Raw genomic sequence first — 72,089 nt, forward strand, 5'->3', positions numbered from 1 at the left:
GTCTGATGCCAGTGATGGGGCTGGTTGGGTTAACAACCTTCTGTCACCTTTTCCTGCCCTGTGAATTGGAATCTCCATTTGAGACAATGATTCAACCAGTCAGAACGTTCTCCACAGTACACCTGTAGCTAGAAATTTGCAAGTCTTTTGTGAAATACCAAATCTCCTCACACTCCTAAGCAAGTATACCTGCTGGAGAGCCTTCTTCATGATTGCATTGACAGGATAGATCTTCAAGGACGTTGACACCCAGGAATTTGAAGTTGACCCCCGACGATTTGTGTTCTCCTGGCTCCCCCCCCTCCTGAAGTCCACAAGCATTTCCTTAGTTTTACTAACGTTGAGTGCATCTACTCAACTTAGCTGATCTATCTCACTCCTGTTCACTTCCTCAATGCCGTTTGTGATTCTACCGACAACTGTGGGGCCATGGACAGATTTGTAGATGTCATTTGAATTTGTGCCTGGCCACACAAGGTTGATGGTGTTGAGGCTATTGAGTGTCCGTGCATCGGGAGCAATTCTACTCACCCACTTGTCCAGTCAGACATTAATGGAAGAGTATATTGATCCCACATTGTCTCCCTGGACACCTCAGAGGTTTACAACTAGGCAGGGAGTCAGGTTTCATTCATCCTGAGGGATCAGACCTTAGACTAGCTATCCCAGTGATATAGGATGCCAAAGGTGCTTTGTAGTTAATAAGAGATGATTTCAGGTGATATGTGAGTGAAAAGAAAAAGGTTGGGAACTACTGAGTTATACACGTAGTTCTGTACTTTCCAAGGCCAGATAAAATTGCAGCAAGATCTCTTTACTTTTATATACTCAAATCCCCTTTTAAGAAAGAATAATATATATTTTGTGTTCTGATGCATTAACTTTCAGTGATTCAAGTACAAAGTCCCTCTGAAAACCAACACCTTTCAATATCCCATTATCTATACTCTTTAGGGGCAAAGTGCATGACCTCACTTTTTTTCCACATTGTACTCCATCTGCCACGTCCTCACCCAATCATGTAGCCTGCCTACCTCTTGTGAAGTCTTTCTGCATTGCATCATCAACGCACATGAAAAGGTTATCCTTGGGCAGAGAACTGAACAGCTGAGGCTGCTGGCTAGTCCTCCAGTCACTGTCTCTGAACTTGGACATGACCACTTTTTCCTCACTCTGCTTTCTATCTATAACAATTCCTTAATCCATGCCACAATTTTGCCCCCCCCCCCCCCCATATCCTTCATAACTCTTGAGTAGCACTGTATCAAAAGCTTTCTAAGTAAACCACATCTCTGCTTTCCCTTATTTACTATGCTAGTTATGGCCGCAAATAAATGTAACACATTTTCAAACATGATTTCCTTTGCATAAATCCACACCAACTCCCCTTAATCCACTTACTTCCTAAATCCAGGGCGAGGATCCACTGTCGGGAGCTTGGATGGGTGGGCAATCAGGGCCAAAAATTGGGGTCGATTTTTGCACAGGATAGATTATCCCAGTAGTTAACAAAGAATTAATACACTGTTTTACAAGATATACTCCTTTCAGGAAGAAGAACACAGCAAGAAGTCCAGTTGCTATCAACAAAAAAAGTTTAATGAAATTAAATCAAACTGAAAATAACAATGAAAAAGGATTAGTTCATTTTTGTGGCCAATACAGCAGCAAGACTGGGGATGGGAAGTTTTACAATTCAGCAAATTAGGACCAAGATATTCATAAGGAAAGGGAAAGTGGAACACAAGAAAATGATCTTGGATAGCAAGAACAGAGTCTTTAGGCAAAGAAATAAGAAATAAGGCTTTTTCACACAATCTGGAAGTGGAACAGCAACAAGTAATAAATAGTGGCCATAGTAACAATTGTAGAGAGGGTAAGAGGCAGAAAGTTAAATGTGGAAGATCTCAGAGATGGATTTATTTCATTGCAAGGAGTGTGGTAAACAAGGTGGATGAACTAATGGTGTGGATTGACACATGGCGTTATGATGTGATCGCAATTAGTGAGACATGGTTGAAGGAAGGTTGTGACTGGCAGTTAAATATTCAGGGATTTTGCTGCTTTAGACATGACAGAATTGGAGGGGGTATGAGGGGGAGGTGTAGCATTGCTTGTCAGGGAAGATATTATAGCAATGCTGGAGGACATTGCACGAGGTTCTGTGGGTTGAACTAAAAAATAAGAAAGGTGAGACTACAAATATAGGGGTATATTATAGGCCACCAAAAGTGGATGGAACTGGAAGGGCAAATGTGCAGGGAAATAGGTGAGATGTGTGGTAGAAATAGGGTTGTGATAGTTGGGGATTTCAATTTTCCTAACATTGATTGGGAAACACAATCAGTGAGAGGGCAGGATGGTGGGTAATGTCTGTGCAAAAGTCAACCCCTTCTAAATTGGACCCAAAAAATTGTTCCCCAAAATTCAACTATTACACAAGTACAGACATGCATCACTCTGGTAAGGGACAAGGAGAAGGAGGAAGGATGAGTGAGGGCAGTTTTCTGCTCCCTTTGTCATGGAGTCTTCTAACCTCCCAGATGTCCATGTGTGCAATAAGTGTGCTGAGCTGAAATGTCTAAGGGACCGAGTCAGGGACCTTGAGCTGCAGCTCGATGACCTCGCTTTGGTCAGAGAGAGCGAAGCCATCATAGGTAGGAGTTGTAGTCAGGTGGTCACACCTGGCCCACGAGAGGAGGGGCAATGGGTTACTGTTAGGAGGAAGAAAGAGAAGGGTCGGGCTCCAGAAGGGGCACGCTAAGTACCCACATCGTGGGTACAATGTGTTCAGGATTGCTTTTTAAAGTGGTATGTTGAGATGCCTACCAGAGGAGAGGTAGTGTTAGATACATTGTTAGGGAACAGAATAGGGCAGGTGACAAAAGTGTGTGTTGGTGAGAACTTTGCATCCAGTGATCATGGGTCCATTAGCTTCAACTTAGATATGGAAAGGGATAGGTCAGGTCCGAGGTTGAAGGTCTTAGAGTGGAGGAAGGCCAGATTTGAAGAAATTAGAAGGGATTTGCAGAAAATTATATGGGCTGATCTTTTTCCTGGAAAGGATGTAGAGAAGATTTGGAGGGTATTTAAAGAGGAGATATTGAGAGTACAGGATCTTTACGTGCCAGTCAGATCGAAAGGCAAGGCCAAAAATTCAAGGGAACCATAGCTTTCTGGAAAAATTAGGAAGTTGGTTCAGGATAAGAGGGGGACATATGTTAATTTTAAGAAGCAAAAAAATGGATAAGATATATGATTATTACGTAGATTGCAGAAAAAACCTTAAGAAGGAAATTAGAAAGGCAAAAAGGTATGAGGTGTCAATAGCTGAAAAAGGTAAAAGAGAATCCTAAGGGTTTTTACAGATGTGAATAGTAAAAGGAGGGTAAAGGATAGAATAGGACTGCTGGAAAATGGGAGCGGTGAACTGTGCAAGGAACCGTATCAGATGGGAGAGATATTAAACAAATTTTTCTCATCTGTGTTCACGAAGGAAAAAGACTTATGTGAGATAAGTGAGGCAAATAGCTTAGTTATGGAAAAGATAGGGATTTGTAAAGAGAGGGTTTTGGAGCTTCTAGGGTCATTAAAAGTGGAGAAGTCTTCTGGTCCTGATGGGATTTCCCCCAGATGTTAAGGGAGGTCAGGGAGCAAATAGCGGAGGCACTGTCAGTGATTTTTCAAAGATCATTGGATGAGGGTCTGGTGCCGAGGGATTTGAGGGTTGCTAATGTAGTTCCGTTGTTTAAAAGAGGTGCGAGGTGTCTGCCGGGTAATTATAGGCCTGTAAATTTGACATCGGTGGTAGTGAAAGTTATGAAGGGTATTCTGAGAGATGGTGTGTATAAATATCTGAATAGGCAGGGATTGATCAGAAGCACCTAGCATGGGTTTGTGAAGGGGAAGTCATGTTTGACGAACTTTGTTGAGTTTTTCGAAGAAGTGACAAGAAAGGTGGATGAAGGTAGGGTAGTTGATGTAGTCTAACTGGATTTTAGCAAAGCTTCTGATAAAGTTCACATGAAAGGTTAGTAAGGAAGGTTCAGTCACTAGGGATTAATAGAGAAATAGTAAGATGGGTTCAGAGGTGGCTGGAGGAGAGACAGCAGAGGGTCATGGTGGACAACTGTCTGTCAGGATGGAAGCCTGTGATGGGCAGCGTGTCTCAAGGATTGGTGTTAGGTCCCCTGTTGTTCATAATTTATATTAATGATGGGGTGGTTAACTGGGTAAGTAAATATGCTGACGATACGAAAATAGGGGAAGCAGTGGATAGCAAGGAAGGTTTTCAGGGATTACAGAGGGATTTGGTTTGTCTGGAAAATTGGGCTGTAAGATGGCAGATGGAATTTAATGTTGAGAAGTGTGAGGTGCTTCATTTTTGAAATAATAATTAAAATAAGAGATATGTAGTAAAGGGGAGCACATTGGGGAATGTACAAGAACAAAGAGATCTTGGAGTTATGGTATAGTGTTCCTTGAAGGTAGATTGCCATGTTGACATGGTTGTTAAGAAGGCATTTGGTATGCTGGCCTTCATAAATCATAGCATAGAGTATAGAGCTGGGAAGTGATGCTGTGACTGTTTAAGGCGTTGTTGAGGCCACGTTTGGAGTATTGTGTTCAGTTCTGGTCTCTAAATTATAGGAAGGATATAGATAAGGTGGAGAGGGTGCAGAGAAGATTTACAAGGATGTTGCCTGGCTTAAAATACCTAGAGTAGAGAAAGATTGGTTAGGACTTTATTCATTGGAACATAGACAGTTGAGAGGGGATTTGAAAGCGGTGTTTAAAATTATGAAGGGAATAGATAGACGAGACACAAGTAGACTCTTCCCCGAGAGTAGGGGAGGTTGAAACAAGAGGACACAAGTTGAGGGTAAGGGGGAAAAATTTTAGAGGAAACATTAGAGGGTGCTTCTTCACTCAGAGAGTGGTGGCTGAATGGAATAATCTTCCTGAGGAAATAGTTGAGGCAGAGTCAATTCTTTCATTTAAGAAGAGGCTGGATATATAAATGGATAGGAGGGGGTTGGAGGGTTATGGGCGGAGAATAGGCGGGGGGGTGGGGGGAGGATCTAGCGGAGTGGTTCCATGCCATAAACTGTTATATGGTTATATGATTAATGTTCCATTTCACGTAACGTATTGTGAACGTTATGCGATTTTGACATTGCTAAGTATATAATATAGTGTTCACAGAAAGATATGGGATGCTGTAGTGTACCTGTATTGACTAAATAGCCAAGATACTATTACATACAGTACTGTATTTCAGGGAATATATACGAGTTAAGTAGATTAATACTGTACATTAATGTGTACATAATATAATGCATTGTAAATGTTCAAGACTGTAATCATAGGTTAATATTTAATCTGTACTTACCACAATTGGAGTGTGCAGGTCTAATGTTGGGTGAGTCTGGTGGCTATTACTGGTACAGTTCAGTAATGACCAGTTACTTCTGCTACGTCCCACTCTCTGATCAGGATTTCTGAACTCTATTATAACCTTATGGTTCCACGGACATATATGTAGTCGAACATTTCCCAAACAGACATTATGGGGTGCACAACTTTGTATACATTTGTGCTTGTTTACTCACTTTCTTTTGAACTTAGTTTCCCGATCTTTCATAGCCAATTGACAGCTCTTACTTTCATAATTTGAATTGTTTAGAATCTTCATTTCAAATGATCACTCTTCCTGATAGACTCCCTAACTCCTACCCTCATTGCATGACACTCAATCCAAGTTCACCTGAACCGTCTGTCCATATCGATACAGAAAACAGTAAGATCATAGGACTTGGAGCAGAATTAGCTATTCAGTCCATCGAGTGTGCTCCACCATTCAAATCATGGCTCATGTACATTTTCTCTCAACCCCATTCTCCTGCTTTCCCCATTTACCTTCGACATCCCAACTAATCAAGAGCCTATCAACCTCTGCTTTAAATATACTAAGTGACTTGGCCTCCACAGCCACCTCTAGCAACAAATTCTTTCACCCGACATTAACCATCCCTTACACACTCATGATGTCCTCAGGTCCCAGATTCATCCCATCTTAATTAACTCTTAGCATACCGTGCTATTGAATTCTTTGTTTGCTGCCTCCATGCCTAATTCTTTGGCCAAAATCCTTCAGTTCAGAAAATGGACCTGCTTAATGATTGCCAGAAATCTTGGACCCCTCCCTTCCGGTCCTGAGGATGCTTTTTTTTTTAAAGCTGCAGAGGGAGTGCAATGGGGATTCAGCTGACTTGTTCCTGCGATTGTCAGATTCATGCACGAGGTTGATTAGACTCTCTTCTTCCAATCTCCAGTGTAGTTCAAGAGGCTATTCCTTCAGCACCCAAGCAGCCAGTTCACTTTGGCCAAAATCTTTGTCCAACTGCTGAATTCAAGGGAATCTGCCCTCATCAGAGCAGCCTGCAAAGGTGCTCTCTGGAGAAATTTCCACTCAACAGCCCCAGCCCACACAATGTGGACCAACAACTAGTTACCTCTGCTGCCATCTTGTGCTATGCAGTTTCCAGGCCTCCCAGATTGGCCCCCACAAGGATCTCACATTTAACTCCAATCCAGAGTGCTATTGGGCTACCTTGTAGTCCTACAAAACTTTTGCAGCATAATTTTTGAACACTCAATACCATTTTAAACACCCATTGCTTAAGTCGATGTTTTATTAGTGATCACATTTATGTTAACATTTCCAGAGGCATGTCTATTACTTAAGATCAAATGATGAGATGGACAAGTACATACAATTGGAGAAAGTAGTAATTACTCTTGTTGCTTTCACTATATGGAGTATTTCATAATGAAGATGTGAATTTAGACAAGAAATATTGATTAATCACTCAAAAGTAAAAACACAATGTTTGCGAAACTCAGCAGGTCAAATGACGTACTTTATAGAGCAAAGATACATAAACCAACATTTTGGGCTTGAGCCTTTCATCGAGTTATGCCATTTTACCTTGATTAAAGGCTCAAGCCTGACACTTTGGTTATGTAACTTTATCTTTGTTCTATAAAGTACACTGTTGGACGTGCTGAGTTTCGCCAGCGTTGAGTTTTGACTTCACTCACAGTGCCTGCAGACTTTGGTGTTTTACTCTTGTAACTTCATGCACATCTCCCAGCTCATTATGTGAAGGAGCCACGTAATATATCAATGACAAACTAAAACATTCATGGGTGAAACAATATTCCATCTCTCCCTACCAATCACTGCAAATCTTCTTCTTGAGATATTTGCTTGGGGCAAGTTGTGCTCCCTCCATGGGACAAGGCCTGAGTCTTGTGTCTCCTTTGCACCATTAAGCAATTGAAGGCAACTTACTCAATTTTCAAGGAACTAGGTTTTTTTTAAATGAATATTGATATATAAGCACACCAGCATTTAAGGTCAATTACGATTGTTTGTAACACCAGGCGTGGGATTTAAATTCAAAACTTACTTTCGAGCATGCAGTGAAATTAATGGTCTGCGCATACATATTGTAGAAGTTGCAGGCATAGTCAAGTCCATTGAGTAAGATTGAACGATACTAGAAAGCATTTTCATTCACTTTGCATGCTCTAAAATTTATACATGACCTAAGTTACATTGAAATTTAAAATATACAAAGCTAACATATGGTTCAGGAGGAACTTATCACTTTACATATCCGGGATTTCCTTTATCAACCTCTCAGCATCTCTGCCTTTCCCATTTCCTTTAATCATTCAAGTCTTAATTTATTGACTAAGCTTTGCTTTGATCGTCACTTCCAATTCCACTTGGTATGAATCAAAGGCAAATCTCATTGACAATTGCTCATTAAATGTTGTTTTAATATGCCAGACACATGAATGCAGGTTTTTGTTGTTAATCTGATTTGAGGGTGAACTTTCTGAACGAATGCACCCAGCCCAAAATCTTGTCCATTGGCTACAGAGAGAGAGATTAGAGAGCCGCATATTTCTTTTGGATTAAGTGGAAACACACCTTTAAAACTTTAAAAATGGTTTTACTGACTCACAATCTATGTTAACTGACTGTGCCCACCATTTCAAAATGACATTTCTTTCAGGAATTGATTTCAAGAAATAATCAGTAGCATCTTTGTGTTCATTTTAGCCATACAGCATATAAACAGCCTTTTAGACCCTCCCCCTGTTGTTATCAACCATCACATTCCTACCATTCTATTTCCACCTCAGCATTTAGTCTGCATCTTTCTATGCCTTGGAAAGAATCTCCTTGTCCAGATATTTTTTAATTGTTGAGTTTATCTGCCTACACCATCAGATTTCAATTGATTTTTTTTTAGAGATACAGCTCAGTTATAGTCCTTTCTTACACCACTCAATACACCCATGTGACCAATGAACCTATCAACCATGTACGGTCTTTGGAATGCAAAATGAAACTGGAACACCTGGAGGAAATCCACGCAGACACGGGAGAACATACAAACTCCTTACAGACAGCGTCAGATTCGAACCAGGGCCACTTGCTCGGTAAAAACGTTGTGCTAACTGCTATATTAATCCTTTGGGTAGAAAAAAAACCTTCCCAGTGGGTGTCGGATGTGATGGCATGCCTGTTTCTAGAAAATAAATTAGGTGTCCTATGACTGCAAGGATCTATTTGGGGCCCTTTTCTCAATTACTTTCAAAACTTTAGATGAATTATTTTTGATTTTTTTTTCATTATTAGTAGTAGTGGACACCTTAACATGGCCAGTAGCTCCATAGGGTGGGGTTTGATTCTTAGTTTAAGAATATATCGGTTTCTTTTCTCTTTATCGTTTTCCCCATTTAATAACATGGGTTCATATACACCTTGTTCATTGTTATTTGATAATTGTAATTCATTATTAATTTAGTTTATCATTATTACCATATGAACCTATGTATTTTGCATTTGTTAAAACCAATAAAAAAAAAATTGAAAAAGAAGTTTTAAAAAAACCTTCCCCACATCTCTGGTGGTAGTCATTTGAGAAGACTACCAGCATGATTTAGAGGAGATAACCATTCATGTCCTTCAACTCATTCCACCAATCAGCGTGATGACGGGTAATAGTCAAGAGGTCAGGCAGCATCTAGAGAGAAAGTAGTACACTTCAGATCTTCCATTAGATCGAGGAAAAATAGGATAGAGGTAAAAAAAAGTTTTGAGATGCGAGTCAGAAGGGGGCAGGCAGGAGGCAAAGAAATGTCTGTGTGAGGGATGGGAGGGAGGGGTTGAATAACAAATGGAATGAAACAGGAAAGTCTGCAGACATGGTCATTGTAGTAAAAACACAAAATTGCTGGAGAAATTTCGTAGGTCCTGCAGCGTCCACACTGTGATTCTGTTACAGCACCAGCAACCTGGGTTCAAGTCCGGCGCTGTCTGTAAGGAGCTTGTACGTTCTCCCTTGTCTGTGCGGGTTTCCTCCATGATGTATGGGGGGGGGGGTTGTAGGTTAATTGGGGTATTTGAATGGCAAGGGCTCATGGGCCAGAAGGGCCTGTCACCATGCTGTAGGTTTAAAATGTATATATAACCAGCATTTAGGGCCTGAGCCCTATGTCGAGGTAGACCATGAGCAGAAATAGGCTATTCAACCCATCGAAACTGCCCGCCATTTAATCACAAGCTGATTCATTCACACTCCATCCTAATGCCCGGCCTTCTCCCCATAACCTTTGATGCTCTGGCTAATTAGCAACCTATCAATCTCTGCCTTAAATACACCCAGTGACCTGACCTCCAGAACCGCCTGTGGCAACAGATTCTACAGATTCACCACCTGGCTGAAGAAACTCCCCGCCCACCCCCCCCCCCCCCCCACCCCTCACATATCTCTGTCTAAGCAGAAACCCTTCAATACTGAAGTCATGTCCTCTTGTCCTAGACTCTCACACCATGGGAAAGAAAGGTATGGTCAGCTGGAGGGAGGTGAACCCAGGCAATGAAATAAATACAAGGCATTTCCAGCAGAATGAAAGAAAAAGAATGCTGAAGAAGAGAGGCAACAAGGGCACATTGTTGAACTCCATCACCTCGATCCAGCCCACTCATGCACTGAAGCAGTGGTTGAGTCCTTATCAGACTAGAGGTTCTCTGATGGGGGGGGGGGGGGAGGCGGGGGTGGCCAGGCTACAGTGAACTGGTCCTGAGGTATCCCTGTGATGGTCCTTTGATGCTGGGTTCCCCTTTAGATTGCACACCATCCTAATTTGGGCAGAAGTCACCTGCCCCCACATTGTGGCCTGGCCTAAATTAACAGCTAGCAGTACCACCCCCGTGAGCCCCTGCACCAGAAGGACTGCGAAACATTTAAGCCAGTAAATCACCACTACTTTCTCATTGGCAGTTGAGTGGCCAATTAATGAGGGTGATGTTGACATTCCAAAATATATTAATGAATAGAAAAAGTGAGAACTATTTCTATGCCTACCTACGCCAATTGTAAAATGTGCCATCTTCTCAAGGTTAAGGTTGAAGACTCTTTTATTGCCATGTACATAAATACGCACAAATTGTTGAAGCAAGAAAATCTGCAGATGCTGGGGTTGAGTGCAAGACAAGTGTGCAGCAGGTCACGCAGCCCCCATAGGAAGTAAAAGGTAAAACAACATTTCGGCACAGGGTCCTTTGTTGGACTATGGAAAATGGGTAGGAGGGGAGGGGTGTGGTGCAGGAGAGGTAGGGGAGGAGCAGAGGCCAACACGCAAGAGGAGGATGCTGTTAGGATGGTGGACAAGAAGGGAGCAGATAGAGGAGGGAGCAGAGGCCATGAAGGCGCATAAAGAGACACTATTTGCCCATATCAACTAGAACTGTGGGGGGGGGGGGGTGGGAGGTGCTTAGCCACAAGATTTAAGGAAATCAGCTTAGGATGCAGAGGAGGATGATTTCCCAAAGCATGGTGAATCTGTAGAATTCTCTGCCTGGGGAAGCAGCAGAGGATGTTTTAATTAATATATTTAAAATGCTGGGAAAAGGCAGGTAGGTGGAGCCGAGTCCAAGGCCAGATTATCCATGATCTTATTAAATGGCAGAGAAATCTCAATGACTCCAGCTCCTATTTCATATGTTCTTGTATCAAGAGAAGGAAAAGAGATCCCTTCAGCGACTGGTGGTCTGCGAATCCTGCCACATCCCCCAAAGCCGCTGCTTCCCTCTCTCCTGTAACCCGTGTGGCCACCTGGTCTACTGTCCATTTCAGCAATGAACTGAGCTCCATGCATCCAGGTTCCCCTCCTTGTCCCTGGTTCCAACCCCTCTATACAATTAGAAGGCAGTCAGATGCAGCTGTTGACTTCACTACTTTCTTTAGTCCTTCCTGACTGGGAAACAAATATTTTCAAAAGGTTTGCTTCCTGAAAAGAAATTGGGGATTATGATAGACAAAAATAATTTCAGGTGATCACATAGGAAGTTGGAGAAACATTAAATTAATGTTTTTTTTAATTTAGAATGTTTAACCTCAAAATGATATTGACACATTATGTTAGTTCAACTGACCAAAAAATGTTTTGCTGCCAATTTTTTATACTCATTTCATTTTTCATCTGAGGCCTCTCGTGCCAGTGACCAACAATAGTTGGACGGTGTTGATGGATTCCAGATGCCCCGACACTGCTTTTCCGCGGTCGCAATGTCCTGGTGAAACCTTTCACCGTGTCCATCACTGACGGCACCCAGATCAGCAGGGAAGGAGTCCAAGAGCGAATGCAGAAAATGAATTTTCAATGACATGTTGCACTTCATGGTTTTGTCTGCATGGTGTAGATTTATTCGACAGGAAATCACAAAAAGAGGTTTTATATATATATATCTATATATATAGATATATATATAGGTGATAAGGAAAATTTTCATGTTTAGCAGCCATACTCCCAAAAGTGTTCAGAAAGCAAAATTTTTGTTGTCCAGTGTAATCAGAGGTACTTACAAATTGAAATAATTCAACAATTAAAATAAATAATGTACTGGAAATTATTAAAAAGGTAATAAAAATATTATACACTTGCTTTCGTTTATTTGCGAGTTTGGCTTGGTAACCCCATTCATTACAAAAGCTGAAGGACTGAATGTCAGATAGATGTGCTCCATCAACAGACTCAGCAGATTGGGAGGAATATTTTGCCACCACCTCGTACCTAGCTCAAGAACAAACTTACCTGGAGACACAGGAGAGACTGCGGATGCTGGAATCCAAAGCAACATACAATGTGTCTGGAGAAACTCAACTCCAGGGTCGAGCAGCATCAGAGGGAGGAAAGGAATGGCCAAGGTTTTGGCTCAGAACCCTTCATTGAGATTGAAAGTGCAAGCAGGGAGAGGGCCAGTGCACTGAGGGCACAGTGGAGGGGGATTAGGGAACCAAAGATGGCTAGAGGAAGATGATAGGCAGGAGCCAGACAAAGGGAGAGAGTAAGGCAAGAGAAATAAGACTGGAGGAGTCATGTGGGAGAGGGGTGTGATAATTGGAGACAAAAACTGCAAATGATGGAATCTGATGTGGTTGACAACATTCCAGGGAGCGTAGGTCAACTGGGTGGCATAGGTTCGTGGGCCGAAAGGGCCTGTTACTGTGCTGAATGTCTAAATTTAACAAGAGTGATATAATGAAAGCTATTGGAGGGGAGGTGACGGACAGTTGGGACCAGATGAAACCGAAGGGTAGGAGATGAAGAGGGGGAAGAATCCTATGGGGAAAACGAGGGTGGAAGAGGATGGAATCAGTGAGGATGAGAATGGACAGAGCAATAAGTGGGGATGGAAAAAAGGACAAAAAAATAAATCAGTGGGGTGATTGAAGGGGGAAGAATGGAATGATGCGACTTAATATTCTTCTTTGTCCCATTGGATTTAGAGGACAGAAACTGTCCCGCCAGTGCCCATTGGTCCAATGGCTGTTTCTTCTGCAGGTGAGCTCAGTACCTTCACTTTTCAAAATCTGTCAACAAGGCAGTCAATTCCTCTCTCTCTCTCTCTCCCCTCTTCCTCCCCTCCCCTCTCCCTCCTCTCTCTCACTTATCCACTTTTCCACCAACATCACTTGTACAACCCATCTAATATCACCTGTTCATGGCCTCAGGCACTATCAAACCAAGGACACCCATAAATTGGAGGTGCTACACCTAATATTCCATCTGGGGACTCTCCAATGGAATGCCATTAACATCGACTTCTCTGGTTTCTGCTAAACCATTTCCTGTTCCCTTCCTCCAGCTCGCCACCCCTTCCCTCTCCATTCAGAGCCATCCCCCCCTCCCTTTGTTTGCTGGTGAGCCCTCCCTCCCTTATCCACCTATTACCTCCTGCCTGTGGGTCTGTGCTCCTCCCCCTCCACCATTTTATTCAGGTGCCTGTCTACATTTTTCCACACCTTGATGAAGGGCTCAAGCCCAAAGCGTTGGTTATGTGTCTTTATCTTTGCTACATAAAGTTCACTGTCTGATCTGTTGAGTTTCTCCAGCATTGTTTTTACTTCCTCTCTAATGCCCAATGTCTCTTGACCATATATGTAAACAAAGGTGTTGCTCTAAACATTTGAACATATCAGATCCTTGGCCTCTGCCACACTTAGGTCAATATTTGGTCTTGACTTGGGCCGGCTGAGTTTGTCATTGGAAGATTTCAGGTACTTCTTACTGTGAATGACCTGAATGTACTGGTCAGTGCTGCTGTTTTGATGATCGCTGCTCGAGTCTGATTCTGTCAGTGACTGATCTGCTCTCTGCTGGCCTTTCCATTTGACGCGAGCTCCGCTGCTCTGGCTGATGGCTCCCGGCTCTTGGCTGCTCGAAGTCCCAGGAGCAGCATCATCTTGTGGTGACTCGGCCTCCTCATTGCACGACTTGTATTGAACATGGGCCAGGTCCTTTCCGATCAACAAGCGGCTGTCCTTGCTGTCGCCAATGTAGAAGCGAGTTGGCTGGTGGAGATCAGACAGCGAATGGGGACGAGGTGACCCGATGAAGGACGTTTGTTCCATGTCCTCTTCGTCCTCCCCTTCACTGAAGTGGATCTGTGAACTTGCCCTTTGTGCATTATATGTTACATACTTCTTCACGTTTCTTGGCAACATTTGCACTATCTCCCTGGACTCAGCCACCTTGTAATGCTTCGGGACACGGCCAGTCGGATGCATTAATCTCTTCCTCGATTCGCGCTCGTTGACAAGAATGTAATGGGCTGTGTGAACCCTGCGGCCTAGAATAGTCTGCGGGGGACCTGCTGCAGGTGAGTAGCCCAGTGGTCTGACACATTTCCTGTATGGGACGTCCAAACGAATATGCTCGGGCAATTTGGACACTCGGCTGGAAGATGGTTTTGCTCTGTTGAAGCCACTTATGGCTCCTGGCACGGCATCCGGATGCCTAAAAGGAAAGATAAACAATGAAGTCAGAGCCACTGAGAGGTCACCAGTGGAGATTTCATCTCAAACATGTGATTTTGTTTATCATTAAACTATTTTAACGGTGTCATTCTCTCCAATAAATCTTCCAGGACTTGCCTTTTCTCAAGTAAAATTGCTAGTGAGCCTTGATTCCACAATGTCATTTAATGTTTGGAGACTGGTAAGAATTACAATGCAGACTATTTCGACAAGCGTATTTGAACTCTTATTCTTTCACAGGATGAGGCTGTAAATTACCCTTCCCTGTCTGTACTAAAACATAATCTTTTAGAGGAAAAAAAAGTGAATTGAAAGACAGATTCTCCGTCTTTACACCACTGCACTTACCTCCATAAAAAGGTCCAGAGGCAGATGGACTGCTGGAATACGCTCCAGTTTCCATCAGCTGGGGTGGGGTTGGGGCAGGGGGGGGGGGGACTTAAACGTGGCGTGTAGTTGCTTCATCTCCTCCCTGAAATGAATGCTGCTAAAAGCAGCTGCAAAGGGGAGGGCCAATGACATCACTATGATGTCGTCAGCCCTTTTCATTTTCTAAATTGAACACATAATCCAATAATGAGAATAAGATTGGGAATATGGGCTCAATTTAAAAAATGTTTTGGTTTTTCTCTGGCTACTCCTATTAAGGATAACAATCTATTCCCGCCTTCTGTTTTAGATAAACGCTTTCAGGAATGGTACAGATTAAAAATTTTAAAGCACTTGAAGTAATCTCTATGCCATCGGTGCTCTGTGATTAGCAAGAGATTGCTTAAGGTGGGATGTGGGTGGGAAGGGAAGGTTGAGAATGGCTGCTCTTGTCCCAATTGTTACTGAAATATTTGGCTTGAGAAAAATTGTCATTGGCCCATTTCTTTTGGAGTATGAAACCGTGCACATAACGAGTCAATGAGGGACGATTCAAACAATAGTTTTCAAACTTTTTCTTTCCACTCACATACCACCTTAAGCAATCCCTTACTAATGGCATAGGGATTACTTAAAGTGGGATATGAATGAAAAGAAAAAGGTTGAGAACCACTGCTCTAAAGGTTCATTAATCATAGGATGGCTAACGTTTTGCGTGGGAGGGAATGTCTATATTAATTTTTCATTTGCTGGTGCGCAAGCTTCACATCATGGTGATGGGCGGCGCCTCCCTCAGCTCTGGAAGATGACTCCTGTCTCTGCCCTCCATAAAGGCAATGCTGGAACCGCATTATAGGCCATCACCATAAAAGGTAAATTAGCCTTTTTCTTCTCCCCCCCCCCCCACCTTGAGCTGGCTTTCATGTGGGGTTGCACCATAAAAAGGGTTGATGTGAGCCAGTTAAACAAGAAAATCTGCAGAGGTGGTGGTCGAGGTTTCCCATACCGACACGTCTATCCACGGTCTCATGCACTGCCAAACCAAGACCAGCTGCAAATTGGACGGAGAACACCTTATGTTATATTCTGTCTGGGCACTCTCCAACCAAACGGCATTTAACATAGACCTCCAATTTCTGTTAACCCTCCCTCACCCTGTCTCCAAATCTCCACCCCCTTCTCTTCCTTCTCCTACCACAGAGCTATCCTTTGTCCTCTCCCCATCACTTCTCAGCTTTCTCTTCTTCCCTCCCACCTGAATCCACATATTATCTCTTATGCATGAGCCTGTCCCTGTCCCTTCCCCTTTCTTCCTCCCTCTCTTCTCTCCCCCCACCTTTTTACACTTCATTTACAACATGGTAGAAGCTGATTCCTGCCATTGAGACTCATGCCATCCAACTACACCCAATGTTTGTTTTTGGGAGGGAGTGAGGGAATGAGCGCCAGGGCAAAACATTCAAACTCCTGACAGACGGCACCAAGTTGGAACCTAAATCACTGGCCCTGTACTAGCGCCGTGCTCTCTGTGATGCTGCCTAAAGGAAACCCCTTCAAAGGAATTCAGCTCAAAACCCCAACCAATATTTTTCTCTGTTGATGTGGCTTGACCCGCTGAATTCTTCCAGCAGATCGTGTTTAGCTTCAGCTCCCAGTATCTGCAGTCTAACGGTGTGCCCACTGCCTCACTGCTCTCCAGCCTCATTTCATTTCTACCTCTCCGAGAAAGGGGCCAAAGATACCCAACAAAATCGGAGTTGAAGCCACAAGATTTCTCATCTCCTTGTGGCAAAATGCATTTTTTTTGGGGGGGGGATCTATAGTATTTCCAGCAGTTTAGAGAGGATGTTCTGACCTTTGGGGGCCGTGCTCTGTCCTGTGCTTCTGGGCAGCTGCAGCCGATGGGTTCTGTGCTGGATCAATAACCCGAGAAGAATTGGCGGGATGTGCCACCTGATGCGAAATGCTCTGGATGTGACTCCCCCCACTGAGTGGGGCGTCAATGTTCATGATGCTCCCATTCCTCCGGGGTGACGACTGAATGGAGGATTCCTGGCTGGTGACATCACTTTCATGTTCTGTTTTCTTGCTGCCTTCCTCCACATGCTGGAACCTTGCTGTTACACAACAACAAAAAAAATACTAATCCTCCAAGTGTGGTCAGTTTGATGAGAAATGATTTGTACTTGACACAATGCTGAAAAATGACAAACAATTCTCCTGCTCGCAGAAGCTTCAATCCCAAATCTAGTCAAAAACATGACACATTTCTCTGCTTTTGAAGAGTGTTCCTGGTGGGGAGGCTTGGAGCCGGAGCTGGTATCCACATGGTTCCCAGCTCTGTCTGTCTCTCCCCCTCTGTCACCTTTCACAGAGCCAAAATCAATTCTCACCTCTTCCCTTATCACATCCAATTAATACCTTTTGTGGGTCTGGACTCCTCCCCCCAGCCTGCATTATTCTCTCTCTTCTGACCTTTCTGGTCATTTGCTTATTCCTTGAAGAAGGGCTCAGGCCCGAAATGTCAGCAATATATCTTTATGGACACTCCAAGACCAGCCAGGTTCCTCCAGCATTTGTGTTTTTACTACATTTCTCTGCCTCTGTATTATTGAGTTACATTTAAACATGGTGGAAAATTTTACAACTTGACAAATGAATGAGTTCACTACGAAACTTGATTTCAGCTCAATTTTTACACTGGATATAATTCCCAGTAAAGGTATTTTTGCATTGGGTTTAGTAGAGTGTGACAGATTATGTTGTGTTTTATATTGTATGAAGATATATTTTTGGGAGGTAAATTGTGGCAGGTTTTTTAGTGTAGGTCACATACAAGCACTTCAAAACAGATCTCATTTAAAATACCATTAAAGCCAGACAGTCCCGCTCTGAGTGTCTTTGCAAAAGCTTTGGGGAGTACCCAAGAGACTTCACTAATGGATTGTTGTTTTGAAAAGCAACAGATGAAAGAATTCGGAGGATTAGGTCCAGAGCCGCAGGCTAACTGAGGGCAGTTTGCTGTTCCAAAGGGATCATGTGGTTTCGAGAGAGTAAAACAGGCTTTTCTTTGAGTGAGAGAGAGTTCTACAGTTTTACAGTCGGCAGCAGCAGCTGGGACTGGAAAAAGGCAAGCTGACAAGCTTGTGGAAAAACTCCATTTGAAGATGGGTTGTGAGTTCTTAGTTCAACCTGGTCAAAGCCCTTGTGGTCCATACAAGAGGAGAGAACTGGCTGTCTAATGTTTCACTTGAAATAAGGAAAACAAAAAGGAACTCTGTGGTGACCTGAAAGAAAGAGGTTATCATCTGGAAAACCCTAATGGGGCAAGTTTCTTCAGCAAGACACAGACGTGGCTGATTGGAAGGAATCAGTGTGTATCCAACTAACAACAAATCTCTCTCTCTGAAAACCAAGAAGAACCTTCCTGAGTGGTAACCAAGCACCAAAATGTGGTGAACTTTCTAAATGTTAAACTCTGTGCATAGTTTAAAAATTGCCTGCAACCAGTGAACTTGGAGGGAAGAGAAGTGAGATTGGACTGTGAACCAAAGAACTTTTCTAAACTTACACAAAATTACACACTTGTTTGCTTAGAATTAGAAAGGGGGTTAAGTAAGTTAATAGAAATAAGTTAAATTTTTTCGAATAATGTGACAATTTATCGGCGATAACAGAAGAGGTTTTCCTACCTGCTACCATCTGAAATACTTTCTTCTTATCCTCAGTCCTTTCCTGCCACAGAAAAAACCCCACCAGAATATTAATGATTCTTCTCTGTTGTTATGACAACAATCATATAAGTGCATGTCACACATTTCAATAATCAAATATATTGTACGCACGACTTGGAGCTGCATCCTGAGTTGATTGTTGGTAAACTTTAGTGAGCGGGCAATTGATTGGAGATAATAAATCAGCATACTAGAAGAAGAAAGGAACTATTCAATGAATCAAAATGGACATGTAGCAAAAGTTGACTGAAGTTACATCAAGTGTTACAAGTATTAACTCTTCCATAGATTTGTAGTATGGATACATTGCATGTACCAGTATTTGTCATAAGAAGTTCAAAGCGTGACTCAGTAATGGGTTGCATTAAATGGGTTCTGATCATATGGGACAGTGGGCGGTACAGTTGGCATAGCAGTTAGCACAACGCCTTTAGAGCACCAGCGATCGGGACTGGACTGGGGTTCGATTCCTGCGCCGTATGTAAGTTGCTTGTACGTCTCCACCCCCCCCCCCCCCCCACCACCCCGTGGGTTTTCCCCCGGGCTCCGGTTTTCTCCCACCATTCAAAAAGTACCGGGTGTGTAGGTTAATGGGGTGTAAATTGAGCGGCATGAACCCATGGGCCAAAATGGCCTGTTACCATGCTATATGTCTAAATTTAAACTTAAAATTGCTCATGGCTAGTTGTTGAGAATATTGGGCATACTTTGCTCTACTGAGCAATGGTAGTGAGTAGTTGGACGTTGGCATTAGGATATTTTTGCCCTTTACTGGACAAAGGAAATTTTTTTTAATGCATGACAATAAATCAAGACTTTTCATTGATTGAACAAATTTTTGGCATGAGGAGTGAAAGGCAAACCTGGTGAAGGGGAGCTTTGAGCTAGTCTTGGTTAAAAACGTTGGAAATATTGATCATGGAGCGATCAAGTGAGCCTCGGTCTTGGATTGGCATCAGCAACAAGTTGTATTGGTCTTGCTTTGAGTATGGATGTTAGGGATGAATTGGACTTGTATTTAGGGAAAGAGGCAAGAGATTTTGAGGATATTTGACCCTGGGGGTGGGGGGACATTTATACACAGAGAGTGAAATACACTGTCAGAGATAGTGGAGAGGCTATTATTGAATTGCTTGGACTTTGGGATACATTTTAAAAGAAGGGGTTAGTAAGATTGGCCTGGAGTTAATGGTCTGTTTCCATGGTAGATGAAACATTTTATTCATGCCTTGAGTAAATGGGGCAACAAACATTAATGTCCTGATGAAAAATTTAACAAAATGCTGGTTTAATTTTAATATACACACACAATCATGGCACTAATTAGTACTTCCTGTAATTAAAATTTAATTTGACCAAAATAAATCACATGAAATGCTGTAAAATGAGCTTCAGGGTCCTTGAGACCCAATCAGGAACTGACCTGAGTGTGCAATTCCATGGGCATGCTGTACTGTTGGCAATATTAGTTTGGGGCCCCCATCTCCCCTCTCATATCTTAGTCTATAATTATTCTACAAGTACACCTAACCATCTAAGTGCACCTCAACATCCATACCGTAGGTACTCTGTGATTAGTAAGGGATTACTTAAGGAGGTATGTGAGTGGAAAGCAGAGGTTTGAAAACCACTGATCTAAGTGACCTGGTTATTTGTTTTATTGCTATCTGTGGAACCTTACTGTGCATGAACTGCCCATTAGATTTCCTATGCTCAAAGGCTGCTGTATTTCACGATTATTGCACAAGTGTAAAATCCTTGGAACAGTCCAACCTACTGAACTTTTCACCAGCTTGATTAGGTTAATTCTAGAAATGAATTCGTTATAAGGAGAGAATGGAGTAGCCAAGGATTATATTCAATTGAGTTTAGAAGAATGAGAGACGATCTTACAGAAATGGACACAATTATGTAAGGAATAGATGCAGGGATTTCATTTTTACTGTGAGGCGAGTCTAGAACTAGGGAACATAGCCTCAGGATGCAGGGGAGTAGATTATAAATGGGAAAATCAGGGGGAAAATGCTTCTCCCAGAAAATGGTGATTCTGTAGAATTCTCTGCCCAAGGAGGCAGTAGAGACTGCTTCGCCGAACGCAAGAAGACAGATGAATTGAAATTGGAAGAATATGAAAATTAAGGGTTATGGGGAAATGGAGCTGAATCCACAGCCAGATCAGCCCTGATTTTATTGACTGGTGCAACAGGCTCAATGGGCCAGATGGCCTCCTCCTGCTCCTATTTTATATGTTATTACATACAAGAGAAAGCCAAGCATCTCCTACTCTTTTCCTGTCTATTGCTGGACAATTACATCATAGAAACTGCAAATGTTAAATTGTAATAGATTGCTTCCATTAATCCTCCCTTGGCGCTTGTTAATTCCACTTTTGCTTCATTACTCAATAAATTCAAGGAAGCTTAAAAATCCTGAGTGAGGCCCGGATACAGCAGGAATGGCTCTACTTACAAGAGCAGCAACAGAGCAGGTAGAACGACCACAGGACTGGTGACGTAACCCATCACAGTGTTGAACCAGCCGGGGAAGTCATTCACTATTGTCTCTGACACAATGTCATAAATTTTATCCTGGCCGCTGTTCAAAAATAAATTCCAAATCTGAATTAATAGGACCCTGAAAGGTATTCATTTTGGGAATGAGATGATTTTAAAGTATATTACCTGAAAGGCCCACAGCTCGGAGATGGTCTGTACCTTGCTATAGCGAAGACAGTGGGCAGCATACATAGGAACAGCATGAACAAGGTCATGGCAAGGTAGAAGTTGTTAGACCTGGTAGAAAAAAAACACCTCCTCAGTTTGCACGACTGATTGAATCTTGGGATAACAACATGCAGGCACTGCACGGAGTACCTCAATAGCAGTGCGCGTTGAACACAGTGCGCGTTGAACGACAGTGCGCGTTGAACGACAGTGCGCGTTGAACGACAGTGCGCGTTGAACGACAGTGCGCGTTGAACGACAGTGCGCGTTGAACGACAGTGCGCGTTGAACGACAGTGCGCGTTGAACGACAGTGCAAGGGGGCTCACATCAGTCTCAATTGACAGGTCATTCTGCATCCAGTTCTTCACTGAACAGGGCTGAGGCCTTCAAACTGGGAGGATGGTGTCAATGAACTCATCTCCACGAGCCTTGTCAGCAAGTGGGAAACAGTTAATACTTGTTTAATTACCTGGTCTTCAGTCTTCGTTCTGGTAAGAATTAGGAATGCTTGATATCAATACCGACTGTAGAACATTGTAGCCTATCTGTCTTGGACAAGAAGCTCAGAGTTGAAGGACAGAACAAAGGTTGATAGATTCTATGTCAAGTATAGGATTTTCTGTTGTCCAAAACCAATACACAGGGGACAATGATCCACAGTCAGTATTGATATCAATTTTGTTGTTTACCTACCCTTCAACAGCAGACATTTTTAAAGAGTCAGGCTTGGATGGATTAGATTCTCGATTTTTTTTCCCATGACTAATGACTAACCATGTGATTTTATTTTACCCCCACCAGCAGATGCCTTGATTCTGATAGGGGTGGAGGTAAAGAGATAAAATAATGAAATGAGGGGCAGCACGGTTGGTATAGCAGTCAGAGCTATTACAGGGTTGGCGATAGGGGTTCGAATCCGGCCCTGTCTGTAAGGAGATTGAATGCTCTCCCTCTATCTGCGTGGCTTTTCACCAGATGCTCTGGTTTCCTCCCATGATTTAAAGTTGTACGGGGGTTAGTAGGTGGTCATAAAGGTTTTTTTGGGCAGTACAGGCTCATGGGCTGCAAGGTGCTGTATCTCAGAATTTAAAATATGCAATCACAATAAAATGGGAGACTAAATGAGTGGGAAGGGAAGATTGAGAACAACTGCTCTCGACCCAATTGTTACTGAACTATTTGGCTTGAGAAAAATTGCCATTGGCCCATTTCCTTTGGAGTTCTGAAACTGTCCACATAACGAGTCAATTAGGTACAATTCAAACACTGGTTTTCAAACTTTTTTTCTTTCCATCCACATTCCACCTTAAGCAATCCCTTACTAATCACAGAGCATCTAAGCATAGGGAATACTTAAAGTGGGATGTGAGTGGAAAGAAAAAAGTTGTTCTCCACTGTTTTGCACCAATTGATTCCAGCAGTAAAATGTCACCAGAAAATGTTCATGAAGACTCAGGTGAATTGAATCACAAGCTTTCACTTCCACTCTTTTGATCAGAGGAGGAAGAAACACAGTTGAAAAATATTATGGAGATAATGAAAATAAAGTAATTTTAATGGGGGAGTTTACATTAACATTCATTGCAATCTGATTGATCACAAAGTGCCACAGTGTTGTGGTGTTTCCTGGATGCTTAAAATTCAACAGAATTAGGAGTAACTCCATATATCACAATGAACTTGCATTGATTGTGGAGCTACGTGCAAAGGACTGACCTTGAAGCGCGGAATACTTGCTGGTGTGGAACGTTGCACGTCAACACTGCCCAACTCCTTAAATACATCAGGCCAATCAGTTTGAGAACATTGAATGCCGGAAGGCATGGCGAGAAGAAAGCTCCCATCCTAATGATTGAATGTTTAAAAAAAAGAATAAAATCAAATGCTTGATATTGATGCTAGAAATTTACATGAGCTCAATCATTATCTGCAAAGAGAAATATTTTACAATTCATGATCATTGCTCAAGGAAGGGAGGGGGGAAAGGAATCATCTTTCTTTGAGATATTGCTGGTATCAAATTTCAGGAAATAATAAATTCAAGTTTATTGTCATCCGATTGTACAAGTACAACTCGATGGAACAGCGTTCTCCGGTCCTCAGTGCAAAACACACAGACAGACAACCAGACATAACACACAAACAGAAAAACAATACGCATATGCAGATAAATAAATTTTGTTTTGGAAATGTGAGAGACTCAGATAGGTAGTGTGAGAAGTCCCTTCAGTCTTTTGCCATTCTCGCTGCCTGTGTGAAGAAGCATTTCCTCAGCCAGGTGGTGCTGGCTCTGATCCTCCTGTACCTCTTTCCCACCGGAAGCAGTGTGCGTGCGGGCTGGTCAGTAATTTTTTAACACCCTCTTCAGACAATGATCTAGGTAGATCACGTCAATGGGAGGGGGAGGGAGACTCCAGTGATCCTCTCTGCCGCTTCTGGGGATTGACCTCCAATTCAGTAAAGTAGACTGAGAAGGGATCCATGAAAGAGAAATCTTGTTTGACAGACTTCAAGGAGGCCTTGAAGCACGTAATTAGAACAATAATCAATGAGGATCCAGAGAGTACATTTGGATTTCCAAAATGCATCTGAGAAGGTGCATGGTTATTGCACAAGGCTCATTATAATATATTAGTATGGATAGAAATTGGTTAATTGAGAGGAAGCAGGGAGGCGTAAATCTATCACTTCAGCTTGTCAAATGTGACGTGGGACATCATGGAGGAGAGTTCAGGAGTTTTAAGCTATTTATTATCCATATTAATGATGAATGAAAGTACTGAGTACATTATATCAAAGGATGCAGGAGATACACAAAAGCAGCAAGTCAAGAGGAAAACAACTTCTACCAAGGGATTAGGGGGGCACGGTTGGTGTAGCGGTTAACACAACGGCTTTACAGCACCAGCGATTGGGATCAGGGTTTGTATCCCATGATGTCTGTGAGGAGTTTCTCCCCGCACTTATGTGGGTTTTCCCCAGAGATTCTGGTTTCCTTCCACTGTTCTCAACATACTGGGAGGGCAGGTTAATTGGGTGTAAATGGGCAGAATGGAATCATGGGCCAAAGTGACCTGTTACCGTGCTGTATGTCTAAATTAAAAAAAAATCTCAGGTGAAGTTAGGGAAGGAAGCCTTAAAAGTGAAGCAAAGTCCCTTCGCTGATGGTCAATGATTCAATTGGCCGGGAACTGCTATCAGACACAAGGGATAGTTTGGGGACTGACCAAGAGCAGGAAGTACTTCATGGGGACTGACCAGAGCAGGAAGTACTTCATGGGGACTGACCAAGAGCAGGAAGTACTTCACGGGGACTGACCAAGAGCCGGAAGTACTTCACGGGGACTGACCAAGAGCCGGAAGTACTTCACGGGGACTGACCAAGAGCCGGAAGTACTTCACGGGGACTGACCAAGAGCCGGAAGTACTTCACGGGGACTGACCAAGAGCCGGAAGTACTTCACGGGGACTGACCAAGAGCCGGAAGTACTTCACGGGGACTGACCAAGAGCCGGAAGTACTTCACGGGGACTGACCAAGAGCCGGAAGTACTTCACGGGGACTGACCAAGAGCCGGAAGTACTTCACGGGGACTGACCAAGAGCCGGAAGTACTTCACGGGGACTGACCAAGAGCCGGAAGTACTTCACGGGGACTGACCAAGAGCCGGAAGTACTTCACGGGGACTGACCAAGAGCCGGAAGTACTTCACGGGGACTGACCAAGAGCAGGAAGTACTTCACGGGGACTGACCAAGAGCCGGAAGTACTTCACGGGGACTGAACAAGAGCCGGAAGTACTTCACGGGGAATGACCAAGAGCCGGAAGTACTTCACGGGGACTGACCAAGAGCCGGAAGTACTTCACGGGGACTGACCAAGAGCAGGAAGTACTTCACGGGGACTGACCAAGAGCAGGAAGTACTTCATGGGGACTGACCAAGAGCAGGAAGTACTTCACGGGGACTGACCAAGAGCAGGAAGTACTTCACGGGGACTGACCAAGAGCAGGAAGTACTTCACGGGGACTGACCAAGAGCAGGAAGTACTTCATGGGGACTGACCAAGAGCCGGAAGTACTTCAGCAGCACTTGACGACTATTCCACTACAACTTGGAGTTTGATATATTTTGGGCTCCTCATTTAAGAAAAGATGTATTGATGTTGGAGAGTGCTCGAAAGCAGTTCACTAGGATGATTCTGGCAATAAAAGGGCTATCAAATGGGCAAATTTGACAACTCTTGGACTGTATTCGTTGGAATTTAGGAGAATGAAGTGGGATCTCATTGAAACATTTTGAACGTTGAAAGGCATGGAGAGAGTCGATGTAGAAAGCCTTTTTTCCCATGGTAGGGGAGTCAAGAATAAGAGGGCTCAACTTCAGGATTGAATGCCATCCGCTTAGTACAGAGAAGTGTAGGAATTTATTCATCCAGAGGGTAGTAACTCTGTGAAATTGGTTGCCACAGGCGGTTGTAGAGGTCAGGTCACTGGGCATATTGAAGGCTGAGATTGATAGGTTCTTGACTAGCCAGGTCCCCACAGTTTATGGGGAGAAGGCCAGCCAGTGGGGTAGAGTGGGAAGATGGAATAGCTCATGATTAAATGGTGGGGCAGACTCGATGGGCTGAGTGGGCTATTTCTGCTCCTATGCCTTATGGTCTAATGGAAGGCAAAACTCAACATCATTTATTGGGGGGGAAAAAATTAACCTAAATGTTTTGGATGCACCTTCCATGTGGATGGAACCATTTCGAAGGATGCCTCTTTCTCTCAGGCAACACATTTAAAGTTCAGAAAGATCTCTGCTGCAGATGGCTTTCGAGAGCAGCCTGTGCCAAAGTGGAAGTGCTTTGCTGGTGTTGGCTTTGGCCAATTGCTGACCAAATGCAAACAGTTCCATGCCACCCAGATGCCAGAGCACGTCAGGACCCCATCATGAGTCCCGAGTTCTATTCCAACTCTAGTGGCTAAGTGCACAAAATCTTTTAAAAATGACTCATTCCACGTGATTTCATGACTGTTGATCAACTACATTGAACAGTACTGTTTGCTTAAGGGTGACATGGATCAGAGATGAAGATGGGTCAACCATCAACCTATTGAATGGGCAAAGTAAGGAAATGGTCTCTTGTTGATTAAATTCACTTAACTTATTCCCGTAAGCCTCCATTTCATTTTCCTTCTTCGACTTTCCAGACTCACACCAAGTTCTCAAGTTTTGACCCAACTTTTAAGCTCGGAAGTAAATGCTGATCATTATCAAAGAAGGAACATCTGTCCTTTTCTATCTAGGTGGCACAGTTGGTGCAACGCCTGCGATTGGAACCGGACCCAGGTTCGAATCCCATGTTGTCTGGAAGGAGTTTGTACGGTCTCCCCGCATCTGCATGGGTTTTCCCCTAGGGCTCCGGTTTCCTCCCACTATTCGAAAACGTAATGGTGTGTAGGAATGGGCGGCATGGACTCGTAGGGCTGAATTGGCCTGTTACAGTGCTGTATGTCTAAAAAATAAATGCCCAACATTTAATCATGAATCCACAATGACTAAAGATATAGAACAGAGATTCTCAACCTTCTTTCCACTCACTTACCACTTTAAGTATTTCCTATGCCATAGGTTCTCTCTGGGATTGCTTAAGGTGGTATGTGGGTGGAAAGAAAAAGTTTGAAAACCAGTGTTTTAATCGTACCTAATTGACTCGTTATGTGATAACTCCAAAGGAAATGGGCCAATGACAATTTTTCTCAAGCCAAATATTTCAGTAACAATTGGGTCTAGAGCAATGATTCTCAACATTCCCTCCCCACTCACATCCCACCTTAAGCATCCCCTTACTAATCACAGAGCACCGATGGCATAGGGATTACTTAAAGTGGGATGTTAGTGAAAAGAAGAACCACTGGATTAAATGATAGAGGAGACATCGGTGTTAGTAACCCTTTCCCATTCCTGAGTTTTGCTTTATTTATTTAACTAATAAATCATGGGAGTTTTACAACGTACCATATCATTCCCTGATTGTATATCAGATGCAGAACATTTTCAGCGATCTTGAACTCTCCATATTCCGGCTGTAAGAGATTGTTCGAAAGGAGGTGAGAAGGTGGTGCAGAAAAATCACAAACAGGGTGCAAGGTTTTTTCAACCGGTGCGATACTCACGAATTTATTCTCTAGATCCCAGCACCAACAATCACTCAAGTACCGAACGAAAAGCCCGCGAATGAAGTCAATGAGCAGGATGCTTCCGACAGTGAAAAGCATGTCAATAATGGACAGCTTCAGCATCTCCTGCAGACAGAAAAAGCCCTTCTCGTTAGGTCGTGCTTGACATAAGCTCAAACATAAAATATCAAACTCACTATAGAAAGGATTTGGCACCTATGGCCACATCCACTGATGTTATAGGATGGCAATTGTCTTTTCGGATGTTTGATATGATAAGAAGACAGGAGAGAGGAAAGGTGAGAACTGATTGGGGGGTGGGTTCTGACCTTAATTGGGGGGGGGGCGGCGGGGAGGGGTTCTGACCTTATCATATCCGATTAACGTCTTTTTTCTGTTGATCTGTACTCCTCCTCTTCACATTTTTCCCTTTTCTTCAGCCTTTTTAATATAGGCTTTTCACTCATTCCTTGAGGAAGGGCTCAGGCCTGAAACGTTGGGAATATATCTTTACCTCCCATGGACGCTGCGAGACCTGCCAAGTTCCACCAGCATTTCTGGGTTTTTGGATGGCCAGCAAGGTCACTGAGGTGCTCAATGTTCACTCGTTCACCCTATTGTTCTAATGCAAAACTGCGCAGAATAATGCAAAGCGTCATTTACCAACCTGGCCTACGTAGGTTTCCCAACACTGATCTTGTTGTGACAGAACGTTGTAATCATACATAGCCGTCTTATTAAATTTGGTGGGAGGATTTATTCTGTAGTCTCCTGAGCCGAGTGTGATATTCTGTCTCAGCCTGATCTCGGGTACAATGGTCGAGAGGTTCTCCTCTTCTGGAAGGGCTCTGGTTGCCAAAAATGATGTTCCTGTATCATTGACGTTATCCTGCAAAAAGCAACCAGACAGAAGGAAATTCTAAGGTTCGATTAAACATGACTGGTTCACAACCACATTTAAGGTTGAGTGTTAGATTTATTCCATTTTAAATTACAGCTAGTTCAAACAATTCTGACAGAACAAAGGGTAGGCATTTACAACAATTTCCCCAGTTGTAACAGCCTATTAATTACTGATTACATGCGGCCAATTTTTGCATAAAGAGCAAGGTGTTAAAGATCATGTCAGTGTATCCTCAGAAGGGCAGAGTTGTAAAATATTCTGGAGCATATTAATTAATCTGGGCTGAATCGTGAGACAACATTTTTTTAAGTGATACAGTAAGTTTTCCCATATCCAAAAAGCTTAGGACTGGACGTTTTTCAGATTAATGGCTTTAAGTAGCCCAATAGCATTAGCAGAATACTTGTATCTGCGGTTAAAAAACAAAAAAAAAATAATGGAACGTTTTTCAAGCATGAAATAATGTTTAATTTTTACCAAAACAAAATGCGATTACTGCTTACAAAATAAGAAATGGACAGCGCTATCTGCAGACCTTTTTGCCATTGTTCAATACACAAGAGCTCCATTGGCACCAATAGAGCATCAGAGCCCCACATGGGCACATCAGGTGAAGATTTTTTTCAACTTGTGCCATCATGTCGTCGCTGAGAAAAGTTCAGTTTAACAGAATTTCGGATATGGGGAAACGGACACGTTAATCAGTTCTTCTGCCCTACTTTGATTATGTATGGCCACTCGATGGGGTAGACAGTGCCTCAGTTTAATTTCTCATTTAAGAAAAGGCACAAAGATTTCAGGCCTGGGCCCTTCATCAGGAATTAGGCCCCAGGCCCCAAACGTTGGCTACCCTTTACTTTCTACGGATGCTGCGTGACCTTCTGAGATTCTCGAGCACATTTGTGCATTGCACTTGACCCAAATATCTGTAGACTTTCTTGTTTAAAACCCACATGAGACCTGCGCAGACACAGGAAGAACGTACAAACTCCTTCCAGACAGTGCCAGATTCGAATCCAGGGTCGCTGCTGCTACAAGAACATTGCACTAACTGCCTTGATAACGGTGCTGGCCTCAATGAATGGCTGCAATAACCCACCACTTTGAAAAACATACTCCTTGGATCCCTTTCAAATACTTCCCTTCCCACCATGAACTTTTGATTTCTACTTTGGGATTCCCCTTCCCTTTTGGACAAATTCTGTAACAAGCTTCCAGAGGAAGTGTAGAATTGGGAAGTAACAGTTAAAACAAACTTAGACAGGCACAAGGATAGGAAAGCCTGATCAGTATGGGAAGGTTGGGCTAAAGGGCCTGTGTACAGGGAATGGAACTCTATGATTGTAACTCCTGTGACAGAATATATAGATAGATTTTTGGGAGATAAATTGGGAAAGGTTTGTTAGAGTAGGTTACATACAAACACTTTAAAACAGATCTTATTTGAAATACTGGAGCTCTGCTAATGCTAGACATAGTGGCTTCTTTCTGCTTTTGCAAGAGCTTTGAAAAGTGTTCAAGAGACTTCACTAATGGATTGTTGTTTACCAAAGGCAATAGATGAAAGAGAATGGTGGAGCTACTGCTGGTCTGGAAGGAGAACGCTGTTCTAAGAGGGTCATGTGGATTTGCAAGCAGAGAGAGTCAAACAGGCTTTCTCTCAGAGAGAGAGAGAGAGAGAGAGAGAGAGAGAGAGAGAGAGTGAGAGAGATTGATCAATCACTTGATAGTGTTACAGCCAGCAGAAGTAGATGGGACAACGGCCTGGTCAAAGCTCTTGTGGTTCATGCAAGAGAAGAGGACTGGCTGTCTAATGTTTCACTTAGAATAAGTGAAACAAAAAGGAACTCTGTGGTTACCTGAAGAAAGAGGTTATCATCTGGAGAACCCCGAAGGGGCAAGTTTTGCCAGCAAGAAACTGGAGTGGCTGATGGATGTACATCAGTTGTGGGTGTCCTGGAACAGCAAATCTCTCTCTGAAAATCATCAAGAATCTTCTTGAGCAATAACCATTTACCTTTCAAGTACCAAAGCCTGGTGAACTTTATAAATGTGAAATTCTGTGCACAGTACTGTATAAGAATTGCCTTCAACCAGTGAACTTGGAGGAATGAGAAGTGAGATTGGACTGTGAATCAATTAACTTTTCTGAACTTACACACACATTACATACATGTGCCCTTAGAATTAGAAGAGGGTTAAGTTAGGTAAAGTAAGTTAATAGTGAGAAGTTAAAGTATGATTTTTCTGTTTTCATGTTTAAAGATAATTAAAAGCAACATTTGTTTAAGTAACCATTTGTCTTGGTGAATCGCTATTGCTGCTGGGTTTTGGGGTCCTCTGGCCTCGTAACACTCCATCTTCACAGCCATGCACAGACCAGGCTGTCCCCCTCACCTCAATAGACTGCTACTGCTACCTTCTCTTTTCTTTCTTTCCCCTGCAAATTTGTAATGAATAGAGAATGATTAATGAAGCCTGCGACCCTGGTTTATATCCAGCACTGCCTTGTACATTCTCCCCATGTCTAGGTGGATTTCTTCCACCCTCTGTGCATGTGAAGGGAGGAAATTTTAGGGGAGTTTTAAAAAAAAATATATATATATATGTGTATATATATATATATATATATATATATATGTGTATATATATATATATATATATATATATATATACAGAGTGAGTGTCTGGAACACCTTTCTGGGGGAGGGGGATAGTGAAGGAGGATGAAACATGAGTGGCATTTAAGAGATTCTTAGGCAGGCACATGGATGAAAGAAAAATAGAGAGTTACGAGGTAGGAAGGGCTTAGTGTTTTTTTTTGGTAGGAATACGTAGGTCAGCACAACATCGAAGGCTGACTGTGCTGCAGTGCTCTATGTCCAAAAATGTTTGTGTGTTAATTGGTGTATTTGGGTGGTACAGGTTCATGGGCCGGAAGGGCCTGTTACTGTGCAAGTCTGAAAGCAAAAAGCTGTAGTTATTGGGAACAGTGTACAGATCATGTTCTTGATGCATCAATGAGGTAAGGAAAGGGTGCGTGAGAATTAGCTCGACTGAAGATGGTCTTTCACTTAGTACTGTGAGGACCCTGTAGTTCTCTCAGGGTTTACTCACTGCTCCCCTGAGTCCAGTAACATTTTGGAAACGTGAGCGTTCTTTTTAAGTTTAAATGCTTACTGTCATGCTCATACTGTTCACTTTGTCAAGCAGGGCGATGATTAAACTGTAGAGATTGCCCAAGTACAACACGAGGACCCTACAGTGGAAACAGACAGGAATCAATACCACATCAAATCATGCCAAATTTCTTTCATTTCGCACCATCAAAAAAATATAAATTGTAACATAAGAAATTAGTAATTCTGTTTCTAGGTGGTCTTTTTCTAGAAAGTAACAAGAACTTTTCATCCAAAAGTAATGTACACTTGCTGGAAATCTGAAAATGCTGGAAATATTCATCAGAGAGAAAGAGAATCAACTACCCTGTACAATATCTCAGCCAACTCTCTTTCATGTTGAACAATATTTCACTTTGGTTCTCTAGGCCTTTTCAGATAGGGCAAAAGTCCAAATGTAAAGGCAGAGGACCTCTGCCAAAACGCATAATCACATAGAACTTTGAAGGTGTGGAGGCCGTCTCCGAGCCAACCGAGCTGAATGTTAATAGTGAGATGTTGTTCAACGCAGCTGTTTAAGGGTGAGCTGATGATGCTATTAGCCCGTCACCCATCTCCCCACTCATCCCTCTCCCTCCAAGTCAGGGGTGGCGAGAGCCCTCAGGCGGCGGGAGCTGTCGGTGGGGGCCGTCGGCTGGGGCCATCAGGGGGTGGTCGGTATGGGCTATGACAGCCACACTGTGCTGCAGGGAGTTGTGAGCACCGCTCAGGCCAATCTCCCCTCTGTTGTCCAAATCTTCACCTGCCGATGCCTTGGGAAATCAGCCAACATGTTAAAAAAGACATCCCATCCTGGTTACACTCTCTCCAACCCCACCCCTCCTGTCAGACGCACAACTCAAAATTCAAGGACAGTTTCTTTCCTGCTGACGTTAGACCGTTGAACGGACCCTCTCATGAAAGTTGGTGCATCGGTTTACTGTATTTTTTCCTCTTTAACACTGTGGCTGAACTTGTATTTTATCGGAGCACAATACCTCGCGCATCTCTGATTCTTGCCTTATCTGTTATACAATGTATGGGTTGATTTTTTTTGGTATAGCACATAAAACAAAGTTTTTCACTATGTCTTGATACATGTTTCAATGAACAATTCCATTCAAATTTTGTGCTCAGGACTAAATCTCACAAGTGCCACGTGTAAACTCGCATGGGAAGGAGGAAGGGAGAATGCCTTTTCATGACAGGCCTCCGCGGGTGGAAAACTAAGAACTTATCTTTCAGACAGCAGCCCTAAAAGACTACTCCAGTGTACCATTCATATCCAGAGGCGCCTCGTAGCGCCCTCTGGATCCGACGGAGGTGGGGGGGGGCGGGGCGAATGGAGCTGTAGCATCACCCATCATAAATACGTGGCAGAGCAATGGTCATCTTCCCTACCCATAATTCCCCAGGCAGCTGGAACCGCTCTGTGGGGGATTATGGGTAGGGAAGATGGCCATTGGTCTGCCACGTTTTGAGCCGCAGAGAGCGGCCACAAATGCCGAAGTGGTCCATGTGGCTGTCATAGCCCATACCGGCCACCCCCTGATGGCCCCAGCCAACGGCACCCACTGACAGCTCCCGCCGCCTGAGGGCTCTCGCCACCCCTGACTTGGAGGGAGAGGGATGAGTGGGGAGGTGGGTTGCGGGCTGATAGCATCATCAGCTCGCCCTTAAACAGCTGCGTTGAACAACATCTCACTATTAACATTCCTGCCCCACTCTGTGATGCTTCAGAACAGAATATTTTCTATGGTGCAGGAACATGAATTGTTTATTGAAATGTGTATCTGTCGCTGTCTGCAAGGAGTTTGTACCTTTTGCCTGTGCCTGTGTGGGTTTCCTCAGGGTGCTCCGGTTTTCTCCCACCTTTCAAAACATAGAAGGGGTTGTAGGTCACGAGGGTAGTTGGGCAGCACGGTGCTCATGGGCCGAAAGGGCCTGTCTAAATTAAATTTAAAATAGTGAAACACTTAGTTTTACATGCTCTCCAAAAAAAAACATTTTCTATGGGTCGGGGGACATGACTGAATTACCTCCATGTTTCCTGGCCGTGGCATCAATGTTGTTGGGCCAGGATAGGATGTTAGTGATACACAAAATGTTCTCCCACATCTCCACTTCACCTCCCTGGACGTCCCAAACTGATGACTTTGGGACATTTGGAAGTGGCTGTGGCTCTTGAACTTACCCTGAACTGGCCTCATTCAATAGCAGCAACAATATGATCCAGCTGGATCCTGGTCAATGACCTGTTCCTTCAGAAGACCGTCAGAATTAAGAGCAGAAATAGGCCATTTAGCCCATCGAGTCTGCTCCAACATTCAGTCATGAGATGATCCATTCTCCACTCAGCCCCACTGCCTGACCTTCTCCCAATAACCTTTGATGCCCTGGCTAATCGTCATCATCATGGCCCATCCCTTCATGAGCGAAGATGAACACAGTGCCTTGTAGCTGTTCTGCCCTTGTGATGTGCCACTGCGAATCGCGGAATGCCACGCCGTGCAATTTTTTTTTTGCGAGGCCCTCCCAGTCAGTACAGTTGACATGGAATGACTGGAGATCACTCTTGATTATGTCTTTGTAGCGAAGATGTGGGCGGTCAACAGGGTGGGGAGTATCTGGTAGCCCACCATAGAGGATATCTTTGGGCAATTGGCCGTCCTCCAATATGGACAATGTGGCCAGCCCACCACAGACGGCGAGCGCGGATGAGGTCCGTACTTCCAGTCTTCTTCAGGACTTGGACGTTTGTAACTCTGTTGCGCCATGAGTAGCCTAGGATGGATCTGAGGCAGCAGAAATGGAATGCATTAAGGTGGTGTTCTTGCTTTCTGTATGTGACCCAGGATTCACAGCCGTAGAGAAGAGTACTTAGCACGCAGGCCTCATAGACTCAGATCTTCAACTTGGTGGAGAGGTGGCAGTTATCCCACATGTGGGCATGGAGGTGTCTGAAGGTCGTGGATACTTTTCAAGAACCAATCAATCTCTGCCTTAAATGCACCAATGACCTGGCCTCCACAACTACGTGTGGCAATAAATTCTACAGATTCGCCACCCTTCATCTTACTGACATCGAGGGAGAGGTTGTTTTCCCGATGTACTCTCTACCACCTATCTTAACGTGTCAGTTCACGATAGCATAAGGAGTATTAGATTTCACTCCTTGCACCCTATTGGCCTGGCATGTACTGGGTTCACATCAGCAAGCAGTTCAGATAACAGCATGCGGGGTTAGGAAGCGAGAGCCCTACCTGCCGAGCTGGAAGCGAAGCGTAGTTCTGGGGTGCAGCATCTCAAGCTGAGCCACCAACTCAAACACAGAAGGGGCGATCATTGTAATGAGGGAAACAACAACGCTCACCTAAACACAAACCAGACAGGGAGTGAGTTATACAGTACGGACGGAAACAGGGAGTGAGTTATACAGTGCAGACGGAAACAGGGAGTGAGTTATACAGTGCGGAAGGAAACAGGCCTTCGCCCCAACCAAAATGTCTCACCCGCACCTGTGTCCCACCTGCCTGTATTCGTCTCATGTTCCTCTACACCAGCCAGTCTCAACCTTTTTTTGGGGGCAATGGCCTCCTTAGAGAACTCTGTTCATAGGCCCCCTACCCTGTGAAGCAGAGTCAAGTTCATCTGGTTACATTTGTACTTCCCTCCTACCGATGACATCAAAAACATAAACATATTTGATAATTTAAGTCCATGACCCCCCCCCCCCCACCCAAATGTGCTGTGGCCCCTGAGAAGAGCACGTTATGGCTCCCATTGAGAATGGCTGCGAAACCATCCATGTACCTGTCCGATTGTTTCTCTTAAACTTTACAGTAGTACCTGCCTCAACCACCTCCTCCATTCTGTACCCACGCCACCTCCCAAAAAGGTTCTTGTTAAATCTCTCCCATCCCCACCTATGTCCTCTGGTTACCGATTCCCCTGCTCTGGGCAAAAGACTCTGTGCAAACATCTGATCTATTCCTTTCATGATTTTGTACATCTAAATTTTTTTTTAATCGAAAAAAATGTTTAATTTTTGACATTCAGCACAGCAACAGGCCCTTCCAGCTCATGCCCCCAAATACACCAATGAACCTATAACCCACATATGTTTCGAATGGACAGAGGAAACCCATATAGACAAAGGAAGAACCTATGAACTCCTTACAGACAGCGCCAGGTTCAAAACCGGATCGCTGGCCCTGCAACAGCATTACGCTAACCGTGCAGCCCACCTCTAGGATATCACTCATCATTCTACACTCCAAAGAATAAAGCCCCAGCCTCCTCACCCGCTGGCCCACAAGTCCTGGCAACATCCTTGTAAATCTCTGCACCCTCGCAACCTTGTGTCTAGAACAGCCTCAAAAGCATACCTCGTTCTTCTCCCAGAGCGTCAACTCAGTCTTGGTGCGCTCCAATTCCTGTGAGCGATCGACAACGAAGTAAATGATGTAAATACTGCCGGCCAGTGAGAGAAGCACCAGAATATTGGCAAGGATCCTTAAACTTATAACCACTGCCCTATGAAAACATTAGGAAGACACCTGTCACTTTTGACTGAATGACCTCTGGGTTCTGGGATCACTCATGTTTGGGATCCACGCCACCCTACAGCCAATACTTACAGGCTTCTGTCCTTTCTCTTCACTTGCTCCTCTAGAATCGCTTCCTACAAACAAAAGAACACAAGAACATAAGAAATAGGAGCAGAATTCAGCCATCCGGTCCGTTGAACCTGCTCCGCCATTCAATGAGATCATGGCTGATAGGATGATGGGTTCATCTCCACCGACCTGCCTTTCCCCCATATCCCTCAATTCCCCTACTATGTAAAAATCTATCCAACCTAGTCTTAAATATATTTTACTGAGGTTGCCTCCACTGCTTCAATGGGCAGAGAATTTCCCTTTGGGAAAAGCAGTTCCTCCTCATCTCCGCTCTAAATCTACTACACAGCATCTGAAAGCTATGTCCCTTAGTTCTTTTCTTCCCCACCAACGGAAACAACTTACCCAACTCTTTCTTATCAATGCCTTTCACAATTTTATACAATTTTTTAAGGATCCCTCTCATTCTTCTAAATGATCATTTCTAAAGAAGAAATGGGAATTTGCCGTCATCCGCTTACCGGTCAACAGAGTCTTCCTCAAACATGAAAACCTTCTGAGATCTCCTCAAGTAAACAAGGTGGGGTGTTCATTTACTTACCACAGGTTACCTATAACCAACCCTCGGACCACCAGTGGGAGCAAGGGGGTGGGAAACCTGAGCCATTTCCCAGACAAGCGATGGAATTTTTGTTTAGATGGAAAATATCTTCTGAGAGCCTTGTTCTTAGTCATAAAATTAACAGGTAGTCCTTGACTTACGGCCTTAATAAGTCTGAAGGATTGGTCGCAAGCCGGGGAAACAGGGACCTCAGGCTGCCGGGGGGGGGGGGGGGGGGGGAAAGTCAACAGGGACCTCGGGCTTCAGGGTGCCTCCAGGGAAAGGGGATCACTGTAGATAGTACTTTTAATACAAAATATGAACTTGCACAGTAGTTTTAATAAAGATTTTAAAATATTTTTGGTCATTACGTGTGGGTAGACATTACTCACGTAGCTCGGAGGTCAAGGACTCCCTATACATAGAAAGTTTTTTACGTCAGTTATATTACTTCAGCTTTTGGGTAGAGACCATCTTCAACAAGGGTGGCCAAACTTGTTTAACGTAACCAGATGTTTGAGAGCCACAATACTTGAAAAAATATTATGTACACATTTTTAATCTTCCCTGTACATTTTATTGTTACAAAAATTTATATAAATATTAACAAATACAGGAACATAATAACATTTATTCATGTATGTAGTTTTTTAAACTGCTAATTTGCATTAGTTTCAATATATACTTGCGTTATTAGTTGAATTCTGTGGAAAAATTTTCAGGGTAAAATTTAGGGGGTCGACTATTACACGCAGTCTACTTTTGACCATTGGGAGTACCTGCATTGTTTGGGGCGTTGGAAGCTCAGATGGGAGGCCAGCGGGGACTAGGTAGTAAGTCAGAGTTTGGGGCATCGGGAGCTCTGGAGGGCAGGCTGGTGACCTGAGTCAGGGTGTCGGGAACTCCAGAGGGTGGGCAGCCTGGATCCCATCAACACTTCGCTAATTAAACTGCCCGCAACACAGCCGCAATCATGCAATCGCAAGTCACGTCAACAAAAACTATCATCGTGAGGACTGGCTTGCACGATTCCAGTGACAGCCAATATATTTCAACAAGCCGTACATTATAGCTCCTTTTCCACTGGGATCCCAGTTAATTGGCCATGCAATGTCCCGGGATTGGAAGTCCTTTGTGCCATTTCCACGGGCCACCCTTCACTGGGATACAACTCATCCCTGGGGATTGGAGTCTTCTACCTTCAACTGGAAATGGGTGACTTTCTGCTGACCCTTTCCAACTGGTTTTATCAGCACGCGAGGATGTGAGGGGGTAAGAGGCAGTTAATCCCCACCGTGAAATGACATCATCTGACGCCGGCGTTCGGACAATGTTCCTTTTCCACTGGACCCTGTCCCAGTAAAATTCCCAGTTAATTCCTGGGACAGGGTGCCAGTGGAATAGTGGCTTATAGGTCAAAGAACAACATATGCACCCCATGAGCCGCAGTTCGATCACCCCTGACCTACAATAAGCTCACGTACCACTGTGGATCACAGGTCGTGAGATAATGCTCTGGAGTAAGTTAGCTGAAACCAGTGAAAATGCTGAACGTTCAAAGAAGATGAACTTATAAAGATTCCCAGAACTATCAAAGCAGGACATAGAGAAAAAATATTTCACGAGTTTGTGTTTTGGGCTGCCTTAAGCAGATGTAAAAATCTGCCGAGATGCGGAGGTGGGATAAGTTAAAATGTAGGCAAGATCTAAAAGTTCCACAAGGTAATTCTACATTGTTAGATTTATTAAGAGGTGCTTACCCTGATACTGTTGATTACCGCGGCCGTCTTGCTCTCTGCAGCCTCTGGATTGCCGATCAGATAATCCCAAGCACAGAAGACCTTCCAGCAGAAGGTATAGTTTTCATCGGAGGCACTGGCCATGCTTAGCCTGGAGTTCTTTGCCATTCTAAAAGGCAGAGTTAGAGAACAATTGGACATCTTGATTCAAGCATGTATTATCCTCCAATAATTCACAAACTGGTGGGCGTACCAACCCTCCATAACCTATCAACACTCAGGCATACACTGGCACATTCCCAGACGTCCCGAGAAGTTAAAGAGATACCTGCACTCCTGAACATTGAGGTCCTAGACCACCCGAGTATAGAGCCTTATGCCTCCACTTCTATCAGGCTGAGGAATGAGCACCTCCTTAAATGAGGGTGGCACAGTTAGCACGACTATTATAGCATTAACGACCCAGGTTCGAATCCACTGCTGCCTGGAAGAAGTTTGTACATTTTCCCTGCAGGTGGGTTTCCTCCCACTTTCAAAAGATGTACGGGGTGAGTGGGTTAATTGGTTGCATGGGTGAATTTGGGTGCCATGGGCTCGTGGGCCGAACGGGCCTGTTACTGTACTGTGCTGAAAATTGGAAGATAAGACTGCAGTCAACAGTATGCAGTGAGGAAGAGTGGGATTCGAGGTTTCAGCTCAGAGGTGTCCGATGGTGTTGAAGTGGGAATGGGAAGCAAACCCTTGATTCTTCCACATCCATTTTCAGTGAATTATTTTTTTTTAGCCCCAAAGGTTGCAGTGGTCCCATTGACATCTGTGAGTTGGGTTGCCGCCAGCTCTGGTTCGAACTGCCATGGGTACGGATTACCCAGCCAAAATCACCACCAGGCCTCTCAATTGCATTTGCAGTGAGTCGGTTACCCAAGCCAAGCACAAGCCCAGCACACGGACTATTCACCTCCTTCCTGTTCACCATACTGGAAGCTTGGGAAGCCATTTACTACAGGCTCCAAGTGGCTAAACTTACAGGCCAGATAGCGAGTGAAATGCAAGTTTACTCACTTACAGCATAGAACTAGCCAGTTCGGCCCTACTAGTCCCACTGACCAGCACCCGGTCCATACCCCTCCAGTCCGCTCCTATCCATGTAACTATCTAGTCTTTCCTTAAATGTAACCAATGATCCCGCCTCGACCACGTCTGTCGGAAGCTCATTCCACATCCCCACCACCCTTTGCGTAAAGAAATTTCCCCTCATGTTCCCCTTATAATTTCCCCCCTTCAATCTTAAACCATGCCCTCTAGTTTGAATCTCCCCCACTCTTAATTGAAAAAGCCTATCCACGTTTACTCTGTCTGTCCCTTTTAAAATCTTAAACACCTCTATCAAGTCCCCTCTCAATCTTCTACACTCCAGAGAAAAAAGCCCCAGTCTGCACAACCTTTCCCTATAACTCAAACCTTGAAATCCTGTCAACATTCTTGTGAACCTTCTCTGCACTCTCTCTATTTTGTTTATATCTTTCCTATAATTTGGTGACCAAAACTGTACACAGTACTCCAAATTTGGCCTCACCAATGCCTTGTACAATTTCATCATAACCTCCCTACTCTTGAATTCAATACTCCGATTTATGAAGGCCAACATTCCAAATGCCTTCTTCACCACACCACCTACCTGAGTATCAGCCTTGAGGGTACTATTTACCATAACTCCTAAATCCCTTTGTTGCTCTGCACATCTCAATAGCCTACCATTTAATGCATATGACCTATTTAGATTTGCCTTTCCAAAATGTTACACCTCACACTTATCTGTATTAAGTTCCATCAGCCATTTCTCAGCCCACACCTCCAGCCTTCCTAAATCATCTTTTAATCTATGGTAATCTTCCTCACTGTCCACAACACCACCAATCTTTGTATCATCCGCAAACTTGCTTATCCAATTCTCCACCCCTACTTCCAAATCGTTAATATATATAACAAACAATAGTGGACCGAGGACTGATCCCTGAGGAACTCCACTAGTCACTGGCCTCCAACTGGACAAACAATTTTCTACCACTACTCTCTGACACCTCCCATCCAACCATTGCTGAATCCATTTCACTACCTCCTCATTTACACCTAATGCCTCCACCTTTTTTCCTAACCTCCTGTGGGGAACTTTGTCAAAAGCTTTACTAAAGTCTAAATAGACAACATCCACAGCTTTCCCTTCATCAACCTTTTTTGTAACCCCCTCGAAGAACTCAATCAGGTTTGTCAAGCATGATGTACCCCTGACAAAACCATGCTGATTACTCCCTAGCAATCCCTGTACCTCCAAATAATTGTAAATACAATTGTATATCACAGAAAACAGTTAAACAGGAATGTCTACAGATGTTGTTGTTGTAGTACAACGCACAAACATGCTACAGAAACTCAGCAGGTCATGCAGCATCCATAGAAAGCAAAGGGATAGACCCAGACTTTCAATGGGGTTCAGTTCCAGGACTTGCATCGTAAGTCAACACTATCATGTCGCAGGGTCTACCTGTACAGGCAGTTTTCTGCTTTGTTCCTGCCAGGATCCCGATGTCCCATTCCTGCCGGGAGCCCGAGGTGGTACCGGGTAACTAGGGGCAACGGAGTCACCTCGCAACCCACGTTGTGATTTGGAACGCATGCGCAGATTGCCATTGCTGTCTCTCCCTCCCCAGCGATGGCAATCTGTGCATGAGATCCAAATTACCATTTTTTAAAAATTGCATTGGGTCCGACAAAGCGTGTTTCCTTGATGTCACTACAAGAGGAGCACAGAAATTATGATGTTGAGGGGTGGTTGGGCGGGGTGGGGGGGGGGGCAGTGGTGGTGGTAGGAAATGATCTGCGTGCGCTGATTGGACTGAAGCATTTCGCTCAGAGGAAAAGCAACCTCGTTGAGACAGGTCGACCCTGACTTACCTTTATACAAAAAGGATTCTGGTCATAACTTTGAAATATCTTAAATCGGAACATTGTAAGTCAGGGTCTATCTGTACAGTAAAAGCCCTAAAATCCAGATTGCTCTGGGATGGGGTCAGTCTGGATTTTCAGATATTCCACATACTTGGACAGCACTTTTAAAATTCTGATAGTTTATTATGAAACATTTTTCAGACAAAGTAAAAGTTAAAAAAAATAATTTTCTTACATTTCTGCAATTTCCGCAAGGTCGCTTGTTGCTGTTGCGAATCTGCGGTGCATAAATGTGCTCGCATGCAAGCAAAAGCCAAGAGTTTTTGAGGTCTGAATCCTCAGGTGGTCCAGATTTCAGGCGAGAGTTTCCAAGAAGTCCGTATTCTTGGGGCGGTCTGGATTTCCGCCTTCTGGATTTTCGGATTATTACTGTAACCAACTTTTCGGGACTGACCAAGGGCTCAGGCCTGAAACATTGGTTACTCTTTGCTTTCGAGAGAAGGTGCATGTCCAGCTGAGTGTCTCCAGCATTTTGGGAATTGTATCAGATAAAACAGCTGGTGTGCTGGTCCAGAGGGCCAGCATTTAAGAAGTATGCTCTCCAAAACCCTGTGCAAATGACCAACTGCTTTGAGCCTGAAAAGCAGGTCAGGAAGAGGAGAGAGCACCTCAACATCTCACAGGGAAATCTACGACCCTCACCATCCCTCCTTCCATTGACCAATGCTGGGCATGCAGCTCCTCATTGGCTCGTTCAGATTGTCAATCACGTTGAATGCAGGGTGGGAGTCTGCATCGGATGAGGCAAAAGAGGTACAATCCACCTCACCTTCCCAGCAGAGTTCAGGAAGTGGTGTCACAGCCATCAGACAGTGGGGCTGCTGCCCCACAGCTCCAGTGGCCTGGGTTTAATCCCAACCCCGGGCATTGCCTCTGTGGAGTTTCCACATCCACCCTGTGACCAATTCCAGGTGTTGCTTTTCAAGTCAAGTTTATTGTCATCTAATTGCACAAGTACAACCTGACGCGCTCCAGTCCTTAGTGCAAAACATGCAGACACACAACCAGACATGACACACATAAAGGCAAACAGAACAAGTATTCATATATACAAATAAATGGTGTTTCCTGGGTGAGAGTCTCGGAGGGTGAGTGTGAGCAGTTCCTTTGGTCATTCAGCTTTCTCACTGCCTGTGGGAAGAAGCTGTCTCTCGGCCTAGTGTGCTGCCTTTGACTTTCCTTCCCAAGATACTGTGTGCAGGGTGAAAGGGGTCCTCAATGATTTTGTGTGCCCTCTTCAGACAACAATCCCAATAGATCACGTTGATGGCCGGGGGTGGGGGGGGGGGAGGGAGACTCCAGTGATTCCCTCTGCCGCTGTTATGGTCCTGTGGATTGACCTCCGATTTATTTCTCTGCGACAACTATTCTCTCCTTCCCCACATTTTCCTTCCTACATTCCAAAATGCATTGGTTGGTAGGTTAATTGGCCACTTTATATTGTCCCTAGATTGTAGGTGAGTGTTAGAAACCAGGGGGAGTTGTTAGGAATGGGGGGGGTGGGGAGAATAACCTGCAGTTAGTGTAACTCAGTGATTCTCAACCCTTTTCTTTCCACTCACATCCCACCTTAAGTAATCCCTAAGCCATCGGTGCTCTGTGATTAGTAAGGGATTGCTTAAGGTGGGATGTGCATGGGAAAGGAAGGTTGAGAATTACTGCTCTAGACCCAATTGTTACGGAAATATTTTGCGTGAGAAAGTTTGTCATTGACTCATTTCCTTCGGAGTTTTGAAACCATGCACATAACGAGTCAATTAGGTACAATTTCAAACTTTTTCTTTCCACCCACATTCTATCTTAAGCAATCCCTTACTAATCACAGAGCACCTATGGTATAGGGAATACTTAAAGTGGTATGTGAGTGGAAAAGAAAAGATTGAGAACCACTGGTGGAACTGGTAGCTTAGTGGTTTGCAAGGATTCAATGAACTGAAAGACCGGTTTCCATGCTGCATGAACCAATGACATTGTAGGACCAGCAGGAAACACACCAAATAGCTCTGAATTCATCTTGGCGCTGTCAATAAAGGTGGGCTTGAGAATAATTACTTCCGCAGCAGTATGATGAAGCTGTAGGCAAACACCGCCATTCCAACCATAAAATAAGCCAGTGGCAAATGGTAGCCTGCCCTTCCAATCTTCCTCTTGTTGCCATAGTAGCCATAGAACATCATGGAATACTGGAGGTAGCCCTGCGTGAGGGACAGAATCAAAGTCAGAACAGACTCCGGCATAGTTCAATGCCTGCACAATTCACTGAGCATTAATATTGGCAGTGCGATAAAAGAAGGTGAGATGCTTGCCCCAAGTGACCAGATGGTGTCCAGATCTTGTGCGGTCCCAACGTATCCTGCGGGAATAGTTTTGCTTGGAATACTTCCGAACGGAGCTCCGGCTAAAAGCTTGAAAAAAACAAAAATCGACATCAATTTCATTGTCAACATCACTGGGACCCAATGTTACCAGATAACAAACTAAATGGAAAAGGGATTGAATATGGGGATAATTGTAAACTCAGAACACACCAATAAAATTGGAGAAATGTTGTAAGTGAAGGATTTGCCTTTTAGTTGCAATGGATAATACATTATTTCACTTATTCACAACTCTTACGACAAACAACTCAGGAACCCAACTATTCAAGCAGCATCCGTGGGAGAAGAGAATGGTCATTGTCTCCAACACCTCCCATGAACCATCTTTCAGTTCAACTTACTGCAACAAGTTGACACTGAATGATAACTTGGAAAACAAAACTATTTATTTATTCATTCATGGAGAGTCAGTCTCGCGAACCAGTTCAGGATTTACTGACCATCCTTCAACTGACACTTGAGCACTTGGGTGGGGGGAGGGGGAAGGGGGAGGGCAGCAGTTAACAATCCTTTACATTTCCTTGTCTGAAAGACACAAGAGAGTCAGATGTGTTTTTAACCACAATCTAGTAGGTGGCTTTTATCACTATTGACAACAGCCCTTTATTGAGGTATCCAAACTTAAATTCCCCAGCTGCTGGGATTTAAACCTGGACCTTAATTCAAGTGCCACAGTGTCATTCCCCCTTGTCTCACAGTTCTTTGTGGAAGGTGGAGGAAGTGGAGAGTATCTCTTCACGTGGGGCAGCAGGGTTAGTGCAGCACACTATTACCGCGTCATCGACCCGGGTTCAAATTTGGTTATGTAAGGAGTTTGTACGTTCTCATTGTGTCTGCGTGGGTTTCCTCCGGGCGCTCCAGTTTCCTCCCAGCCCCCAAAAATGTATGGGGTACGTAGGCCAATTGGTGTATTTGGGAAGAGCTCATGGGCTAGTAAGGTCTGTTACCACATTGCATTCTCTTAAATAAATAAAAAAAATGACATCTTTGAAGTGTCCGGAAAGGATTAAGAAAAAGTGGAACAAAGCAATTATGGGATGGCGGTATCTAGGAAGAGACTTGTCCCAGCAGCCACTTCCAGGTAGGCAAACCGCATGGAAGTTGTGATGGGTGAGCGAGAATTGGGCTGCAAGGCTGAGTTGGCCAAGGGAGAGAAGAGTGGTCAGTTGTCCTGGATTGCCCCGTGACCCAGCAATTCGTCTCTGGATTAACCACGGAAACTACCTGACTGCAATAAAGCTCTCCACAAAACTCCCTTCCCTTCTGGGCCGAGAAGTAAATCATGAAAGTCTATGGTCACCGTGGATGAAGTAAAAGTTCAAGATGCTGGAGAAGTTCAACAGTGTCCTTTATATAGCAAAGGTAGAAATACATTACCAACGAAGGGCTCAAGGCCAAAATGTCGGTTCTGTATCTTTCCCTTCGCTACATAAAGGACACTGTTTGACCTGCTGAGTTTCTCCAGCATTTTGTGTTTTCACCTCTGCAGCACACCTTCTCTTTACCCATTCCCACTGCATGCTGTCAGTTCCAATACATGACACAAGAGAGATGGGAAGCACAGGCTTCAATTATGTTATTAAATATGAATTAACGGGCCAATGAAAGATTGGAATAAATTTATTAAAATTTTTAAACTTAGACATACAGCAAGGTAGCAGGCCCTTCAGGCAGAAGAACCCATGCTGTCCAATTACCCCAATTAAACTAGAATCCCCTCCCAACTAATATGGTTTGAATCAGTGGTTCTCAACCTTTTTCCACTCACATTCCACTTTAAATAATCCCTATGCCATCGGTGCTGTGATTAGTAAGGGATTGCTTAAGCTGGGATGTGAGTGAAAAGGGCAAGGTTGAGAACCACTGGTTTGAAGGGTGGAGGAAACTCACATCGATTCAAGGAGAGAATATACAAACTGGATTGTTGCGTTGTAATAACATGGCAATAACTGCTACACTAAAGTCTTATCATTAAAATAAACAGGAAAAAAATTATAAGCTTCCTGTCTAACATTAATACTCCTTATTTTTCAACAGAGAAATTGATGTAACATTTGAGGCCAGTTTGCTCAGCAATTTCTAACCAAGTGTAACATTTTACAATATTTTATAAATGGACACACCACATCTTGTGATTTCATGGGTGTCAGGGAGAAGACTGTGGAGGAGTGCAAAGCCACTAAAAGACCCTTTATAAAATCCCAATGTTGCTGTCAATCAGACTGTGTGATAGCAGAGGACAAGATGGCTGCCATCTTTACTTCTCCTGCAAGATCCAGGGCAAAGAATAACCTGTGTCCAAAACTTAGGGGGGGAAATAAAGCCTGACGTTCCCTCCAAACATTGGCAAATTTGTCACAGAAACGTTAAGGATGGGAAAGGGTGTTAGCCAGACAGCCTAGCAGCATGCACTCAGGTCTCAGAATGCATTGCTTTCTATCTGTCCAGGGTGAAGTGGACCAGGGTGAGGATAACTGCATCAGATCCCCTGCAGCAGTGCTGTTGGGGGTGGGGTGGTCAAGTGTCATCACCTCAAGGAACCTGAGCAGTGGTTTTCAAACTGCCCCTCTAAACTCACATTCCACCTTAAGCAATCACTACGCCATTAGTACTAATCACTGCGATTAGTAAGGGATTGCTTAAGGTGGTATGTGAGTGGGAAGGGAAGGATGAGAATCACTGCTCTAGACCCAATTGTCACTGAAATATTTGGCTTGAGAAAAATTGTCATTGGCCCATTTCCTTTGGAGTTCTGAAACCGTGCACATAACGAGTGAATTAAGTACGATTAAAACTGTGGTTTTCAAACTTTTTTCCTTTCTACCCACATACCACTTTATGCAATGCCTTACTAATCACAGAGCGCATATGGCATAGGGAATACTTAAGATGGAATGTGAGTTTGGGGGGGGGGAAGGGGAGCAGTTTGAAAACCACTACATCTCCAGGCCACAGTGAAATTTGCTTGGGGATGATGATTTTGAATTCAGTGGAGCCAATATTCAATTTGGTGGAGCAAAACTTGGCATTAGCCTTATAACACCAATGGATAGGGCAGTTGACAGGCTGTATAATGGTTGGACAATTTTCCAAGCAGTGGTGCAAACCAACCAACATTAACGCTGAACGTAGTACATTGACAGTAGGATAGAAGAACAGTTTGTACATCAGTGTGGACGGGGACTACCATGGTGAACAGCACTTGGTATGGAGAAAAAGCACACTGTTTTTGCATCGATGAATAGGAGACCAAACATTTGTGAGCAGCGTGGTTAGTGCAATATTATTACAGCACGAACAACACAGGTTTAATTCCAGCACTGCCTGTAAGGAGTCTGTGTGTTCTCCCCGTAACCTGCCGGGGCTTCCCCAGAAGCACCGGTTTCCTCCCACCCTCCAAAACGTATGGGGTGGGTCAGTTAATTGGGTAGAACTAGTTTCATGGGCCGGAAGGGCCTTCTGATGTATCTTTAAAAGTAAAATAAATGAAAATATTCCGTGCCATACACACCTACCTCTGGTAATATGACAAATGCTCCAGTCATTATCGTCAGCACAATGTTGATGCCAAACATCCATCTCAAAAAGATAAAGTAAGAAGCGACACCAGAGCCAAAGTGACCTAACAGTGACAGAACAATTCAATGTTGCGCTATAGTAGTTCAATCCCAGTGGCACAATGTCTGAAGAGGAAACATAGGAATTCACGCACTTGATAAATTAAATGGATGTCTGAGGAATAGTGTGAAACATGAAAATATGCAGATGCTGTGATGGTAGAAAACAGAGAGGTGCTGAAGAAACCCAGCTGGTCTCACAGAGCCCATAGGAGGCAAAGATATATTACTGTCATTTTGAGCCTGAGCTCTTCTTCAAGTGTCTGTGTTAAAAGCTGGGGGGGTGGGGGAGAGGAATAGAGATGAACAGGCAAAAGATGTTAATTGATATGTTAAGACGACAGGAGAGACTGAGTTTGACTCTGTGAAAGGAGACAGAAGGTAAAGGGTGGGGGAGAGGAAAGAGAGAGAGGGGGAGGGGGATCAGAGAAAGGAGACACAGGGAAAGATGGTGGGGATAGTTTTCTAATGGAATCCAGAGAAACTGATATTAATGTAATCCGGTTGGAGGGTGTTCAGACAGAAGACGAGGGGTGGTTCCTCTAAATTTTGGGTGATCTCTGTCTGGCGGTACATGAGATCATGGACAGACACGCCAGCAAGGAAATGGAATGGGGAATTAAAGTGGGTGGCCACTGAGAGATCCGCGCTGTTGTGGCGGACAGAGCTGAGGCGTTCAACAAAGGGATCTCCCAGTCTCTTGTCAGAGTTCCTCTAGCATCTCTGTTTTGTCTGAGGAATGGAAACCATGTCAGGAACTTCCAGACGAAGCACGCAGCAGAAACCTCTCCCTCTTCTCACTGATGAATGAGTCTTGCCTGAAAAAGCTGCCATGATGTCTGGACTGCTGCTCACACTGAGGTACTGGATTACAGGGAGGGAGAACGTCCTCATTTATCTCATGTCTAAGAGCTATGTGAATGGATTCGGTGTGAGCCAAGATACCCCTGAATTTCCCATTTCCTATCGTGGTAGACTCGTTCATCATTAATGGTTTACAATTTCGTCAGTGCCACAGGGGGGGGTGAGAAGTTTCCAACGTAAAGCAGAGGAAGTCGTGTAAAGCAACAAACCAGTCCAGTTAGCTTCCCTCAGCATTTACTTACTTTCGATTTTCTTGATTCTCATTTCCCAGGGGATGAAGAGTACCAGGATATTGTACACCAGTCTCCCAAATTTCTTCCACATCTGGATTTTTTTTTAAAAAGCAAAGATTGAGAGTGAATCACAATCCGGCCAACGCTGAGTTAACACTCCTCTAAACTCCCCAGAAGGCGAGAGAAGAGGCAAAATCAACAATGCCACTATGCTGCGGTGGATCCTGGAAACTGGAGGTGCAGTTGGAAATACTCAGTGGGCCAGCTTCTATTTAAGGAGAGCAAGAGAGTTACTGCTTTCAAGATGAAAGTCATTGTCTGGAAGCATAAGGTTTGCTCACTCTCCACAATATGTTGCTTGCCTGCCCACATGGTTAAAAACCCCTGGTATCCAGCAGCTCTGGGGAATGGTAGATACCGGGTCAATGAATTTTCCGGTTGCTTGAGATTGAGTGTGGCGCGATTGGTGAACTAATGGCGAGGTGCGCCAAATTTAATTCTTCTGTATTTTGTACCTGATTATTTTCCTCAATTGTTCTGTATTTTAATTCTTCTGTATTTTGTACCTGATTATTTTCCTCAATGCTTCTGTATTTTAATTCTTCTGTATTTTGTACCTGATTATTTTCCTCAATGGTTCTGTATTTTAATTCTTCTGTATTTTGTACCTGATTATTTTCCTCAATTGTTCTGTATTTTAATTCTTCTGTATTTTGTACCTGATTATTTTCCTCAATTGTTCTGTATTTTAATTCTTCTGTATTTTGTACCTGATTATTTTCCTCAATTGTTCTGTATTTTAATTCTTCTGTATTTTGTACCTGATTATTTTCCTCAATGGTTCTGTATTTTGTACCTGATTATTTTCCTCAATGGTTCTGTATTTTAATTCTTCTGTATTTTGTACCTGATTATTTTCCTCAATTGTTCTGTATTTTAATTCTTCTGTATTTTGTACCTGATTATTTTCCTCAATGGTTCTGTATTTTAATTCTTCTGTATTTTGTACCTGATTATTTTCCTCAATGGTTCTGTATTTTGTACCTGATTATTTTCCTCAATGGTTCTGTATTTTAATTCTTCTGTATTTTGTACCTGAATATTTTCCTCAATTGTTCTGTATTTTAATTCTTCTGTATTTTGTACCTGATTATTTTCCTCAATGCTTCTGTATTTTAATTCTTCTGTATTTTGTACCTGATTATTTTCCTCAATGGTTCTGTATTTTAATTCTTCTGTATTTTGTACCTGATTATTTTCCTCAATTGTTCTGTATTTTAATTCTTCTGTATTTTGTACCTGATTATTTTCCTCAATTGTTCTGTATTTTAATTCTTCTGTATTTTGTACCTGATTATTTTCCTCAATTGTTCTGTATTTTAATTCTTCTGTATTTTGTACCTGATTATTTTCCTCAATGGTTCTGTATTTTAATTCTTCTGTATTTTGTACCTGATTATTTTCCTCAATTGTTCTGTATTTTAATTCTTCTGTATTTTGTACCTGATTATTTTCCTCAATGGTTCTGTATTTTAATTCTTCTGTATTTTGTACCTGATTATTTTCCTCAATGGTTCTGTATTTTGTACCTGATTATTTTCCTCAATTGTTCTGTATTTTGTACCTGATTATTTTCCTCAATGGTTCTGTATTTTAATTCTTCTGTATTTTGTACCTGATTATTTTCCTCAATTGTTCTGTATTTTAATTCTTCTGTATTTTGTACCTGATTATTTTCCTCAATTGTTCTGTATTTTAATTCTTCTGTATTTTGTACCTGATTATTTTCCTCAATTGTTCTGTATTTTAATTCTTCTGTATTTTGTACCTGATTATTTTCCTCAATGGTTCTGTATTTTGTACCTGATTATTTTCCTCAATGGTTCTGTATTTTAATTCTTCTGTATTTTGTACCTGATTATTTTCCTCAATTGTTCTGTATTTTAATTCTTCTGTATTTTGTACCTGATTATTTTCCTCAATGGTTCTGTATTTTAATTCTTCTGTATTTTGTACCTGATTATTTTCCTCAATGGTTCTGTATTTTAATTCTTCTGTATTTTGTACCTGATTATTTTCCTCAATTGTTTTGCCAGTTGCTCGGATTCTGGATAACAGGGGTTTTATTGGACTTATTTATTTCCAGGATGTTGGCATCACTAGCAAGACCAGTGTTTGCTCTCATAATTAATCGTCCTCGAGAAGGCGATGGTCAGCTACTCAGTTCAAGGTTCCTTTTATTGTCACATAATAACACATAAAAACATCATATTTTAGTGGCTCATCATCACGACAAGTGAACCAGCGCCAGCAGCCGTGAGTAAGTCCGCAGACAGCGGCATCCATGGAGACGCTCAGCGTGGGGCAAAGCCACGGCCTGGAAGCTGACCACCTCTGCCTCGTTAGGGCGCTAAGGACTCTTGGGACCAGGTGAGCCTCTTTAAGCGCACAATTTCAAGCCAGTGAAGCAGTTACTCCAGATTTCTGCAAGATTCAGTGCATTCCTTTCGATTTAGTGGCTTAGTAGCCACATTGGTGACTCCGAAAGTCAAGTACAGCGCATTTGACAGGGAGCTACTAGCCCTGTACTCGACCATTCAGCACTTCAAGTATTTCCTAGAAGGGAGAGAATTCACGATCTTCACAGATCATAAGCCCCCCACCTTTGCTTTTGCCTTCAGTGTCCGACCCTTGGTCAACCCGCCAACAGTGCCACCTGTCCTACATATCAGAATTCACCACCACGATCAAACATGGGAAGAACAATGTGGTGGAGGATGCGCTGTCAAGAACATCCATCCAGTCGGTGTAAGTCCTGGCCCCAGGAGTGGATTACGTAGCACTAGCAGAAGTACAGGAGGACAGTGAAATATCGGCATTCCAAAATGCGTTCACCGGCCTTCACCCAGCGGTATCAAACTCCTCTGCAACACCTCCACAGGGCAACCACAGTCCATCGCACCGGCTGCCTGGAGGCACTGAGAGTTCAACGCCTTACACAGGATGGACCACCCTTCCTTCTGTGTGAATGCCCAGCTAATTGAAGACCAATTCATGTGGCATGGCCTACACAAACAGGGAGGACACTGGGCCAGGACATGCACCCATTGCCAAACCACCAAGGTCCCGAGACACATGAAGGTACCGATGCAAATCTTCCAGCTAACACACAGGAGGTTCAAACATGCACGTGGACATTGTTGACTCACTACCTGTTTCAACAGGGACGAGATGATGGACAGATTCACGAGGTGGCTGGAAGCTGTTCCAATCAGTGACACGACAACATAGACATGTGGCAAGACCCTGATCACAGCCTGGATGGGGAGATTTGGCCTCTTTGGCCACATCACTTCAGAGGGGCGCAGTTCACCTCAACTCTATGGTCTGTGATGGTGCAGCTCCTGATAACCCAGCTAAACCGAACAACTGTGTACCACCCCCAATCGAACGGCCTGGTGGAGCATTTCCATAGGCCCCTAAAATCGGCCCCAATGGCACAACTCAGAGGACCCAGCTGGGTAGACGAGCTCCCCTGGGTGCTTCTGGACATTCGCACAGCACCCAAAGACAACCTAGCCGCGTCATCAGCTGAGTTGGTTCGCTGCTCACACTGCCTGCCGAGTTCAGGCCCGCACCTCGTGGCCAAGGAGACACACCGACAGAGGTGCTGACCAAGCTCCGGGGGAGACTAGGGACACCGGCCTTAGGCAACGAAGGCTTCCTGATCGCCTTATGGCTGATAGAAGGCAATTACTATTAAATGACAATAAAGGACTATCTCTCTCTTGAATTTCTTTAACCTAGCTGTGCCATTTACTTCATTATACACCTCCTTCTGAACTTCATTAAATCTACTGAGCCACAGTGCAACAAAGGTTGAAAAAAAATGCAAGTTCAATTAGTGTAGGTGGAACCACCTTCAGAAGACTTGGTTTTAATTATTTCCACCCACAATCTGCTCTGGTTGATGGATGGTTTGCCAACTTACTTCTGCCCCAGCTGCCTGATAGCCTCTCGTCCTGGTCAACCTGCCTTCATACTTCAGCACGATTTCTTTGGCTTCCCTGTAACACAAGTATCAACATCATTTCAGACTGAACCACCATTCTGTAATTTCTAATACACCATCACTCACACTACCCATAGCACCAGCATGCCAACATTTCTCAATGGCCTCATTTCATACAGCGCAATTTGAACACAATCTCTGGGCACCAATGCTATTACTGCACCTGGGTTCCCTGATATCCAGTCATGCCCGGGGGAAAAAGGTATTCTGTTCATTGCCTCTCATAATCTTACATACCTCATTCAGTCGCCTCTTACCCTCTGTCGCTTCCAAGAGAAAAACCCTAGTGTTACGAGCCCAGAGGACCCCAAAATCCAGCAGCAATAGATATTCACCAAGACAAATGGTTACTTAAACAAAAGTTGCTTTTAATTATCTTTAAACATGAATATAGAATTAAACTTTAACTTATCTCTATTGACTAACTTATCCTAACTTAACCCCCTTCTAATTCTAAGCGCACGTGTATGCAATGTGTGTGCAAGTTCTTTGGTTCACAGTCCAATCTCACTGCTCATTCCTCCAAGTTCACTGGTTGCAGACAATTCTTATACCGTGCACAGAATTTAACATTTATAAAGTTCACCAGGCTTTGGTGCTTGGAAGGAAAGTGGTTACTACTCAGGAAGGCTCTTGTCGGTTTTCAGAGAGAAATTTGTTATTCTAGGACATCCACAACTGATGTACTTCCACAGCCACTCCAGTGTCTTTCTGATGAAACTTGCCCCTTCAGGGTTCTCCAGATGATACCCTCTTTCTTTCAGGTCACCACAAAGTTTCTTTTTGTTTCACTTATTCCAAGTGAAACATTAGACAGCTAGTCCTCTCCTCTTGCATGAAGCACAAGGGCTTTGACCAGGCCATCTTCCAAATGGGCTTGCCAGCTTATTTGTTCAGTCTTTCCTCATACGATAGCTTCTCCAAGCCATTGTTAACTCTCCTCTGCACTCTAAAGCTTCCACGTTCTTCCTATAATGAGGCAACCAGAACTGGACACAATACTCTAAATGTGGTCGAACTAGCATTTTATAGAGTTGCAACATCATCTCGTGGCTCTTGAACTCATTCCCCCTGTTGATGACACTTCCCAGCTTCTAATATTTCCCAATCTCAAAACATGTCACTCTCCAAGAGGAGTAAGCCTCGATATTCCAAATTGTATCTTATTCATCCAAATAAATCAAATTTCATAATTGCATCTGTAAATAGCTTTAATTTGTCATTGATAAAAGTAAATAATCATTTTCATAGCTTCGCACTTCATAACGATGAGTAAAACAAAGCATATTGTAAATGATAACTCAACTTCAAACAAATTAAAATGATTAACACAAATAATAATGATAAATTCAAAGAAAAGTTTATCTCCTTCCACGGTTCTTTGTCCGCTCGGATGCAACTACGTAGGAAGTCATAGAAACTATGGTAACTCTACAAAAACAATTAATCCTGAAAGGGAAAGTCATAAAACAACCATAATTCATAAACACAAGGTTTTAACCTCTACACCCACTACTCATGAACTTTATTTAAGTTATCCTATACAATATTTCCATACGATAAGTTTAAATGGTAAGAATTGACTGCAAACCAATACACAAATTCACAGCAGCAATTTTACAAATAACTTCCATACTTCAGTTCACCTGAAATTCAGAACCAGATGGGATTTTTAAATACCTCTCCCATTCGTGACAAGCACCATCAGCCATTCATTCCTTTAAGAACCTCTAAACCAATGTTATTCTTTTACATATCGGCTATAGAATGCAAAAAAGTAAAATTTCTCTGTAAAAAAAAAATCAAAAAGTTCAATTTAATTATGTAATCTTCTCTACCCAGCCTTGTATTTTGTGCAATGATTTTACTTCACGTGGCAAAACTATGACCTGATAAAACTGTTTTCAGCTTGACTGTTCAACTGATCAAATCTGGATATTGTTTGAAGCTTTAAGCAGATGCGTTGAAACAATATTAACAATTAAAAGAATTGTCAGCTCTTCTGACATTAAAAAAAAAACTTAAAAAAAATACACTCTGCTTTCATTTGAAGATTGACAGACTCACTGACTACATTATCCCATTTTTCATTCCACATTCAGTTTTAACCTTGCAAACTTAAATTTGCCTTCTCCATCCTTAGCTAGTTTTTCTCATGTACCGCTGCCCTGGTAGTGCGTTTCAATAACACCATTTCTTTCTCATGGGCACTCTCCAGCCTTCTGGCCTGAGCAGTGACTCTGGGGGGGGGGAAAGAGATACCACTGACGTGGGGCAGGGGCGAGGAGGGGCATGAACTGCAGAACCCTCCTTAGAATTGACACAGCCAGAACTTGCACCCTTGGTACTGGCAATTTTTATACCCCCCCCAAACTCTCTGAATGTTGCCTATTTATCTCCTGCTCTGCATTCACAAAGCGACACCCCTTCTCTGATCAATTCTCACCTTTCCTCCTATCCATGTCCACTTTTGCCATTTGTGCTCCTCCTCTGCCAACCTTTTCTGCCCGCTTTTTTTGCACATATCTTGACGAAGGGCTCAGGCCTGAAATGTTAGTTATTACTGGGCATCGAAGGGCTGAGACAGAGAGGAAGCACCTCAAGCAACGGGTGGGAGTGGGGGAGAGAAGTGACAGGCTGCCACAGGGGTGGTAATGGTGTAAATAGAATTGAATGTAACAACGGTCAGTGCCGGGAATGTATGGACATGAAACTAGGGGTGGGAACAGACTTTGAATGGTTTACCTTCTGTAAATAATTTATAGTGAATAAAGTCTATTTTTGGTAAGTTCCTGTGGATGCTGCAAGACCTGCTGAATTCATTCAGCATTTCTGTGTTTTCACTGCAATCTGTAGACTTTCGCCTTTCACAACTTTGTCTATTTATGTTGAGATCAAACCTGTCACCTACAATGTCCATACACATATTCGGTCTTCTCATTTCTGCTCTCCCCTCCCTCTACTCATCCACCTATCATCTCCTGCCATTGCCACCCTCCTCTCCTTTTGTTCGGATGCCTGCCGGCATTCTCTCATACCTTGATGGGCTCAAGCCCAAAACGTCGGTCATGTATCTCTCCCTTTGCTACATGAAGGACATTGCTAAGTCTCTCTAGTATATTGGTTTTTTAAAAATCTGTCTTATCTTTTCCTTACATCGTCACTCAAGCCTTTTCCATATTTATTTTTCCAGATAATTTATTAGCTGGATACAAGGATTGCTTAATCTCTGGATTACTCCAGGCACAATACACAGATGAGTATAGAATCGGAAAATAGTGCAGTCAAATACTGGTCTGGACACGAGGGAAGAGGAGGGAGGTGGTCATTGGATTCTTGGGAGGTTGGGACTGATTTTTTTGGGAAGATGTACAGACTGGCTGGGCTGCACCTCCATCTTTTATATCTCCAAAGATAAGACTCTGAAACTTCGACTGCCTTCGCTGCAGCATGCTCGCCTACCGCCTCGTCCTGATACAGCCAAATGCCACCCAGGGTCCCGGGCAGCCCTAATGCCTACCAGACACCTCATCGGACACCCCCGAGGGCGGACGTTTCAAAGGCGCCACCGGTGTCCCACTTCACGCCCAGGTGACAGCCCGAGACCTACCTCAGCACCTTCAACTTCTGGTCCATTGGCCACGGCCGGAGTCGAATATTGGAGATGAGCTCCTTCTGAATCTGTATGTTCTGAAAGATTTCCTCGGGATCCTTGCAATCCGCCTTTTCCTCATCTTGCGTGTCCTCCTCCGAATTACTGATGGAAAAACACAGAGAGAACCCTACCATCTGAGAACCAGATAACACCATCACCGACTGAACGCCCCCCCCCCCCTCAACTCCTCCAAGGAGATAAATAATAGACCATGTTAAATTTCGGTCTAATGCCTCCCAGCAGTTTTAAAATGCAAATTATGGAAAAGATTAGTCCCCACCTCAAAACTTATATTACAAAGAGGGCATGGAGACAAATAATTAACTAATTCATAATAATTATTCTTATCCTAGATTTCCTCTATACACTTATATACCTTACATAAATTTTCATCCATATACATTCACAAACACATTTCAGATGCACATTTTAAATGTTACTATCAGTCACCAAGATTGTGCCCATGTTTGGACTGAAATAGGCTGGTCATCTGAGACGAGATTTAAAGTAAAATTTTAAGTTACCCCCCACCCCCTGTGGTTTGGTGAAGTTCCCCAGCCCTTTGCGTCTCTTCACCTGTTCTCATGCTCCTGGTAAGACGCCGAGAAGATCTTGCGGTTGATGGAGTTTTTGCCAATGTTCTGCAGCCGTTGCGATGTTTTCGAGGGGTTGTTCCTCGCTGTCTCGTTCATTGAAGGTGCCCCCGCTCCGCTGGTCCCGGACGTCTCCGCCGGTCCCTGCACTGGCCGCTCCAAAGAGCCGCTGCTTCCCCAACTGGACCAAGCCGCGGTCTCGCCTCTTCAAGAGAAACCTCCAACCCCCCTTCCCACTTCAAGGTTGGTTCCCCGCTGCCAAGCAAGGGTCGGAAACGGCGCTTCCCAGCCACACGACACGGACACGCTTGGCCGCCCAGAGGGGCTGATTCCAGTGTGCCTCAGCGCACAGAAGTAAATACCGGCAGCGCTTTGTTCGCCGTTTAAATAGAAGGGGAGCCGGCAGCGCTTTGTTCGCCGTTTAAATAGAAGGGGAACCCGGGGGTGGGGGGGGAGGAGAGAGGGAGGGGGAGGGAGGGGAGAGGGAGGGGAGAGGGAGGGGAGAGGGAGGGGAGAGGGAGGGGGAGGGAGGGGGGGGAGGGAGGGGGAGGGAGGGGAGAGGGGGAGGGAGGGGAGAGGGGGAGGGAGGGGAGAGAGGGGGAGGGAGGGGAGAGAGGGGGAGGGAGGGGAGAGAGTGGGGAGGGGGAGGGGGGAGGGGGGAGAGAGGGGAGGGGGGAGGGGAGAGAGAGGGGGAGGGGGAAAGAGAGGAGGGGAGAGAGAGGGGGAGGGGGAGAGAGAGGGGGAGGGGGAAAGAGAGGAGGGTAGGGAGGGGAGAGAGAGGGGTGGGAGGGAGGAGAGAGGGGGGTGGGAGGGGGGAGAGAGGGGGGTGGGAGGGGAGAGAGAGGGGAGGGAAGGGTGAGAGAGGGGAGGGAGGGAAGAGAGAGAGAGGGTGGAGGGAGGGGGAGGGATGGTTTAATGGGAAATTAATCTGAGAACAAAATTCAAAGTTCATTCAAATTACTTGATCATTCAGGTTTTAGCGAGACATTCTCGTTTGATTAAAATGATATGTATGGATATTTTAATATCCAATTATTGTATATGTTGACATTATTTTAGTTAAAAAACAGAAGTTTTAAAGCAATTCAAAATTCCTAATTTATATAGAGCCTTGAAATCCTGAATTTATACAGTGCCCTGAAACCCTGAATTCATACAGAGCTCTGAAATCTTGAATTTATACAGAGCCCTGAAATCCTGAATTTATACAGAGCCCGGAAATCCTGAATTTATACAGAGCCCTGAAATCCTGAATTTATACAGTCTTGAAATCCTGAATTTATACAGAGCCTTGAAATCCTGAATTTATACAGAGCCCTGAAATCCTGAATTTATATAGAGCCCTGAAATCCTGAATTTATATAGAGCCCTGAAATCCTGAATTTATACAGAGTCTTGAAATCCTGAATTTATACAGAGTCTTGAAATCCTGAATTTATACAGCCCTGAAATCCTGAATTTATACGGAGCCCTGAAATCCTGAATTTATACAGTGCCCTGAAACCCTGAATTTATGCAGTGCCCTGAAATCCTGAATTTATACAGAGCCCTGAAATCCTGAATTTATACAGAGCCCTGAAATCTGAATTTATACAGAGTCCTGAAATCCTGAATTTATACAGAGTCTTGAAATCCTGAATTTATACAGCCCTGAAATCCTGAATTTATACAGAGCCCTGAAATCCTGAATTTATACAGAGCCCTGAAATCCTGAATTTATACAGAGCCCTGAAATCCTGAATTTATACAGAGCCCTGAAATCCTGAATTTATACGGAGCCCTGAAATCCTGAATTTATACAGAGCCCTGAAATCCTGAATTTATACAGCCCTGAAATCCTGAATTTATACAGAGCCCTGAAATCCTGAATTTATACAGAGTTTTGAAATCCTGAATTTATACGGAGCCTTGAAATCCTTAATTTATACAGAGCCCTGAAATCCTGAATTTATACAGAACCCTGAAATCCTGAATTTATACAGAGCCCTGAAATCCTGAATTTATACGGAGCCCTGAAATCCTGAATTTATACAGAGCCTTGAAATCCTGAATTTATACAGAGCCCTGAATACCTCAATTTATACAGCCCTGAAATCCTGAATTTATACAGAGCCCTGAAATCCTGAATTTATACGGAGCCCTGAAATCCTGAATTTATACGGAGCCCTGAAATCCTGAATTTATACAGCCCTGAAATCCTGAATTTATACGGAGTCCTGAAATCCTGAATTTATACAGCCCTGTAATCCTGAATTTATACAGAGTTTTGAAATCCTGAATTTATACACAGCCCTGAAATTTTGAATTTATACAGAGCCCTGAAATCCTGAATTTATACAGAGCCCTGAAATCCTGAATTTATACGGAGCCCTGAAATCCTGAATTTATACAGCCCTGAAATCCTGAATTTATACAGAGCCTTGAAATCCTGAATTTATATGGAGCCCTGAAATCCTGAATTTATACAGCCCTGAAATCCTGAATTTATACAGAGCCCTGAAAACCTCAATTTATACAGCCCTGAAATCCTGAATTTATACAGAGCCTTGAAATCTTCTATTTATACAGAGCATTGAAATCTTGTATTTATACAGTGCATTGAAATGTCCTGAGCCCTTTCATGAGAGCAGAACTGAGGAAAAAAATGGTGGGGGCATTTATTGTCTCTTTTTAATTCAATTAAGTCAATTATTATAGTTGACTTTGTAGGTTTTTTTTCCAAAAAGGGTACCTGTTGGGTGCATCAAGTAAACATTTTGGTGCGTATCTACTTTGTACAATGAAAATAAACTAATTGTCATTATCTTAGCACAGTTCTTTCAACTCAAGAGTCATCTGGGCCCTTTGTGAATGAACCTACAGGACTCCTCTCTTCTACTCAAATCCTCTTGCAATAAAAGGGCAATATACAATTTGTCTTAATATATATCAAGAGCAAAATGTCAGCTTACAGTAAAGAAGCTTCCTTTACTATCATGTAATAGGTCATAACATGTAATATTACACAAAAAAGTCTCCAGACTTCCGTAAGGCTGACAAAGTCACTATTAGTGTCTCCTGGCACCCCTTACAATAACAATACAGTGATCTGTGTACTACAAGGACACCTGCGTAGGTCTCTCTGAATATTCAATCTCTTGCTATTTGTTTTTTTTTTCCTTTTTCTTCGCATGATTAGCATAGCTATTCGTGCAATGTTATTACAGCGCCAACAGGCCTTCGACTGTCTGTAAGGAGTTTGTATGTTCTCCCTGTGCTTACGTGGGTTTTTTCCTGGTGCTTTGGCTTTCCTCCCACCCTTCAAACATATGGGAATTGTAGGTTAATTGGTGTATTTGGGCGGCACGGGCCTGTGGGCTGGAAGGGCCTATTACCCTGTCTAAGTTGGAAAAGAAAGTAAATTTAAAGAAAGTGGACAATCCAATTTTTACGCCATTCCATCTGTCACGTAAAGTATAACCTCGTTAGAACACGACAGTCGGGGTCCAAGTTTTCATACCACGTTACAGCCGAGTCGTGATTCAGGAAGCAGGAAAACAGAATACTGTGACTCAAACCCTATAATAAGACCTTTAAACTCCACATGTTAACATGCACATCTTGTAAATGAGTCCTAAGAGTCCATTTTTGAGTTTCTGGCTGTTAGCCTGGTATCCTAAAATCAATGTTTGGAGTCCACAGACACCTGCGCTATAAGCGGTTCCATGGATTAACAAATCGCATTCTAACGAGGTTTCACTGTACTTGCCTATTGTAATTTCATATTTCGGCATCAGTGGTACTGAGCAAAGGTGACATCCAGAAGGTCAATTACTGTCCTAGCCCCTGAGCAGCACAGAGACAGCAGACAGAAAGTCTGAGGAAGGAAAGAAATGTGTGATGAACTGTAAAATATATGGACACAGCTCAATAGATGGTCAGGACCCTTTAGGTGCTCTGTGATTTCCAATTCTAAAATAAACTGTGTGCATGTCAGGATGCAACTATTTTTTGAGAAGCAGGGCTTTGTTAATTAGTTAATCAAAGGGTCATAAAATGTAGCAGAGAAAAAAGGCTACTTGTTATTCTTTACCACGTTCTGCATTTTTCATTACCTCCTAATCTCATCAACAGGCATCCGTGAACTAGCACATCTCATTGGACTATAAATCCAAGAGAATTGCTCTCATTCTCAAAGACAGGACAAAACTGCATTCATTATTTGAAATAGATATGATCCAGTTGTTTAATCTGCTATGGTTCATGAAAGGAAAAAAAAATCACTTTGCAACAGACATGGCTGATATCTTCAGCAGAGAGATCGCAAGCTGTACTCTGCATTAGGAGAATCGGGGAGAGAAGCTTTGTCTCCACGCCTATGAATCAAAACTAAATTCAGTTCATAGAAGGAGGGTTAATTACATTATTACAGAACTCCAGATAAAATGGAGTGTAATTAATCGTTTAAAATGGAATATAAATTTAGACTGGCTCCGCAAGTGTTTTGCTTTGAGGTACAAGATAAATCATTGTTTCCAATGTGACAATTGGATGCTTTGATTCATTCTCTGAATGTTTGGGTGAGTTTACGCGGAGGTAGGAAATCGTGGTGATTTAATGCCATTAACATCACCCTGGAGTTCAGGGCTCAAGCTAACCTGCTTTTCACCTAGTTCGACAGCAGGAAGGGTTTCAGTCACAACTTACAGGTGAGTTTTTGGTTGAGTTCTTGGAATGGGTTTCGCAAATGTGTGGCATTTTCTAGGAAAGTGTTCAGTTTTGCCTCCTGCTGAACATTTCTTCTTTTGCTGATTTCATGGATCGGTACAACCGGTTACTATATTCATCATTGGTCCCCTTGGGACGCTGCAGGTCTGGGAGAGGACAAACACAGCTGGTTCAAAGGTTCCTTTTATTGTCTCGTAATAATGCATTAAAATTGTAATGTATGTAATGACCTTCCATCTTTGCCTGCCGTAAGCCAAACAAAGAGTCGCCCTTAGGAGAAAGAGAAGCAGAATAGCATCCCTTTGGAGACAGTGAGTGTTTGCGGATTTGCCTCCAGAGCTCCTGCAGCCGCCAGTACAAATCAGTGGCAACCCGAGCTCCAGATCCAAACCGCCGATAAGATCAGGTGGCCTTCAGCACCTGATGTTATTCGGGAGCCCTTCTTGCCCTCAGCACCCTCTCAAATCTTGGTTCTAGTGCCTGGCTCCCACGAGTCTGTCTCCAGCCACCCGTAGCCTGCGCGGGGCCCTCGACCACATGTCACTAGCAGCCGCTGGCTGTGTGGGACCAACAGCTGCCGAGCCCCCTTGCTGGTCCACTGCCATCGTCACCTTCGCTGGAGGCTTTAGAGGGCATTCTCCCTGCTTCTGGTGCCCTGAACCAGTCTGCTGCTTCCCAGGAGTTTGCACTCTTTGTGGTACGCTGCCCAGTACAGGCACCACCATCTTGGGCACACACCCCATGGATGCAGGAATTCAAAATAAACACTGTTGGCTCCTTTAACAAGCCGTTGTATGGAGCAGATGGCATCAGTACCAGGCAGTAGGATCCTGTATTGCAGGGCTTGTCTCCGTCCCTCACACTCCTTACCGCTCTGCCGTTAAGGTAGCTCCAGCAGCATCACCATATTTTTCCTCTTACCTAAACCCCAACTGGTGTAAGACCCACCTCTCACTGCAATTACAGCTACCACCTTAGACCAGGGTGAGGATGGCAATTCTAGAGGTAACCGAAATAACCATGTCAGTATACTATCTGTCTTCTTGCGTCATAGAACTGGAGTTAATAAGCAACATTGCATAGTGCAGTAAAACCCCTGGTATCCAGAACCTATTGAGATTGGTAGATGCCGGATAAGTGAATGTACCAGTTGCTTGAGATGGTGTGTTGCGTGATTGGAGAACTAATGCACAATCCTGCTGCTGGATAACTACAAATGTCGTGACACGTGGACTACCAACCATGTTCGGACAGAGAGTCGCGATTAATAGGCACCTTAAGGTGTCAGCACAGCTTGCAATGTTGCTGGGCCCAGTTCCAAGGCAAGTACAGTTTGGGGCGTAACAGCCTTTATAGGGATATCTTGGAGGGAGGAGTCACAGGCTCGGTGGGGGGTGGGGGGGTGTGGAGGGCCATCCCATACACATGCACATAGTGGTAGCACTCCAACACATTCATGACAATAAGCCTGATTCTGATTCAGAACGCAGAGAGCCTTTTGGCCAGAGTAGGGGAATCAGTAAACCAGAGTAACATAGGTTTTGTCCTTTGTGTTACTGCTTGGAGAAGCAAATAATCACAGGTAGCGCAATAAACATGTCACTGAGGCAGTAACTCTCAGCTAACAGTTGTGTCCAGCTTGATATATCAAAAGCCATATCACACAGTCTTACAAATTATGCTTACACATAAACACTGAACAGTCATAAAAATGTAACCACAATCCTCGGTTAAATAGCCGATAGCCTGGTATAAATAGCTGACGGTCTGCAGATATTCCTGGGGTTCCCATTTAGTGAATCCGAACAACTAGCCCACCCTTCTTTCTAAGTTCATGGCTCATTGTGGTGAACACTGAAGCTTCTGGTCCAGATTAATAACCAGAGGCACTCCACCAGATGAACGTCGTCTGCTCTGCGACCTAACAGATGCCGTCGACATTTGTGGCCTTGTTTTGTTTTGCATTTGGCTCAGTTTGATTTGAAATTCACCATCTGGAATAGGGATAATTATCCCAAAAATAAGCAGTTCACCAGAAATGTGAGATGTTATGGTTTGCATCTTGGGAGCGGTCGCCATATGTCTACTGTGTGTTGATGGATGATGTGATCTAGGGTTCTTGAACCTATCAATGGGCTGGAATCATATTAAGTTTTAGGTGAGATAAAGAAAGGAGCAATCTTGTAGAAGGCTGGGTAACCTTCCTGAATGTAAGCAATCCTGCGCTGTCTGTGAGGAGTTTGTATGGTCTCCCCGTGTCTGCGTGGCTTTTCCTCGGGAGCTCTGGTTTCCTCCCACCATTCAAAACGTACTGGGGGTTGTAGGTCAATTGGTTGTACTTGGGTGGCATGGGCTCTATGTCTAAATCAAATTAAATTAACAGTTGTATTTTTTTTGTTTCATATGGGATATGAGAGGCTGGACTTGGGAGAAGGAGAAGGTAGAGGGAAATCAGAGGCTGGGATTGGGATGTGGAGTAAGAGTAGGGGTTAACTGGATAATTCAAAACTAGAAACGGTTTAATCTTCTAATATTTTTGCTCAATATTCCAGTTTCTGCGATTTTTGTATTTGAAAGTTTTAGAGAGTTGTGGGTGTTTCCGCATGACTTGTGCATATGTCCATATAGATGGTGTAAGTGGTTCAGAACCTCTGAAGCTTTCCAGATAGAGTTTTAGACTTCCATGGAGTCAAGCTCAGGATAGGAGGCATGAGGGGAGTGTTGACACCAAGACCAGATTACCCATGGAGAGCAAGGTCAATGGGCTGAATGGTATCCACAACTTTTACTTCTCATGCATTTATGTTTCAAATTGATTTAACATGTCCATCAATTATATTCCTCCTTGCATCCCCTTGAGAAACGTTACCTTTTCTTTTTGAATCATTTGCATTCCTAGGCACCTGCGTTCCATTGTTCCATTTAGACACTCAGGGTAGAAACCTGTCCTTTGGCGGCCTGTGGAATAATGGAAAATATCTCTGGAAAAGTGTTGGAGATCTTGTCATTCAGATGAATACTTGCCTCATTGTTTTTTTTTAAATTTTTTATTTTTCACACCATAAATCACATTAGCCATGATATACACTATTTCTTTTTCACACATATACAGTGTACTTGCCTCATTGTTGACATCAAATTAATGGAGCTGATTGCTGTCGCCTCCCCAGCTTCACAGGTATTGAAATCCCCCTCACCCACAACTCTTTGTATCTTTGGCATAACTTTCTCCCTCCCTTCCGTCTGGTGTTCCCCATTTTTCGCCCTTGCTGCGGTAGAAGGAGGAGGCATCTGTGAATGACTGAGTGGGGCGAGTTGATGGATGAGATGGTATCTGCTGAGGGTAGCTGAGGAAAAGAGGCATTGTATATGCAGGAAAGTGAATGGGGAAATCAGAAAAGAAAGAAGCATGGACTAGCATGAGGAGTGATAGAACCAAGTGGGCTTTGGACAAGATAGATTGAGAGGGAGAGATGAATGCAGTAGGTTGTCAGTTAATAAGTCAATGGACTCAACTTCCCTGGATGGTGAGATCAGTAAAATACTCTGAACGCTAAAGCAAGAAATGTAGGCAAAGTTTGTGGTATTTACCTTCAGGGATGTATGTGGATCACAGTCTTAAAGTCACTTTGTTACAAGAGCAAGCTCCTTCCCTGTTTTCTGCAGACCTTTGTTGTCACCACTTATAGTTAATGTGGAGTGCAGCCAACGAGCCCATATTCTGAAATGTTGCCAAACCTTCAAGTTCCATCTTTGGTCGCCCCTTTTGAACTGCTTCCAACTATCACATTTCTCACGACACATTCGATAACCAATTGGAGGAGAGAGATAGCAAGGTGAGGGCACTGACAAGCACGATTCCAGCCCTCCCATGGAATGTCAGAATTGTTCCTTCTCACCTTCTACCAGTTAACACCAGGATGAGCATGAAAACCACCAATGAAACATTGGGAAATATTATGCGGTGACACTTTATTGCAGATTCATTGGTCTTTGGTATTTAATTGAGCAAGTGAAAACAAAACCTCCTAAGGCTGCGGAGTCCCAGGTCAGTCTGCATTCATGTCCAGATACCTTCACTGGAACTCGTCTGGAAGTAATGGGCAGGACACTGCACCTCTGCCAGGGCTGCTGTCCCCCACCCCCTGTGAGCTGAAGACAACCTCTACCTTGTCTGTGCGGAGTTTGCATGACTGCACAGGTTCCACATCACCAAAATGTTGGTGAGTTAATTGGCTGCTGTAAATTACCCCCTGTCTGCAAGTGAGCAATGGATTCTGAGAGAAGATGAAAGGAGCATGGAGAGAGAATTAAAAAGGATTTATGTAAATATCTTTCTCCCTCCCTTCCGTCTGGTGTTCCCCAGAAGACCAAAGGCCCTTCATTCCATGATGTATAACTCTGGACAAAAAAAAGGCTGATAGATCTCCAGAAGCTCAGGAACAAAAGTGGAAAAAAGCCAGAGGAACTCCAGAGAGTCAAATCTAGCAGATTAGATCTCCTGTGGAAAGCTCTCTGTGTTAGGATGGAGACAGATGGCCTGGTATATTTGGTGACTTCCTACTAGCTGGGCAGCCCACCTTTACCTCATCGTTGAGATATTATCTGTTGCCATCAAGAGAGACTCAGTGGCTTCAACCAGTGTATATAAGAACATAAGAAACTGGAGCGGGAGTTGGCCATCCGGCCCATTAAGCCTGTTCCGCCATTCAATGTGATCATGACTGATCCGATATAGACTCATCTCCACCTACCTGCCTCTTCCCCATATCCTTCGCTTTCCCCTACTATGTAGAAATCTATCAAACCTTGTCTTAAATCTATTTACTGATGTGTAACACGTGAAGGCATATTGATCAAAATGGAAGATAACGAAAATAGAGAGAGAAAGAATCTAAAACACAAAGAGAAATGTTGGAACTGTGAGGTACAAAACATTTGTTGAAGCAAAATCTGGAAACATGGTGGGTGGAAGCAACAGTGCGAGAAGTTGGCGGCTTCAAGAAAGAGCCATCTTTGATGGTGCAGATAATAGATAAAACATTTTTCAAAACCTTTTTCACAATCCTTGCTCTCCTTTATAACATTTGCTGTTATTGACGTAATTTTTAAGACTTTATTAACCAATTCTCTCTCTCCGGATGCTGTCTGGCTTGTTGACCATTTCCAGCATTCTTTACTTTTTTATTTCAGATCTCGACAGTATTTTGCTTCCCACTACTGAAGCAATCATTGAACGAGTGGCTCAGCAATTTAATACAACACTCCTTGAGTTGGAGTGCACAGAGGCTCAGAATTCCCAAAAGTGATGTATCTTGGAAAATTCTATCCTAACTCCAGCAGAGGACAGCCCGAGATTGGCACTCTTGACCATCCAGTTCAAATATAATCTTCCGCAATCTGTTCAACCCAGATGGAAAGATTGACCTTTTTTTAAATGTTCCATCTCTCCTTCAAAATAGATTAAACCTGATCGAAGGAACCAAAACCAAAGAAGGTTGAATGCCAAGAAGTGGCACAATCAATACAATCTCCAACAATGCTGTGAACAGCAATACAATAATGGAATCTAAATGCATCAAGGAAGAGTCTGATGACTTGTAAGATTGCTTTCAACAGGATTATATTACAGAATACATTTCACTTTCAAATGGAAATGGAGGGAAAAGGTAATTAAACTAAGTGAAATAAAATTATAAGGAAGGGTTATTACTTTGGCTTTTACTCTTCTAGGCATACAGCATGGTAACAGGCCCTTTAGGCCCACAAACCCGTGACCCCCATTTACACTCAATTCACCTCCAACCCCGGTACGTTTTGGAGGAAACTGGAGCACCTGGAGGAAACCCAGGCAGACACGGGGAGAGCGTAAAACCGCCTTACAGACAGCGGCAGATTCGAACCCCGCTCGCTGGCGCCGCCATAACCGCTATGCTTCTGAGGACATCTCCTCAAATATTTGACTCAATGAGCAGAACAAGGTGGCAATGCTGTGAACATCCAGCAGAATAGAGCTGATGTCTGACCTGCAACTCAAGAGAACATTAAATTACCATCAAGTAATTACCATCCTTCTTCCGGTAATGATGGATCTTGTGACCTTTCTCATAATGCATTGCTAGAACTAGAATACCAGTTCCAATCAAATTATTTAAGCAACCATGTGCATCCCTGTTGTGGAATAGTATGTGTGTCCATTCAGTGGAGTGTTTTATTTATTTTGGAGACAGAGATCGTCAATAGCTCTTTTGCTAATGTTGATTGTGAATTTACTGACAATTAACAATGAGACAGAATAGAGGAAAGAGGTTGAAAAATCTAGTGATGTGGTGCCAAGATAACAAGCTTCTCTCAGCATTAATAAGATGAAGAAGCTGATCATTGATTCCAGGAGAGAGGGCAGTGTCCACACCACTGTCCACATTATTGGTGCTGAAGTCAAAGGAGTCCACACCTTCAAGTTCTTAGAGTGACCTGACCTGGAACAAGCATGTTAAAGCGACAGCGAAGAAAATGCACCAACACTTCTAATCTTTTAGCATATTGTCCCCCGTCCCTCAAAAGCTTCTACAGGTGCACCATTCAAGGCATACTTACTGGATCTATCATGGTGTGGTATGACAGCCTTCCTTAAATTTAAAAGCTTTGCAATTTATTCATCAATGGCTACAGGAAAAAGAAAGACTAAAGCAACTAAGAAAACTACGACTAAAGAGGTTAGCACTACTGAAGAAGTTGGGCCTACCCTTGACGATGGAGCCTCAGGCTCGAGTTCCTCTCCTCCAAGAGCGGCCTGTGCCACGATGGCAAGGATTAATGTGACTCCAGTGCAATCTCTTTTGGGAGCCGGTGAAGATGGCGCTGGAGTCCAGACGAAGACGATCGAACTCCAGCCATCACGGGAACAACTGTGTGTGCGTGAAGGTTCACGCACGCGCATAACGGAGCAGCCTGTTTCCCTATGGTCAGACCCAGATCCAACCGTTCATTCAATTAGACATTGAATCAGGACCATCTACTAGTGACTCAGAGGGACAAAAAGACAATGATCAAGTAACAGAGAACGAAGAAAGAATTGATGAAGAATTGGAGGGAGCTGGAGCAGATTATGAAAAAGAATTTGGTTCAAGGAATTGAAGCAATACAATTTAAGTACCCTGAAGCTAGAATTAAAGGTATCGAAGCTCATCTCCTGCTGGTTAAGAAAGTCAGCCAACATAATGCAGGACCCTTCACATCCCAGACATGCTGTCTTTTCCCACTCCATTGGGGAAGCCTTCATGAGTGTGAATGCATCCCCACTGCCATCAAGCTCCTGAATGAACCCCACAACAGTGCTATTATACTCCCCTTGCTTGGTGCTAATTAATCTATCTTTCCATTGTAATCCTGTACTCTGTAGTTGTGCTCTGTACATGTCTGTATGAATATTTCACAGAAAACCCTTGTCAATGTATGAGGTGTTTTATGACAAGTCAACATAAACAATGTGAGGAGAATAAAATGGAGTCAGTATAGGATCTGAGTGGGTGGGGTGGGGCGTTAGTATAGGATTGGGTGGGTGGGGATGGGGTTAGTGTAGGATCTGGGTGGGTGGGGTCAGTGTAGGATCTAGGCAGGTGGGGTTAGTGTAGGATCTGGGTGGGTGGGGTTAGTGTAGGATCTGGGTGGGTGGGGTCAGTGTAGGATCCAGGTGGGTGGGGTCAGTGTAGGATTTGTGCGGGTGGAGTCAGTGTAGGATCTGGGTGGTGGGGAGAGTGTAAGATCCAGGTGGGTGGAGTCAGTATAGAATCCGGGTGGGTAGGGTTAGTATAGGCTCTAGATGAGTGGGGTTAGTATAGGATCTGGGTGGGTGGGGTCAATGTAGGATCCGGGTGGGTGGGGTCAGTGTAGGATTTGTGCTGGTGGGGTCAGCTTAGGATCTGGGATCTGGGTGGGTGGGGTCAGTGTAGGATCCAGGTGGGTGGGGTCAATGTAGGATTTGTACTGGTAGGGTCAGGGTAGGATCTGGGTGGGTGGGGTCAGTGTAAGATCTGGGTGGGTGGGGTCAGTATAGGATCTGGGTGGGGACAATATAGGATCTGGGTGGGTAGGGTTAGTATGGGACCCATGTGGGTGGGGTCAGTATAGGTTCCAGGTGGGTGGGTTTAGTATCGGATCTGGGTGAGTGGGGGTGGAGACAATATAGGATATAGGTGGGTAGGGTTAGTATAGGACCTATGTGGGTGGGGTCAGTATAGGATCTGGGTGGGTGGGTGTTTCACAATTGCATGGGGTTGGCAGGACAAACAGTCTGTTTCCCATGACTCCATCATCTATATTCAGTGAGCTTTTACATCAGCCTTCACATTAGACCAGGAGAGTGGGCAGGGGTAGAACTGAAGGGACTTGCAGTGGGAGAGATTCTAAGCCATCAGCCAATGTGTGATTGCAGATACGAAATAAATAAATAAGCTTTCTGCGGCAGCTTGTTCTTGTGAGACACAGAGGTTAAGCGAATATATCAGAAAGGATAACTCAGCTTTGATGTCATAAACTGCAGGGGTATAACAGCATTACACAATGATAAGGCCCACTTGAGACAGCCCTGCTAACACTAAGGGCTCAAACAAATTTGAATGCTCCCCAGTTACCACTGACTAAGGAAGGATGATCCTGATCAGTAACTCGGCATTCCAAACTTGGGCTGAGGCAATGTAGTAATTTAATAAATCCAGTTAATGACCAGTCTGCATTGCTGGCAGGGTACAAGCGCCCCTGTAAACAGGAATCTCACAGAGCACTCATAACCTTAACAAAATTTGAGTAGGAGGTCAGACTGTACAAGGGAAGAACTGAACAAAGACATATTATAACAGCATTTTTCATTTACCCAACACCTGAGAAACCTCCTACAGCATCAAATAGAACAACTATGTTGAGCTACATTCTTGGGTGGGTGGCCAAAAGGTTGCTCAGAGTGAAAGGTTTGAAGGTATTGATTAGGTGGTGTGGGACTAACAGCTTGAGTCTCAACGTGGACAAGACAAAGGAGATGATCGCGGACTTCAGGTGGACCAGAAACGACCATCTTCAATGACTCTGCAGTGGGGAGCACCAAGTTCCTTGGAATCCACTTAACTAGTGACCTATCATGGACAAAGAGTATTGTCTCACTTGACAGGAAGATTGAAGCGGGCAAGGCTACCCGCCACCATGATGTCAACCTTCTACAGGAGCTCTATCAAGAGTGTCCTGGCCGGCTGCATCACAGTGTGGTTTGGTTGTTGCAGAGATTTGAATTGGAGGTCAATCCACAGGACCATAAGAGCGGCAGAGAAGATCACTGGAATCTCCCTCCCCCCATCGACGTGATCCACTGGGATTGTTATCTGAAGAGGGCAAGGACCCCTTCCACCCCGTACAAGCTGTTCCCATCGGGCAAGAGATAAAGGTGTATCAGAGCCAGTACCAGCAGGGTGAGAAACAGCTTCTTCCCACCAGCAGGGAGACTGTTGAACAACCAAAGAAACTGCTGACATTAATATTCCGAGACTCTCATATTTATGAAACAAAACTTATTTATTTATTTGCATATATGAATATTCGTCCTGCATATGTGTTGTTTGTCTGTATGTGCAGCTGCATTTTTTTTTAACAAGAAAGAGGAACAGAAGTCGTCCATTCAGCCCATCGACTCTGCTCTGCAAATCCACCCTGAGCTAAACTGTTCTCACATCTAGTTCTAAGTTCCGGCCTTTTCCCCACATCCCTTGATTTCTTGTCTAATTAGACGCCTATCAATCTCCCTCTTAAACTCTCCCAATGATTCGACGTCCTCAGCTGTATGTGGAAATGAATTCCACAAATCCATGACCCACTGGCTGAAGAAATTTCTCCTCATCTCTGTTTTAAATGGGGACCTTCTCAATCTAAGACTGTGCCCTCTTGTCCTGCATGAATAGAATTCAAGAGCCGCTAAATCTACTTTGTACTCTCACTGACATTATTACATCCTTTCTAAAGTAAGGGGCCCAAAACTGCACACAGTTCTCCAAATGAGTTCTCACTAGTGCCCCATAGAGCCTCACCAACACCTCTTTACTTTTACTGTTTTACTGAGGACCAAGATCAGGTTGTACTTGAGCAATCAGATGACAATAAACGTGACTTGACTAGGGACTCACCTCCTGGACCCAAAAGCCTTTCCATCATCTATAGGGGTCATGCAGCAAGAAGTTTGACTCTATCTGGGACAAATCAACTAGCTTGGTTGACATGCAATCTACCTCCATTGGTAACATACACTGGCAGCAGGCACGATCTACAAAAATGCACTGCAGTTACTCACCTAGGCTACTCCAGCAGCGCCTCCAAACCAGGGACCTCTAGCATCAGAAAGAGCAACAGGTAGCAGGAATAGAGGAATACAATCAGCTCAATTTCCCATCCAAGTCTCTCTCCATCCTGACTTTGAGATTCAGCATTCATCCTTCATCGTTGTCAGGTTTAAAATCCAACAGCACCACAGGAATATTTTCAGCAGGTTCAATAAGGCAG

At 43.7% G+C, this 72,089-nt stretch overlaps 1 protein-coding gene across 1 annotated transcript; it reads right to left on the reverse strand.

Annotated features, from left to right (window-relative positions):
- Positions 1-13,326: 13,326 nt before the first annotated feature.
- On the reverse strand, positions 13,327-56,405 carry LOC138749343 (transmembrane channel-like protein 3). The gene is made up of 23 exons (XM_069910552.1): positions 56,206-56,405; positions 52,515-52,590; positions 48,533-48,614; positions 47,325-47,431; positions 43,738-43,836; positions 43,484-43,626; positions 38,447-38,594; positions 36,104-36,147; positions 35,852-35,999; positions 34,727-34,836; positions 31,500-31,564; positions 29,758-29,786; positions 28,069-28,290; positions 27,399-27,527; positions 27,241-27,308; positions 22,950-23,078; positions 21,190-21,300; positions 20,978-21,103; positions 18,620-18,698; positions 18,467-18,509; positions 16,630-16,891; positions 15,542-15,613; positions 13,327-14,385 (listed from the first exon to the last, which is right to left on the reverse strand). Exons 1-23 carry the CDS (start codon positions 56,403-56,405, stop codon positions 13,548-13,550), a joined length of 3,330 nt encoding a protein of 1,109 aa, XP_069766653.1. The 3' UTR covers positions 13,327-13,547.
- Positions 56,406-72,089: the final 15,684 nt, after the last annotated feature.

The sequence above is a fragment of the Narcine bancroftii genome, chromosome 14 (assembly GCF_036971445.1).
Source record: "Narcine bancroftii isolate sNarBan1 chromosome 14, sNarBan1.hap1, whole genome shotgun sequence".
Lineage (NCBI taxonomy): Eukaryota > Metazoa > Chordata > Chondrichthyes > Torpediniformes > Narcinidae > Narcine > Narcine bancroftii.

Excerpts from the sequence above, each read along its gene's own strand:
- LOC138749343 (XM_069910552.1), bottom strand. The coding sequence starts at position 56,405 with ATGGTGTTATCTGGTTCTCAGATGGTAGGGTTCTCTCTGTGTTTTTCC. Across the intron at positions 27,528-28,068 it reads GGGAAACCTACGTAGGCCAG|GAGATGCTGAAGCTGTCCAT; the intron begins GTTGGTAAATGA and ends TTCTGTCTGCAG. Across the intron at positions 23,079-27,240 it reads TACAATCAGGGAATGATATG|GATGGGAGCTTTCTTCTCGC; the intron begins GTACGTTGTAAA and ends TTCAATCATTAG.